Genomic DNA, 72,089 nt, shown 5'->3' with positions numbered 1-72,089 from the left:
TATAAAGTATTAAAACATGATGACTATGTCGCTTATAGCTGCCGTAATTATTTCCTATATGTTATCCCGATCAGAGAGGAGAGGTAGCTACCTCCAATTGTGGTGTCTGTAAGGTTATCTGAGCTCCATGAGGTATATTGGTCCTTTGGTTTGTCATTCACAACAATGGAAACAAATACACTGGCCATTACAAAGAAAGCAAAAAATTACGATCTTAAAATATCTTATTAATAGTAGCCAAAAGCCTGAATTAGGATGCAAGCCATACATTTGCCCAAAGCCTAAACTCAAGGCTGATACAGGACTATCACGACCTGGAGGGAGTTGGCCCCAAAATTCTAAACATTATAAATGAGTCCCTACTTTAGTTACTTACCTGAAATTACAGTTCGAGCTCGCGTCCTACATCCGAACTTAAACTGTTCCCCTGCAATGATGTCACAGCTACAGGGAGTAAGGGCCTGGCTCATAGGTATGTGTACCGCTCTCCATGTCAGACGTTTGTGCCCCTCCAAACACAGTCAGCACTCTGCCTAGCATTGTTACCCATAGTCATGTTCCTTTTTCCACACAGGTGACTCCAGATACCCCAACCTGCCCTGGCTCCTGGTACCTGTGAGACATTCAACTACAGGAGGGGAGAACATGTACAATGAGGCACGAGGCGAGTGACTAAGCAGACTTTCGGTCTCTTGAAAGCTAGATTTAATTGCCTCAATGTGTCCGGTGGTGCCCTATAGTACCAACCAGGGAAAGTCTGCAAGATCATTGTTGCATGCTGCATGCTCCATAATCTGGCCCACAGAAAGCACATTGCACTGTTGGAGGAGGGGGACATTGATGCTGCAGCAGTGTTTGGGGCCAGTGACTCTGATGCTGAGGGTGAGGCAGACGAGGATGAGGCACATGACAACAGGACTGACATGATTCGTCACTACTTTCAGTGATGTACAGGTATGTGTCTATTGTATGTCATATGCACATGTGAGATGTATTGCTGAAGGCAATCTGTAGCCAGTATTTGCATGCATCAAGGTGTGTGTCGGGACCACAGCATTCCATGTTGGTTTCTGACCCTGAAAGGTAGCTGGCTTACCATGAGGGGTAGTGGAAATGCATTGCTGCTAATGACATGTGCGGAATGCTGGTGCCATTACGGAACATCCTTATGGTTGTACCAAAGGTTTGAGTCCTCAGTCTGCTTGTTTGGGTTAATGTATGGGGGACGTATCAGTCTTGTCCTGCTGTGTAGGCATGTCATACTGCATTGTCAGCTGCTGTGTGGCAACTACCTGTTCCTGACTACTCAGGGAGGTGGACAGTAGAGGATGCTACCTATGTGACATCTTACCTGTCCAACACATGTGTGTGAGTGACAATGCAGGCCCTTACATATGTGGTATCATAGCTGATGGGACAGTCATCCTGTGTTTGTGTTCAACTGCTGTTGATGTATGACTGTGGATTACATACCTAACAACATTGTGCCTAATTCCATTTAATTTCCCCCCTTCTGGTCACATCTCTGTTTGCAATCTGCTTACTGAATTGCCTGTTGGCATCATTGACAGTGGATGTTACAACAGTATGGATGTACTTACATACCTGCCGGAGTATTCCACTGCATCTGTCACTTTGACATTATTGTTGTGTCGACATGTGTATATATGTGTTGCTTGTAAACAGAATTGCCACCACAAACAATGAAGAGACATGCACAATGACTTGTGATAGTTGGTGTTCAAACTCACAATCCAGAGGAGTGGGGTAATGGGCTAGGTGAAGATCAGAGTGGGTGGTACAGCTGTTTGTCTCACAGGTCCTGTATCCATTTGCCTCGAAATGATGGGAACTTGGTATTGGACAGCCAACAGGGTGTAACAATGGCTCACCAGGGTGACAGTTCAGTAGAGGGATCACTTCCTGGGAGGGGGGGAATTGGTCTTTGGCTCAGGTCCCGCAGGATGTCTGGATGGGTGACCTCTTTTACGGGGGCCCTCAGCTGCAGGGATAGGGGTGCTGGTGGCCTGTGGGTCCTCCTACTGGGCCTCCATTTTGGTGGCAGGTGCTGATGTTGATGTCAGTGGTGTTGCCAGACTGCTGGATGGAGCCTGCTGTTGGGTGGAGGATGTCCGCAGGATATTATTCAATTCCTTGAACTCTCCTAATATGGAGACCATGGTGGCATTGAGTGTGTGCTACTGCTGCATGGCCTCCTAGTCGTAACCCCCTGCAGCCTTTGGGTGTCCTGCTAGGTGGTGAGTATCTGGCCAATCTCGTAGTGGATTTGCTGGTAGACTCCCAGGACTCTGGAGATGGCCTCCTGGCAAGTTGTGTCCTGTACCTGCCCTGTCCCTTGGCCCACGATTGCCCTCCCACTGGCCCTTGCCCCTTGTGCCCTGGTGCAGTGTGACCCCTCCCACTGACATCAGGACCCTCATTGACTTCGGTTTGCACCGCTGACTCCTGCCCCTGTCCTGTGGGGCACACTGATGTTTGATGTGACCTTAACATACAGGTACAGGAAGGTGGGCTCTGCTGTGCATTGGCTGCCGCAGGGAGGTGGTTTCAGTTGTGGGCCGGGTAAGGCTGGTGGTGGTGGACTGACCACTCATGCCTGATGGGCCAGGTTCGTCGTCCATTACCAGACTTCCAGGGGAGTCCTTCCCTGTTGGAACTGCTTCCAGTCCTGGGCTTTCTGTCACTGGGCTCCTCTGCTGTGTGGCAGTACTTGGCAGACCTGTGGAATGAGAGGTATTGTGTCAGATGATGGTATTGCAGCAGTGACACAAGGTTGTATGCCATCATTGACTGGATTTGCAGGGCAGTAATGGCATTGACAGTTACTAGTCCACTGCTTGTGTTACCATCAGTGGAATGTTGCAATGGGCCTATTTTGGAGAATAGTTAATGTTTGTCTTGCTATTTTCATTGCCATGTATTGATGTGCATTCCTTATACTTATTGCTGATGGAGAGTGACATGGTTTGATGTGCAATTGCAGAGACGCGAAGTGGATGTAGCAGTCATGCAAGGGTAGGGAATGTGGTATTTGCTGCAGTGTGGGTATCCATGCACTAGGTGGGCCTGTGAAAGAATGGTGTCAGTAGGGGGCTGTGGCATGCAAGGGTGGGTATTGGGTCTATGGTGGGCTTATGCACGTTAGGGTGGTGTGAGAGTGGTCGGGGTACATGCTGTGCACGCGGACATGTTTGCCGGGGAGTACATTTGACTTACCAGTGTCTAGTCCAGTAGGTGTTCCTGTCAGCCCTTCTGGTTGTAGAATGGCCAGGACCTTCTCCTCCCACGGTGATATTTCAGGGGGAGGCGGTGGGGGCCCACCACCAGTCCTCATGACAGCGATTTGGTGCCTGGAAGCCGTGGCCCGTACCTTCCCCCTTAAGGTCATTCCACCTCCTCCTAATGTCCTTCTTTGTGCATGGATGGTTCGCCACTGCATTCACCCTGATGACTATCCTCTGCCATAAGTCGTTCTTCCGGGCTATGGATGTCTGCTGGACCTGTGCTCCAAACAGTCGCAGCTCCACCACTCTGATGATTTCGTCCACCATTACCCTCAGCTCCTCGTCTGTGAATGGTGTTTTTTTTTATGTGGTGCCATGGTGGTTGTGTTGTGGGTGGGGGTATATGTTCTGCAGGGATGCTGGGTGTGCTGTTTGTTGGTGTGAGTTTGGGTGGTGGTATGTGCGTGGGCTCTGTGGTGTTTGTGCGTAGTGGTGTGTTGTGTGATGAGTGTTCATTGTGATGATGCCTGTGATATCTAGGTGCAGTGCCTCCTTTCAGTGTGCTCTTGCCTCGCTCTGTCAGAATTTCTGTTTGCAGAGGGTTCTCGGTATGTGTGGGGATGTGTTTTGTAGTGATGTGGACAGGTGTGTGTATGTGTCTCAGGTGTTGCGTAATGGAATTGTCCAATGTAGTGCAGTGTTCTGGTGGTGGTGCCTTTTTTCCCGTGTCGGTTCGGACTGCCAATGGATTGCCGCCGTGTTGAGACAGCGGTGCTGATTTGTGAATCGATATTTGGCGGGCGGGATGTTCTCCGCGTGGCGGTGCTGGTTGTGCAGCCGCCTCCTTCACGCTGTAGTTTCGGCCGATGGTGTTGCTTTTTGGGTGTATTTTGGGCGGTGTTGTGTGGATGACTCGTAATGCGGCAGTCTTCACACCGCCATCACTGGCGGTCTTTCGGAGGCCGCTTGCACTGCGGTCTTCGGTAATGACCGCCAAACTCGGAATGACCACCTGATTGTAATGCATGTTTAAACTAAGATAACTATGCTAAGGAGTATGTTATGTTAATGATTTGCAGTTGCGGCTGGCGACTCGGCAAAGTGGTGATGGGGGGAGCAAAACAAAAAGACCAAACAATTTGTGTATATAAAAAAGAAATCTACTTACCAAGTTGCCGCGCTGCTGCTGCGTCGCCGCTGTCGTACTCTAGTCACAGGCTCCCAGCCTGCCCTGCACCAATCAAGGTGCTGCTCAGAGCAGCATTATGATTGGCGGGAGCGCCCTGGCTGGGTACTCCAACTCAGACTGGGAGCCAGGGCCGGCTCTCTAATTCGGCTACTCTGTGCCGTGTTGGAGAGGGCGCTTGTGTGCATGTGTGTTTGGCCTGTGATGGCTGGCCAAACATGCAAACTCACTGAGGGGAGTGCTCTGTGAACTCCCCTCACTGCTCGTCACCCTCATTGCCCTGCCCCTTTATAAATAAAACAACAATAAACAGCGTTTATTGTAATTTTGTTTCTAAATGTTTGCAGCTCCTACTGCTGCTGGCGGGGGAGCATCCTCCTCCTCCCTAACGGAGGAGCTGACCCTGATTATTTGTGTATAGTGCACATTCACCAATGGTTTCTTGACACATTTCGCGAAGACATTAACAATTTAGGACTATGACCAACAAAGACAGTATTACGTGAGTTAATAAGCTTAGCTAAATAGCTATATTTTTAGAGATTTTCTGCAATGGCTTAAAGTCAACTTCTTGACGTATTTTGTCCAGTAAAGAATTCTAAATTGCAGCGGCTCATCTTCCAAAGCTGCGTCCACTCGACATGATTTTGTGATATTTTGGTGCCAAGAGTTTTGATGCTGTGTGTACATCTCAGATTGAGTGTTAGTATGTACTGTTCCATTTGTTTTCTTTAGACACCAACTCTTTTACTGCCCCTCCCAAACTCTTAGAAAAACGATGTAGCAAGTTTTGAACATTGTGTGTTGCTTCACTGGCAACCAGTGGTGCCTTTTGAGCAATGGGGTAGCATGTGTAATTCTGGGGAGTTGAAAAGTAAATCTAGCTGCCTTGTTTTAAATTACTTGGAGTCTAAGTAAGGTTGTAATATGCAGGCCAGATAGACTGAGTTAGCATAGTATGTCTATAACAATATTAATCTAACCATAATATAATCAAAGGTCTTATATTACACACTTTAAGCCTGTAAATTACTTGTAACCCTGCCTTGGAATTCATGCATGTGGGTACAGGATCTGTTAATCTTTTGGGAGAGCAGGGCTGACAATAACAAGGCCGTATTTTTTAGGTAGAGCCTAGGCAGCATGCATGTGCTGTCTGAAAGATATACTGTATTCATTCTATGGGCTTTTAACCACATCAACTATTGCCATTCGTTCTTTGTTGTGCTTGTCTTAAATGCTTCATTTTTATTGGTGTATTTTTCAGAATGTCCCTTCCTTTGTGTGCTTAGTTCCCTCTCAGGCAATATCACTAAGGGAAAATTATTGTTGGCCATCATACTACATCACACTTCCTCCTGCTGCAGCATGCGATGGCCACTCCTTCCACCTTGTTTCAGTTTTCCCTTTAATCCCAGCCACAATCCTTTCTCCAGGCGGCTTGTTCTTCTTTGCGTCGTGCATGCGCTTGTTTTTCTTTTTCTTTCAGGCATCGGTTTTCATAGCCATTGATCAGAATGTATTAATTAAAACATGTTATTTAGAAGGCACTTTACTTCAGATTTTTCATCTTGCCTTTCCCTCTTTTAAAATAAATGTCACTCTACTATAAAGTTAAGCGGTGCGGCTGCTTCGCTTTCCTTTGTGGCGCTGTTCAGAGGCTGGTGTGATATATTTGAGAGGAAAAATCATGCTGTGAGAGCTTGCATGCCTTGTCTCTGGCGCTTTAAGCCCTTGTTACTCAGGCTTGGCCCTGTCCAATCAGCGTGCCCTGTCCCTGCGAGCGGCCTGTCCTCCTGTGATTTTATATGTTGTGCTGCAGCACATTTACATGCATTTTTGCTGCTGCTGCCAGGACTTGAATTAGGAGGGTCCACAGGCCTCCCTGGCCAGTTCTTGCTCCAATGTTGTTTTTTTGTGTCTGCACTGCCACTGTGCCCAGACTGTGACCCGGAAGAGCCAGGGAGCCAGTGCGGCACCCAAAGGCAGCAACATGAGCAAGATAAAGGTTTAATGTGCTGCATGGCTAAATACTTATAATGTCCCAAAGGCGAGACCTATTGGCTATGCCAGTGCTTGTTGTTTCTTGAAATTAAAAACATCGAAGAAGGTTCTCTCTTTCCTGCCTCTCCAGCTGCACGCCCAGGTCGTCTAGGCCGCCATCTTTTATGGGATTATCGTAACCTCCTTTTCCCTCGTGTTCGAAACTATTCCCTTAATCAGCTACAACAAATCCAAATTATGGTTGTGAGAGTACCCTGTTATTTATATACATATATATTAATATATTGTATTTATATAGTGCTTACTAACCCTGATGAGGCGTTAAAGTGATTTGCAGTGAGTAGCACGCTACTCCGAGCCTAGTTAGTGGTCAGTCAATTGATTATTGGGGTTAGTTTGCATGCTGTGTGGGGGCTTGTTTCGTTTGATGTGATTATTAGAGGGACTACATGAGGCACAATTACTAGTTGGAATTAATATTGCTATGGTTTCAAAAGAGCTTTAAGGCAGATAGGAATTAGATTTTTAGAGTAGCTTCTATACTGATGAAGGAGACCAAAGGTAAGTAGAAAGAAACAGAGCTCAATTTAAAAAACATAAGTGATTGGAAGGTCGCATTTTCATGCATGAGTTTAAGGGATACAACAGGCTAATAATTGTTGTGTGCAATTTGAGGATGCAAACCTGTTGAAAGAAGCAGTTTCATTTACATTCTACACCATATTAAATACTATACTATAGAGTATTGGAGTTAATGCAAATTATGAGCACTATAAACAATATATTACAAAATATGTTTGTGAACATGCATCAACTTGAAAATATAACAAGGCAATATGGACACATTGCAGTAACTTAGTATATTCAGTGCCAGGTTTGTTACTCACTCAATGCCTGGTTTGGAAGGCGCCTGAACCTGAAGAATACCCTAACAGAACAGACACCATGTCCAGCAGAATGTATGTGTCTGTGGTCACCTTCTCCTAGGATCCACCTTGCCTCTGAGTTGAAGATGATGACTGGGTCACACAGGCATGCTTTGAACTCCATTGTTTACAGGTAAAACTAAGAATATGATTCAAAGGGCCTGATTACAACTTTGGAGGAAGGTGTTAATCCGTCCCAAATGAGACGGATATACCACCAGCCGTATTACGAGTCCATTATATCCTATGGAACTCGTAATACGGCTGGTGGTAAATCCGTCACATTTGGGACGGATTAACACCTCCTCCAAAGTTGTAATCAGGCCCAAAGTCTTTTATGGCCTTAGAAATGTCTCCTTTAGTGTCTTGCGTCAGGCCTTACACCGCAAAGAGAAATCTGCATTATAGTTCTCCCCACCTTCTCTCAGTCCCATGTACAAATAGAGCCAGGGCAGGGTTGTTCCCTTTCTTTGCTGTGTCTCCAACTATGGAACTTATTACAGTAGGGAATAAAATCTATTGGCTCTCACCTTTCATTTAGGCAGACACTGAAAGCAATGCAAATTGTTTCTGTTTAATAGATGACTGTATTGTCAGGGTGCCCTTTAGAGTGAACATAATGCTTTACAAATATATTCCATTCTGTTTAAAGTTTATACTGGGTGAAGAAAGAGGCATGGGGTGGAATCAACACTAGGCTGCCTTGTTAGTAGGAACACCCAGGATTCAGCATCACAGGCAGTGTGTTCCTAAGAAACAGTTTGGGCCCCTGCACTTCTAATTCATTTATTTATTCTTTGAAAAACATTAGCAACATAGCTGTGACTCCCATGTAAAAAGACAACCCTTCATCTAAAAGCACAGCTCAAAAAGAAGCACATGGCCTTTTATGTCCCAGCTTAGAATATGCATATAGTACTATTTCCTACAGGACACTTCTCAGTACTGGAGAGAATACAAGATGGACGTGAAAACACATGGAAATGTGATCCTGATAATTGAAAAATAATTAAAACCATTGAATGGGGAGATGTGGTGGGTCTTGCTGTGCACAGGTTACAGAACAAGGGTAACCGTTCTGAGAGAAACATGAGCATAAATTCAAGGGAAAGGAAACAATAAATGTTTGATTAAGTCAAGTTAACAGTGGCAGTCCTTAAAATGTGTCTTCAAGCGATGAAGACTGCTAAGATGCTGATATGCAGGATGTACTTAAGATCTCTGAAGATGATATGTTAACCAATAGGCTACGAGGACAAACTTTAGAGTGATTGGCAGGTAGGCTCTAATAGGATTCACATGTATCATACAAATGCTCTTTAGGTCGATACTTAAGCTTGTCTCGGGTGGGCTGGTGAAATCACATTGAACTGTTATCTCTAGAGCTTTAGAAAGTTGGAGTAATTTCCTCTCACTTTATTGGCTGTCACTAGGAAGAGCTGGTGTGCCAAAAAGCACTTGGTTCAGGACTCATGAGTACACTAGGGATATGAGGGTGAGCACTTGTACCAAGCTACCCTCTTACCAAACCTCATTCCATGTGCATACGTGGCACATCAGGGTGGCCTGGTCTACACAGTTGCATTCCAACTGTGCTACCTGTACATAGAAGGCATGTACAGTGGGAACTCTCATTCCATGATGTGCAATCATGGTACTTGTACTTCCCAGATAGGATCACTGCCTACTAGCTCGATAGTACAGGTTTACATGTCCTCTGGCAGTGACCATACCACTCCGAATGCCCCAGATCTCATTCAGGTTCACATGTCTGCTTACCTTACTGCAAGCATGCCACCTCACACTGTGTCATCCCATGTCACGCAACATCCGGTGAAAACGCACATTCACATGGTGAGCTGGAATCCTTTGCTGAAAATAGATTTCCAGCTTAGGTGTGAATGCTCTGCAGAGCTGGGCAGCATCTAACACCTCCTTAGGGCATTAAAAGAGCATTTGGATGATTTTCTTTCAGAGGGTAGATGTTCCTGGTTAGGCAATGCAGGGGGGACCAAACGCCCTATTTTCCAGGGTCTTGCTCCTTCTCCATGCATGACCTTTTAAGGTTGGCAAGTCTGTCACTCCACATGAGTTGTTCTGACCTGCAACAGTAAACTTTGTTCCTCTGCCCTACAGCAATTCAACGTTCAAAAATGTGGGTCTTCAGCACACGTCGTCTCTATATTGTCCAAGTGCGGTGCAACATCTTCTGGCAAACCAAGAGCAACAAAGGAATGTGAAAAAATTAAAGCAAGCAATTGACTATCCCACCAAAGACCAATAGGAAAGGTACAGTAGTATGTCAGCACATGATATGGTCTGTCACTGTGACACAGAGTCAATAACTAATACATATTTCTATGAAAAATAAACTAACAATTGTGAAAAACTACAGAGGGAACCCCAGCATTAAGCTCTATTCAGGTTAAACATGTGTATTAACAATCGTTTAAGTTTAATAGGTTTATTGAACATATTGAGGACATACAAATATTAGAAAATGTATTTAACAGTGAGATGTGACCAAGTTATACAATCAATAAGATGAAGAGGATAGATAATTGTAAAATACAATACATAAAATAGGTCTTCACAAAATAAAATATATCTCAGATAATACACATAGAAATTACATTTTGCAACCTACAGGAAATAGCATTTTAAATATTTTTTTAATACAAGGGAGGGAGAAAGAGAGGAAGGTCAGTCTAAAACGTATGTGTAATGGTGTTGGTGAAAGTAAAAAGAGAAATGAGGTTTGCTTAAAGGTATATGGTGAAGTGGAGAAAAATAAAGAAAGGATATGATGAAAGTTTATGGGGGTTTAGAAACTTCAACATTTCTAATGTTGATTGTGTTGTAGTTTGATAGGTAGAAGTCAAAGGTAGGCATAACAAATCTCTTTTGATACCAATTTGTAACATGGGTAATTGGGCAGTGTCCAATCTATGATTGTGACAACTCAAGTTCTACCACGTAAGAAAGGAAATAGTATTCGAATTCTTCTAATTTTAGGTAATAACTTGAAGGGCCACCACCAAGAGAAGATCCATCAACATTCCCTTAACCTTGTTACCTAACTAAAGATCCGAACAGCTGCTGAGAAATACCTGCACAATACTACAAGGGGTATTAATTGAAAACAGTGGGTTAATTTGTGCCATACCTGCTTCCAGAAGGAGAAAACCTTTGAACATAAGAAAAACATATGAAGAAAGTCTGCTTTGGAGTCACTGCAGGTCCAGCAATTGTTATTAGACATTAGTTTTATTTTGTGTAGAGAGCAAGGAGTTAAAAATATTTGTTGTAAAAGAAAAACAGGGTCTGAGTAGAACTGGCAGACCGAGAAGTAGGATGAATTTTGTGCCATATTTTGTTCAATACAGAGATAGAAAAAGAAGATTGTAAATCCTGTCTGGAGAAGAGAACTGCTTGTATATGTAAGAAGCCTTGACTTCAATGGAGAAATTGTGAGAAAAATTGGAATCAATAGGTAGTAAAGATGGAATCAAAGAAGGACCTATGACTTGTTTTTTTAGAATATTTATGAGGATGTCATATTTAACCTGATGTGAGGAGGGAATGTGAAAACAAGATTGTAATTCTTCAAAGGATATGAACTGATTACCTTGAGTGACCTGATAAATATATATAAGTCCAGTAGCAAGCCAGGGAGACCAATGTTTAACTTTGTGAGTTATTGTGACACTGGGATATGAACACATAGGAGTTAATAGCCACAGTTGAGAAAGATTATAGGTCTGCGAAATAAACTTTTTGACAATTTTACTAGAATGCCTTAATAGAGGAGAAGACATAAACCTGGAGTTCTGAACTATAAGAGAGAATTAGAGAAAAGGAAATTAGCAACAATTTGAGGGATTGCCAAAGAGGATGAGAGGGGGAAGATGAAGAGCCTACGAAGACCAAATCTGTTTAAGAGTGAATGTGAAGGCAGAGTGGTAGTGAGTAAAATTAGGAAGATTTACTCTGCCAGATGTATTTAGGTTTATAAAGAGAGATCCGAGCAGGTTGTTTGTTCTATAAGAATTTGGATAATAGAGCATCAATGGACTAGAAGAAAGTGCGAGGTAAACTAACAGGAAGCATCTGTAGATAAAAATTAAAGATAGTCAAGAACGTATTTTTAATCGTATCCGATCTACCCCACCAGGAAAGAAATAAAGGAGACCATTGAGTAGATAGGGTAGAAACCTTGGCCCATATTTATACTTTTTGACGCTAAACTGCGCTAACGCAGTTTAGCGTCAAAACATTTAGCGCCGTCTAACGCCATTCTGAAGCGCCATACGGGCGCCGTATTTATGGAATGGCGTTAGCCGGCGCAAGCAGACCGGCGCTGCCTGGTGTGCGTGGAAAAAAACCACGTAGACCAGGCAGCGCCGGCGTTGGGAAAAAATTACGTTAGGGCGTCTTAAAATGGGGCAAGTCAGGTTGAGGCAAAAGAATCGCCTCAACCCGATTTGCGCCATTTTTTTACGACGCCCAGACGCCATTTCATGACTCCTGTCTTAGTAAAGACAGGAGTCATGCCCCCTTGCCCAATGGCCATGCCCAGGGGACTTGTGTCCCCTGGGCATGGTCATTGGGCATAGTGGCATGTAGGGGGGCACAAATAAGGCCCCCCTATGCCACCAAAAAAAATTAAAAAATATAAAAAATTATACTTACCTGAACTTACCTGAATGTCCCTGGGGTGGGTCCCTCCATCCTTGGGTGTCCTCCTGGGGTGGGCAGGGGTGGCAGGGGGGGTCCCTGGGGGCAGGGGAGGGCACCTGTGGGCTCATTTTGAGCCCACAGGCCCCTTAACGCCTACCCTGACCCAGGCGTTAAATAGTGGCGCAAATGCGGGGTTTTTTGACCCGCCACCTCCCGGGCGTGATTTTTGCCCGGGAGTATAAATACGACGCATTTGCGTCGCCGTCATTTTTTTAGACGGGAACGCCTTCCTTGCATCTCATTAACGCTCATTAAAAAATGACGCTATTTGCCCATACTTTGGCGCTAGACGCGTCTAACGCCAAAGTATAAATATGGCGTTAGTTTTGCGCCGAATTTGCGTCGAAAAAAACGACGCTAATTCGGCGCAAACGGAGTATAAATACGGGCCCTTATGTTCTTAAAGTTTCTGTATTCCTTTTAATAGTATTTTTGATAGAGGGGGAATATAAAATATCCAAATATTTAATTTTAGAACCGTTACAAAGAAAACCGGTGTCTTAAACATATCTTGTGGATAAAACTTGATCTTTATCAAGGAAAATATAATTTATTTTAGAAGAGGAGTGGTGGGTAGGGGAGAAGAAAGAATTTTCTAGGAGGTCTGGATTGTAAAGACGCCAAGCATGAACAAGACCTCTATCCAAAATTGTTCCATGAAAGGCCTTTTTCATATTATTTGGGATGCACTTGAAAGCTGATTTCCTATCTAAAAAATGATCAAGCAGTTGATTACAATCTCCTCCTAGAATGAGGTTGACATTTTTGAGTGGTAGTAGTTTGATTGAGAGGGAGTCCCAGAAATGTGGTTCAATACCATTCGAACCATAAACTTTAACAAAAGAGTAAGGGCATCCATTAATAGTAATATCTAAATGGAGACACCTACCCTCAGCATCATTTTGTTTTGGAACATTAACAGATAGGGTCTTGTGAAGTAAAATAATAACACAATCTTTATCATGACCAGCAGATGAACAATAAATAAAACCAAATCAATTTTTCTTAAGCATATGAATTTCTTTCACGTGTGAGACACTTGTAACAAAGCTACGTGACAAGAGTTGAGTAAGAACCCTTTGTCTTTTAACAGGACTATGAAGACCCTTGACATTCCACAAAATAATTTGTAAAACCTGGTACATAACAGCAATCTCATCGAGAATAAAGTACATATGAATAAATGCATACAAACCACTTTGCCAGTAAGAAGGTAAAAATGCATAAGATAAAAATAAAAGAGAGGATAGATAAAGTGGGGAGAAAATAAATAGATTTTTTTTTAAAAAGAGTCAAAGGGGAAATGGGCGAAGACCAAAAAAATTTGAAAACTAACATTGAGCAAGAAAATAGAAAAAAAAGGAAAGGATAGGAAGGGAAAAGAGACAGGGAAAGAGATTGGAGACCAAGAAGGTCCCAAAAGAATAGAAACCAGAAAGGTATGGCAGTAGGTCCAAGGTACCTGAACCATGAGAAAAGAAAGAGATAGAAAAGATGAATAGAAAAATAAGCACTGAGGAACACCTTGAAATCTAAACCAACCATAGAACCCGGTCCGGGAATGTATAAATAATTTTAAAGAGGTAATCAGCCAGAGGAAATAGATAAATGAACTGGAGCGAAGAGCAACCAAACAAAACATGTATAATCCATGTAACAAACGTACCCATCAGAATGGGATACTTTGGGAGGACAATCCATTAAAATAAGAATAGGTAACAGCTAAACACTGAACAGATGGGCAACGCCAACAATGACATACACAGGACGTGGAGAGGAAAAGGAAAAAGATTTTAAAAAAGGGAGAAAACATTGGTGATTAAGAAAATGAACACAATAATGCAATAATATCCTCCCTAAGAAAGGTAGGGATAGAGGACAAAGGAGTCAAAATATGACATCATGTTCCACCAATGTCCATGGCTTCCTTTTTGTGAAGGTGAATGAATTCCTTAAGTTGAGCTGGAGAATCGAAGGAGGTGGTCCTGTCCTTGTAAGTAATCTTGAAGATGCAGGATGTAGAAGACCATATCTGGTGCTCATGGTAAGTAAAGAGGAACGCAGACTCAAGAATGTTTTGCGACAAGCACAGTAACGGATGAAACTTCTTGTGAAAAAAAAATTCAGTGGCCAGACCAGAACATCTGCTTATGTTGTTTAGATGCAGAGAGGACTTGCATTAAGTCTGTGTATTGGAGGAAAAGGAATATTCCTCTGGGATTGGGAGTGGAGCTGGCACTGGAAAGTTTTGGTCTAAGACGATGGGCTCTTTGAATATTAAGGGAGGAACTGCTATTTAGACCCACTATTATGGGTAAGTTCAAGTGGAGAAAGACAATCATATTGCCTCCCTCTGCTCTCTCTGGTATTCCGTAAACTCAAAGATTACTGTGCCAGTTACGATTCCCCAAATCTTCTATTTGTCACTTGAGAATGAATTTCTCTGGCCATAGTGTTTACTTTAGAAGAAATGTCTCAAAATTCAGCAGTGTGAAATTCAAGATCTGAAACCGTTGCTTTGAGAGAGGACCTCTTGTCATCAAGGCAATTGTTTCCAACATGAAAGGTTTTAGCATTTTAAGTTCTTCTATCAAGTCTTCTATGGTGACAGGGAGAGATGATTTTTAAGTCTCTTGCTTCCACCACCTGCATTTTCCTTGCGGATGGCAGAAGATGCATTATTGAGAGATCCGTTTTTCAAGGAAATATTGCCTTTCTCCATCATATTGAGAAAGTGATAAACAGTGGGGAGAGAAGCAAGCAGTTTTGTGTGTTGAAAACCTCAAACCTTCCTAGGATTAAAGTGGTGGACCAGACCTGAAAGGATCCAGCAATGTAGATATATATCTATAACTACACCACCCGCTTTCCCCCCCGGCCTCTGGCTTTTGAAAAGCATATTCTGAAACCAAAATCACTAAATATTCAAACTCCAGAGAAACCTTCTTAAAAGTGAGTTGGCAACTCCTTAGGGGGGGAAATAAGACATTGGCAGCATTGATGATGACTTTTTAACTAGTAGAGTCCAATTCTGCATTAAAAAGAGGAAGAATCATGCTGAGAGTGTACGAGCCCTCGAATTCCTGTGAGTCAATTTTGTCGGGAAAGCTACGTCTGTGCTCGGCTGCTGAGGATCCTCGGCTGCTGAGGAGACTATGAAAGCAAGCTGTGGGATGACAGGCACCTAAAAAAAAAACTCACCGCCCACTTCCCCCCTGCCTTCACCAGGCTTTTGCTCCCATTTGGTGAAGCACGTTATTTCTCCCATCGGGGAAATAGGCTCAAGACCAGACCGGGGATCGGGAGCTCCGTTATACGGCGGCCATCTTGTCCGCATCCAGCCGTGTATTAATAATCTTCACAGTACATTGGCTGTGTTCATTGTAAGGAAACATACATACAGCAATATTCAGAGGGAGCCAAAGTAATGAATAAAAGAAGCCCAAAACGCACTTTACTTTTGTTACATCTCCATACAAGAAAGTGCACAGAAACTATGCAGTGCTCCAGAAAAACTCACAACCTATGACTAGAGGGGGCGGAGAAACAAGCAAAAAGGACTCAGTGCCCCAATAAAGTAAAATCAGGAAACCTTCCACATTTAAGCATATGCTCAAGCTGCACTATTGGCAATAACTGAACCGTACTTCTGTTACACCTTCTCCCCTGTGACTATCAGATGGACCTGGAAAACTCTCAAGAGCTTCGGTAGGGAAGAGTGATGGTATGCCACGGTTTGTAGCTCCATGGTCACTCACTGGGAGCGACCCCAAAGATTTTTGTGGGGCATATGCATGTGTGAAGACCTTATGTCCCTTTCATGCTCGATAGCTGTTTTGCAGGGAACCGCAGTTCCATACCCAGGCCAGCGGCTATCATGTTCTTTTTAGCAGTCTGCATTTCTTGTGACTAAGATCCAGGAAAATCAGCACCCCTTACACATTTAAAGAGAGGTCCTTCAGCTTCAATGCCGCCCCATTCATCAATTCAGGCTAGTGTTAGCTTGAGATTCAGCCGGATCTTTGTTCCTGCATGACCCCCTGTAGCTAACATCATCATTGATATTGGGCCCAGAGGGCTGTTCCCCTGTCTACGGTATTGAAAAAGAACCAGCCTCACTCGGGTAGCCATTGCAGCAATCCCAAGATACTCCTCTTTAGTCTCAGTAGCAGTCATGAGTCTGTCCTGCTTTTGAAACGCTTATTCTGAAACTTGAAACATAAACTTCTTTTTACATGTCTGTGGTTCATGATGCCCCAGTTTGTTAATTTCTTAGTAGTGAGGTCATTGAACCTCTCCAGCACCACTTCCATATTGGACATTTTTCCATCAATCCTCTGTGAGAAACTTCTGTAAGTCTGCCACCATTGACTTGGTAGTCACTCAGCTTTATAGAGTTCAGTGTCATCTGGCTGAAGAGTTATTCTATCGGCCCAGTTTGGGCCCTGGTTCTTGTGATGAAATAAAACATACTTTTCATGCTGGATGTTTGGTTTAAGTTCCTTTGGGGGCACGATAACAAATGGACAACGTGTGCACGATGACAGGGACAAAAGCATGCACACAGAGCCTCAGATGTGTCTCCACAAACCTTCACCTATGTCCTTTAAAAAGCCTCTCTACACCAGCTCCACATCACTGGTCCCCGAGTGCCCAGAAACCGCCCCTGCATAGGCAACCGCATTAGCCATCTCAGGTGCCGGTCACAGAGACCTCCCCTGCATTACTGCAAGGGCATTACAGAGGCCCCCGCAGTCCCCACGGTGCTGGGGTGGGCAGGGTTACCCATACTGGAGGGGTCCCCCCTCAGGCCCTATTGATGTGAGTATGGTGGGGGGGGGGCTTCAGCACATCTTGCATGGAGGCCCCCCTCACGTTTTGTTACGGCCCTGCATTACTTCCACCACAGACCCACCTGGAAATGGAGATGTGCTAGAGCACCAATGGGGTGATCGTAACCCCTTCATGGAGGGCTCCAGTGGGTTCCAGTTAATTAGCAGGTACATTTGTATGTACTAGTAATAAACTCCGGAATTTCTAGGGTGTAACTCTTAGCTTAGGCCATGGCCAAAATAATACTTCTGATACTGAAACTTTGAATACCATGACATTACAGATCCACCTGGACAGGGAAATAGACTATAGTCAATTGAAAGCAAGCACAATGCACAGTACAGGATACAATACAGCTCCTGCCTTTAAAATAATATAAACAAATAGCAACTGATTGTGCAATATTCACCTACCTTACCATACAAATGATGCAACTAACAATAAAAAAATAAACATTAAATGCCCAATTAGATGGGGAAATAGACTGCCAATAAAGCAATCCTATGGACATGCACCACCCTTCTATACACCCCGTAATACATGGCACAAACTGTCCTCCTCACAGGGCCTACTCATTACTTGGTCTCCTCACCAACAGTGAATACAATCTCCTATGCTCTTCCCATCCAAACAGACCAGCAGCTACACTGACCACTCGCTAATCACCCTTACCCACAAAGGGCAGCATCTATAGTGTCCATACTACACAGAGGAACACCTACTCACAGGGCACGACGCAATGCATCCACACCAAGCAAAAAAACACATAATTTCACTTCATGGCATCAACAACCTATATCCGGGATAAACTCACAAACACAGCATCAAACACCCATGCAACAGTCATCTTCCCTATTCAGGGTAATCTCATACAAGCGATGATAAACATCCCCACCAGGGTAATCGCATGAGCACTACATTTCACACTGAGTACAACCATTTAACCAATGCATACTACCAATGTAACAATAGAAGTTGTTTCAAGAAACACCCTAATTCAAAAGAAAGGTCACAGTCCAAGGCCAAATTTAGACCCACCAACAACCAAAAGACGTTTCTAAGTAGAAATCCGAAATTATAACGATGCAAGATGTTATGTTTTGCTATGATATGTTAATTGAGACTTGTAAAGCACTTTCGTATCTTTACTCGAAGAAGGCGACTTAAACAGAAATGTATTTTGGAAAGACATCTGTTTCCACATGGAGCATATATCTATAGAGTATATCTGAGATTAAGGCTCATTCGACGTCAATTGTAATTCAATGAACTTCCTTTTGGCTTAAAGCCAGCACCAATGAAATCACCAAAGGTTTGTGGTGGTAGCACACGTCACAAGAGAGAGACCACACATACCCTTACTTGGCTTATTGACTGTAAAGGGGAATTCTGTTATCTATGCACTTCCCCGTTTATGGACGGTGCCCTGTTTGTTATCTGTCTCTCTTTCATAAAAAGGTATTTTTCATTTTAACTCGATTAAGCAAAATAGACTCTTGTTGATCACTATAAAGGGGCGAATACAGGACAGGGGCGTTTTAAAGTGGTTTTCAAAGCACGTGTAAGGGCTGCAGGACCCTGACTGGGCTACACTTTAGGGCTATGCAATCTCTCGAAGGGAATGTACAGATGCACAGGACCAGTGTTATGTTATATTGAGTGATCTGTAGACCACAGACACCATCATGAAAGGTCACAAGTTGTGACTGATCTCAGATGTTCTAGTTTCACGTTGTGCAATTCAGTCACTCTTTCTCTCACCTGTTTTAGATCAAAGGTCACTGCTTTGTCATTAATGGTACAATTTAACCACTACATGGGTATCCCTTTCTCTCGGCAGTTTTACATTATAGGTCACTGCTTTATTATTAATTCTTGGTTCATGAGGTTAGAATGTGGGGGCAGGCAGAAGCCATATGGACTTGTGAGTCCAACAGGCCTCTCACTTGAGCCTGGATCTAGCTTTCAGTGCTCGCCCACCTGTAAGACTGGGCCTGAGATGGCAAAGTGATCAAAGATGTGTGTGATCCGCAGACAGGGCTGAGGGCACAGATCTGATTGGACCCATGTCTGTCACTCCAGATCACTGTGCTGCCTGCATGGCTTTACATGTGTCAGTTCCTTCCAGGTCTCAGATGTGACAGTAATCAAAAACTGTATTTGAATTCACACAGACCGTACAAAGCCTTGAGGTAATCCATAACAGCGATGCTGCACCTGTTTGCATTTAATTTTACCTTCATCTTACTTCCATAAGAGCATTTGTTTTTTCATGTGGTGTATTTCTGTAGTTGCAACATGTGACTGTTTTATGTGAACTGAGTAGCTTGTAGGCTTCTGGGTGAGTTCCGGTTGTGCGTGAGTGTTTATGTCCTGGCACGAGCGAGAACTCTGGAGATGAGCCTGAAGGTAGCATGAATTTCTCACAGTGCTAGTTAGTGGGTCATATAAGTGTTCACACTTAGGGGCATATTTATACTCTGTTTGCGCCGAATGTGCGTCAAAAATTTTGACGGAGAATCGGCGCAAACCCTGCCCCATATTTATACTTTGACGTCCGACCCCGCGGGCGTCAAAGTTCCACCATGTGCGTCATTTTTTGGAACGGGGAACCAACCTTGCGTTAATGATATGCAAGGTAGGCGTTCCCTTCCAAAAAATGACTTTAAGGCCTGTGCCCCATATTTATACTGTGACGTCATTTTGACGCACAGGAGGGGGCAGGCCTTAAAAAACGGCACCCAGCCTGATGGGCGCTGTTTTTTAACACCTGGGTCAGGGCAGGCGTTAAGGGACCTGTGGGCTCAGAAGGAGCCCAGAGGTGCCCTCCCCTGCCCCCAGGGACACCCCCTGCCACCCTTGCCCACCCCAGGAGGACACCCAAGGATGGAGGGACCCATCCCAGGGAAGGAAAGGTAAGTTCTGGGAAGTATTTTTTTTTGTATTTTTTTTGTGGCATAGGGGGGCCTGATTTGGGCCCCCCTACATGCCACTATGCCCAATGACCATGCCCAGGGGACATAAGTCCCCTGGGCATGGCCATTGGGCAAGGGGGCATGACTCCTGTCTTTGCTAAGACAGGAGTCATTTCAATGGGGGTTGGGGGTCAAAAAAAATGGCGCAAATCGGGTTGAGGGCTGAATTTTGCCTCAGCCCTGACTTGCCCCATTTTTTGACGCCCAACCTCCATTTTCCCCTACGCCGGCGCTGCCTGGTGTGATTAATTTTTTTGGACGCACACCAGTCCGCAGCGCCGGCTAACGTCATTCAATAAATAAGGCGCCCCCATGGCGCTTTTGTGCGTCAAAAAGTATAAATATGGGCCTAAATGCATATACAATACATGGCCTTTTTGCAGAGCACACAGAGGAATGGATCTAAATGTGACAATTGTAATGAAAGTGTGTGAAGGACGTACAGCGTTGTCAAGACAGTGGCAGTGCCAAGGGGAAATACAATGCAGTGCTTAAAGCTGAATTGGTGGATTGGTTGTATGGGGTGTTGGTGAAGTGAGGATATTATTCTGGTTTTTACTACTCTCTAGCATTGGCAAAGCCAATAAGTCAGGCTTGTGTTTTTTAGACCTACGCCTGTTGTTTTATATATCTGGATATAATAACGTAAAGATCACAGAGAAACACCCAAACACTGGAGAGGTGGCATGCTCTGTAAAGCACAGGAATTTAGCGACCCAAGTTACTGTGCAGTATCAGGATTCTTTTTTTGAATAATTTTTTATTGAGTTTTTATTTAAAAACGTAAATGTACATCGAATACACATCTTAGTCTCAGTCAATGCACAATAAGTCTGAAACGTTGCATCAATCAAATATATAAAGTTTACATGAATTCATCCCCTAATAATATCCCCACCAAATGCCCCACGCCTTGCGGTACTTTTGCGGTAATCCCCTAAATTTGTAAACACTTTTTTCCGCAGAATAGTTCATTTCTTGGGTCCGTTCTCTCACAGAAGGAGCCTTATCTAGTCGCCAATATTGGCCAATATCTCCTTTTGCTAGTAAAAGCCTTACTGCCACAAAAAAAACCTTGTGCTTCTAGGGCCTCCACATTCATTCATCCATTAGACCTAATAATGCCATCTTATCTGGTGTATTTGCCTTGCCAATTATTCTGGATAGAACGTGGTGTACTTGGGACCAGTACTTCTGTACAATGTGGAAGTCCCATATTGTATGGTAAATTGTTCCCAGCCCCTCTTTACATCTAACGAGGATAAGACAACGAGGATCTAGTCACTTCCTCATTCTGCTTAATCTAGTGAGGTTGTAATAAACCTGATGCAGGTATTTCAATTGGATGAGTGTAAGCCACATGGGTACAGTGAGAACTCAGGGGGGGTCATCCTTACCTCAGCCCAGTCTGTGTTACCTAGGGGTTTCAACGGCCCGTGTCCATCTGTCACATAATTACATTAGTGGGTCCTTGGTGGTGGTGTTTACATGGGTTAAGTATGGCCTAGATATAACCTTTCTCCTAAGCTCTGAGAGTAACCAGAGTTTGGTTAGATTCAATAATGGTACTTCTCCATTTCTGAGATTTATCCTGCTTCATTATCCAGCAGTTTGACGGACATGCCCTCCAGTGTCAGCAGTCCTTATTACAGCTGACCAAAGGTACACAGGCAGCAGCTCCAAACACAGGAACAAGAAGGTCATTTACACACATCCATCTACATACACACAGTACTTAATTTGAGCCAGTGGTTGCCAGTGATGGCCCTTGGCGCTCATTTTTTGTGGATCAGAACTAATTTTAACTCGCCAGACATTTACCGAGAGCACGAGAGAGAAAAATACACACAGGAATAGAAGAAGAGAAAGATGGAATAGACATTACCATGTGAGAAAGCAAGAACATGCAAGAGAGAGATAAAGGGACAATCAGAGTCCAGCAGTGGATTAAAGAGGCATGAGATGTACTCAGGACTACGCAGCCTTGGTTTTCGGGTGCTGACATTTAATAGTGCTGGCCATGGGCTTTTGAGCTGTGCTTTGGGCACCAGCACTCATTATTTTACAAATGAAGCACTGCAAATACATCCATCTGGTCACACACGCACACAAGACTCATTCAAACGTATGTATATCAATATATACACTTGCACTGCCGATGGTGTGCTGTACTTATTCTGTGAGGGGGTGGAGGCTTGTATTAAAGCTGCCTCTCATGTTTTAGAACCATTAATCACACTATCGTTGTCTACCTGTCTGTGGGTGCCACTGGAGTGCATCTGGCTGTGGATTCTAATCAATATTGTGACAATCCAGTGGGTGTCCCCATCTTCTTGGAAGACATACTGGAAGTTCTCCTAGTTTCCTTATACAAACATTCAGGATATTTTAAGGTAATTTGAAGTCATGGAAGAGCTAGGAGTACGTACTTACATAGCAGCTTAAGTAAACCGCTCTGTATTCTTTCATTCTTCTGCGCAACATATCGATTCTGTCTCGGCTTTCATGAAAAAATATTAGGAATAGTCTAAACAGCTATCTACCATTTGTATTGTTGGTTCCCTTCATCACATTGTGGTGCTGAAGCAGATATGTTAATTAGAAATATTAATGAGTGTTATGCGTTTTGATTAACTAGAAAATGATAGAAATAATTAACCATGGTGAAATTAATGCGCACGTTTGAAAATGTGCCCACGGAGATTGGTCAACAGAATGCACGAGTTATACTAAAATGACTAAAACTGCATGAAATATTGAAAATGTGAAATAATAATATAATATGTCATATTGAAATGTAAAACATATGTTTTGCATTATATTGTGGAGTTAACTTAGCCGAAGTTGTGGCCTAGTTTTGCCAGGACGCATGCAGAAGCTGAAGAATCGGGCAATGTAGAAAAGCTGATGCGTTGCACTGACCCTGACCACTTATGTTAATAAAATTTGCTTAGCTAGAATGTTCGGCAATGAACCGACGGACAGAAGATGAGGGGATCAAATTTGTATCAAACCCGATGTAAAGCAGATGAGATGTACTTTCCCAGGACTCAAACAATAAACACACTGACTGAAGAAGAAGATGCAACATTTTTGAGACCTGATGAGCCGATGATCAGGACATCGTACAGTGAACCAATCGACACCCTGAGAACGGCGAAATATTAGAATTCATAGATTTGTAAAATAAAAGTCATTGGCTAGCGTCACATATGGTGATTAATTAACCAATTAGGATTTGGGGGATCGGCTGTGTAACTTTAATATAATGCTGTAACAGAGGGGAAAAAAACTTCAGAACTGTTGGGGAGATGTTAGAGGCAGATGATCGGGGAGAGACCTTGCCGAAATTGATGCGAGATTCTGTCATTGGGCTCATGCTGTTGAGAGGCTGATGCAATGCTGATCGATTGATGTCCTGAAGACGAAGACTGACTTTGTTGCTGATCCATACTGTGGATAGGTAGCTATGACAATGTGACTGACTGACATTTTGTGCCTTTTCTTTCTGGGTACCAACTGCACTGTTTTAAAGTTTTTTTCTCCTAGCTAGATGTTTTTCGAAATTGATGTTCTAAATTGTTTTTCACATGAAGTCCTACATGCTAATGCTAATCTGTGTTAGGTAGGATTCAGATTCTGAGACGTTGACATATACGGTGACAAATGATTGATGGACTGATTTGCTGAACTCTGCAATTCATGTTAACACATTTTTCTTTATTGGCTTATGTTGAGGCATTAGAACGCATGTTTTCTCAAGTACTGATTAGGTTATGTTATTGATGGGCACTAATGAATTCATCTTGCGTGAATTGAATAAAGTATGAATTAACCTTATGACTTGGTATTGTAACAAATAGGGAAATAAAATTGATAAAACGTATAATTGAGTTGTGGTTATTCATTAGATGTTGACGCTATTCACTGATGATTAATATTTTGCTTAATGGTTATTGATTTGTGTATTGATTATTGATGTACATCGATTACTGCATAGCTAGATTACTCCATGCGAATCAAAAGGTTCATCGACCTATACGCGTCCCCTTGTAAGTTTACTTACTAAGGACCAGGCGCGCTAGCAGTGGTGTCCTGTCACAAGCCAGCTGGTTATGAAACAACTGTTAGGGAAATTGTGAGAAAGTAGCCTCTTTCTAGCCTTGTTACCCCCACTTTTAGCCTGTTTGTGAGTGTATGTCAGGGTGTTTTCACTGTCCCACTGGGATCCTGCAAGCCAGGGCCCAGTGCTCATAGTGAAAACCCTATGTTTTCAGTATGTTTGCTATGTGTCACTGGGACCCTGCTAGCCAGGACCCCAGTGCTCATAAGTTTGTGGCCTATATGTACGTGTTCCCTGTGTGATGCCTAACTGTCTCACTGAGGCTCTGCTAACCAGAACCTCAGTGGTTATGCTCTCTCTGTACAAATTGTCACTAACAGGCTAGTGACCAATTTCACCAATTCACATTGGCATACTGGAACACCCTTATAATTCCCTAGTATATGGTACTGAGGTACCCAGGGTATTGGGGTTCCAGGAGATCCCTATGGGCTGCAGCATGTCTTTAGAGCTCCCATAGGAGCTCTGACAATTCTTACACAGGACTGCCACTGCAGCCTGAGTGGAATAATGTCCACGTTATTTCACAGCCATTTACCACTGCACTTAAGTAACTTATAAGTCACCTATATGTCTAACCTTTACCTGGTAAAGGTTGGGTGCTAAGTTACTTAGTGTGTGGGCACCCTGGCATTAGCCAAGGTGCCCCCACATTGTTCAGGGCAAATTCCCCGGACTTTGTGAGTGTGGGGACACCATTACACGCGTGCACTACATATAGGTCACTACCTATGTGTAGCTTCACAATGGTAACTCCGAACATGGCCATGTAACATGTCTAAGATCATGGAATTGCCCCCCCCCCAATGCCATCCTGGTATTGGGGAGACAATCCCATGATTCCCCGGGTCTCTAGCACAAACCTGGGTACTGCCAAACTGCCTTTTCTGGGGTTTCACTGCAGCTGCTGCTGCTGCCAACCCCTCAGACAGGTTTCTGCCCTCCTGGGGTCCAGCCAGGCTTGGCCCAGGAAGGCAGAACAAAGGACTTCCTCAGAGAGAGGGTGTTACACCCTCTCCCTTTGGAAAAAGGTGTTAAGGCAGGGGAGGAGTAGCCTCCCCCAGCCTCTGGAAATGCTTTCATGGGCACAGATGGTGCCCATTTCTGCATAAGCCAGTCTACACCGGTTCAGGGATCCCCCAGCCCTGCTCTGGCGCGAAACTGGACAAAGGAAAGGGGAGTGACCACTCCCCTGACCTGCACCTCCCCTGGGAGGTGCCCAGAGCTCCTCCAGTGTGCTCCAGACCTCTGCCATCTTGGAAACAGAGGTGCTGCTGGCACACTGGACTGCTCTGAGTGGCCAGAGCCAGCAGGTGACGTCAGAGACTCCTTCTGATAGGCTCCTCCAGGTGTTGCTAGCCTATCCTCTCTCCTAGGTAGCCAAACCTCCTTTTCTGGCTATTTAGGGTCTCTGCTTTGGGGAATTCTTTAGATAACGAATGCAAGAGCTCATCAGAGTTCCTCTGCATCTCTCTCTTCACCTTCTGCCAAGGAATCGACTGCTGACCGCGCTGGAAGCCTGCAAAACTGCAACAAAGTAGCAAAGACGACTACTGCGACACTGTAACGCTGATCCTGCCGCCTTCTCGACTGTTTTCCTGGTGGTGCATGCTGTGGGGGTAGTCTGCCTCCTCTCTGCACTAGAAGCGCCGAAGAAATCTCCCGTGGGTCGACGGAATCTTCCCCCTGCAACCGCAGGCACCAAAGAACTGCTTCACCGGTCCTCTGGGTCTCCTCTCAGCACAACGAGTGAGGTCCCTTGAACTCAGCAACTCTGTCCAAGTGACTCCCACAGTCCAGTGACTCTTCAGTCCAAGTTTGGTGGAGGTAAGTCCTTGCCTCCCCACGCTAGACTGCATTGCTGGAAACTGCGTGTTTTGCAGCCACTCCGGCTCCTGTGCACTCTTCCACGATTTACTTTGTGCACAGCCAAGCCCGGGTCCCCGGCACTCTAACCTGCATTGCACGACCTCCTGAGTTGTCTTCCGGCTTCGTGGGACCCTTTTGTGCAACTTCGGGTGAGCTCCGGTTCACTCCACTTTGTAGTGCCTGTTCCGGCACTTCTGCGGGTGCTGCTTGCTTCTGAGTGGGCTCTTTGTCTTGCTGGACGCCCCCTCTGTCTCCTCACGCAATTGGCGACATCCTGGTCCCACCTGGGCCACAGCAGCATCCAAAAACCCTAACCGTGACCCTTGCAGCTAGCAAGGCTTGTTTGCGGTCTTTCTGCACGAAAACACCTCTGCACGACTCTTCACGACGTGGGACATCCATCCTCCAAAGGGGAAGTTTCTAGCCCTTGTCGTTCTTGCAGAATACACAGCTTCTATCATCCGGTGGCAGCTTCTTTGCACCCACAGCTGGCATTTCCTGGGCATCTTCCCACTCCCGACTTGATCGTGACTCTTGGACTTGGTCTCCTTGTTCCACAGGTACCCTCGTCAGGAAATCCATTGTTGTTGCATTGCTGGTGTTGTTGTTTCTTGCAGAATTCCCCTATCACGACTTCTGTGCTCTCTGGGGAACTTAGGTGCACTTTGCACCCACTTTTGAGGGTCTTGGGGTGGGCTATTTTTCTAACCCTCACTGTTTTCTTACAGTCCCAGCGACCCTCTACAAGCTCACATAGGTTTGGGGTCCATACGTTATTCGCATTCCACTTTTGGAGTATATGGTTTGTGTTGCCCCTATACCTATGTGCTCCCATTGCAATCTATTGTGACTATACATTTCTTGCACTGTTTTGTATTGCTATTGCTGCATAATTTTGGTATTGTGTACATGTATCTTGTGTATATTTGCTATCCTCATACTGAGGGTACTCACCGAGATACTTTGGCATATTGTCAATAAAAATAAAGTACCTTTATTTTTAGTATATCTGTGTATTGTGTTTTCTTATGATATTGTGCATATGACACTAGTGGTACTGTAGGAGCTTCACTCGTCTCCTAGTTCAGCCTAAGCTGCTCTGCTAAGCTACCATTTTCTATCAGCCTAAGCTGCTAGACACCCCTCTACACTAATAAGGGATAACTGGACCTGGTGCAAGGTGTAAGTACCCCTTGGTACTCACTACAAGCCAGGCCAGCCTCCTACAGAAATAAATCAGCTAAAAGCCAAAAAGCACCCAGGGTGTGGGAGGTCATTATTTATTTTTGTTGTTCTGCAAAAACAATGTAGTTTGGGAGTTTGTTTACAACAATCAAGTACATTTGAAAAGATTGGTTAGTGGCCGTCGAAACCAATGGTGGCCATCCACCAATCATTTTGCCCTTTGAAAGGAACCACTGTGATGGTGGTTTCTTTCAGTGTCTAGAAATGTCCACTATGCAATCAGTCATCTCTATATTTGACAGTTGGTAGTTTTTCTGGTTGGTGGACGTAATGTCCTCTGCCACCCTAACGGACAGAATACCCTCCTCCAAATATTAAACCAGGCCCTTACTGTTTTATGCTGCATGGGCCGAGCTTCCCTCACCGCTAGCACCAGGAATCGCTATGGATGTAAGTACACATATTCATATCCCCTAACCTACATTGCTGAGACCCGTAATTAAGTTTTTCACAAATGGAGCCGTGCAATGGAAATGCATTCTTCTACGAAACAGTGATGATTGGAGTTTGCCATATAGGCTATTCATGGACCATCCCTTTGCCACAAATAGTTCTGTTAGGTGCTTATCCCTAACAAGCCCCAATTTACAGAATAAAAAATACAATGGAACTGATTTGCAAAAGCATTTATAAGTATGAGAAGTAATACTACAGGAGCATATTTTCACGCAGTCTCCGATTCCTTTGTGAATCGCGTCTTAAACATCCAACTCCCTGTCAGTAAAAGTGTAGGAAGAGCACAATGGTTTCTATTTGTACTAATTGTATATGAATATTCACTGAACATTCCTATTTCATTCTTGTTTTAGATATTTTGAGCAAAATCGCAAGGGCATTTAAGAGTACATAGAAGAGTTAGAACCGAAGTAGTAATTTGTTTACTCCAAAGTGCCCTTGAACTAGGCCCCTATGAATTTGCCTACATGGTCAGATTCAGATGGTGGCGTGCCTGGTGCACCCCCTCAGTCTATAAATATTTAAGGTACATTTATTTATTTATAGAATGATAAATGAGCATTTCAACAAGGAATGCTGTACTTAGCAACAAGGACAAAGGACATAATAATGTTTGGTGATAATCAAAGAAGTTACTTTTTAGATCAAAGCCTACCAGACAGTAGAGCTGTCTGGTTTGCTAACAACATCTTGGGGACATTTGGAATGCTTCCTTTAGATTGCATTTCACCCGTTGTTTACCATTGACTTTGTGGTTTGTAACTCACATTTGCTTGCTTTCTATTTGCTGGCTGTATTTGTTTTAGGCTGTCCAGCTTGAGTTCATCCCATCCCTTGCCAAACCTTATTTACTGTTTTCATCCATCAGTGCTTGAATTCTGTAAACAGGCCTTTAAATGCTGTTCTCATTTTGTCACATTTGCTGTGTATTCAAAGGTAGAGGTCACATGTCAGACATGTCTTCCAGGGCACTTGGTGCTTACTTTTTTCTGTCTGACCTCAAAGTGAGAGGATTTATGTGACAATCATGCTGGCTCTTGGGGATTGGCCGAGGAAGGCTGTGCGATGTTTTTTTTCCTAGCACACAACAAACTTTAAAAGTCCATAAATGTACTGTGCAGATATTTGAGAACTAGAAACACCCAAACAAATCATATTTTTGGTAATTCTGAAGTGTGGTGCTAACAAATATTTTAAAACAATCAAAACAAACAACTGGGTGATGACATTTTCACACATTATCGTTTGTGCACTGTATACCTTTATCAGTAAAACTATGTCTGTGCAAATGTAATGATGATTTCAATTGAAGATGTGTTGTCTGTAATGCTACCCCACTATGCATATTCCACTCTACGCCACTCCACTCTACTTTCCACCACTCCACACTGTGTCACTGTACTCTACTCTGCACCACTCCACTCTATGCTACTTCACTCTAAGCCTCTCTACTCTACACCATTCTACCTTATGCCAATGCACCCTATAGGCAACTAGTCTGCACCACTACACTCTGTGCCACTATGTTCTACTCTGCAACTTTTTACACCACTGCACTATGCAGCACTGCACTCTACACCATTGTACTCTAAGCCACTCTATTCGACTCTGCACCACCGTACTCTGCCCCACTGCTCTTTATGCCATTTTACACTACACCACTCTATGCCACTACACTCCGTGCCAATGCACTCTATGTTACTTTACTTTGCTCCACTTTAGACCACTGCACTCAACGCTAATGCACTCTATGCCACCGTACCTTACACCACTGCACTCTACAACAGACTACTTTGCAACACTGCTCTCTCTGCCATGATACACCACTGCACACTACTCCGCACCACTCTGTTCTACTCTACTCTATGCCAATGTACTCTATGCCACTAAACTCTGTGCTACTGAACTCTACCCTGCATCAGTCTACTCTACTCTGCACCACTCCATTCTAGCCCATTTCACTCTAAGGCACTGTACTTTGCAACACTGAACCCTCTACCACTGAACTCTGTGCCACTCTAATCTGCACCACTGCACTCTCTGCCGCTGCACTGTACTCTGCACCCCTCAATGCCACTTTACTGCACTCTACACCAATGCACTGTATGCACCTCACTTTATGCCACTTTACTCTGCACCACTGCACTTTATGACTCTGCACTCTATGCCACTGCACTCTACTCAGAAACAATCAACTGTATGCCACTGCACTCTGCGCCTCTCTATTTCACTCTGCGCCATTCCATTCTACACCAATCCACTCTACAGCAATGCAATCTACCCTGTCCACTCCACTCCATGCCACTCTATTCTACGCAGCTGCACTTTATGCCACTGCACTCTAGATCAATGGACTGTACACCACTAACTCAAAACCAATACACTCTATGCCACTGCACACTATGCCAATCTACTCTGCACCACTGCACTATCCGCCACTATACTCTACTCTACAACACAAGTGTACGCTACTGCACTCCACACCACTCTACTATACACCATTGCACTCTACATCACTTTGTCCCAGCTACTCCACTGCACTCTACTCCAATGCACTCCATGCCACTCTACTTTACACCACTCTACTCTTTAACATGTTACTCTGCAAAACTGCACTCTCTGCCACTGCACTTTATGCCACTCTACTCTGCACCACTCTGCTCTATGCCATACTCTGCCAGTGCACTCTATGCCAGTGCCTTCTATGCCAGAGCATTCTATGCCAAAGTACTCTACATCACTACACTCTACACCACTACAATCTACCACTCTAATCTACTGTGCACCTCTGCAATTTATAACACTGCACTGTACACCACTCCACTCTAGGCCTCTCTAATCTGCTCTGCTCTACTCTATGCCAATGCACTCTACTCCACTCTACTATGCACCACTGCAATCTTCACCACTGTACTCTACACCACTCTATTCTAGACCACTCCCCTCATCCCTGCACCATTCTTCTCTATGCCACTCTACTCTGCAACACTTCACACTGTGCCACTGCACTCTACACCAATGAACTATACATCACTACTCTATGTCACTGCACTCTATCTTGCACTACTCCAACCTACCCCTCACCACTATACTCTAAGCCATTTCATCCTACTCTGTATGCTACTCTGCACCACTCAAATCTACTCCAGTCTATGCCAATGCACTCTGTGCCACGCCACTACACTTTACATCACTCCCCACCATTCTAATCTATTCTGCATCACTGCACTGCACTCTTCACCACTCTACTCTACGCCACTCCACTCTACCTTCATCACTCCACTCTACTCTGCACCAATCCACTCTACACCTTTCACTCTGAAACAATCTACTGTACGCCACTGTACTCTATGCCACTGCAATCTACTCTGCACCACTCTTCTCTATGCCACTCCAATCTACGTCACTGCACTCTAGCCAATGCACTCTACGCCACTTTAATGAAAATCAACATATTCTATGCCACAGCACTCTATGCCAGTCTACTCTGCACAACTGTATGTTATGCCCCTTCACTCTAGGCCACTCATTGCCACTCTATGACACTTCACTTTATGACACTACACTCTAAGATACTCCACTCCACTCCACTATGATGCTCTACTCCATTAAACTCTACTCTATGGCACTCTACTCTATTCTATGCCACTTCACACTACAACACTCTGTGCTACTCTAAAACACCACTCAGTTCTACGACGCTCTATGCAACTCCCTCTATGCCACTCCATGACACTATACTCCACTCTACTTTACGACACACTACTCCACTCTATTCCACCCCACTACTCTATTCTACACAACTTCACTTCTCTCCACTCTTCTCTATGCCACTATACTCTATGACACTCTATGTCACTCCACTCTGCTCTATGTCACGTGACCCTACAATATTTCATCTACTCTATGCTATTCCGCTCTCGTACACCACTCCTCTCTACGACAATGTACTCAGTTCTATGCCACAATACTCTACTCCACTCAAAACAACACCCTGTAAGCCACTCCACTCTGCTTTACACCACTCCACGAATTGATGAAACACACTACAGTGGGACCCATAAACCCAGTTTAGACCTGGGTAAACCATACTATCAACAACAATGTCTCAAGCGGTATCAATCAAATAATAATATAAATAATGACAAAAATCATAAAGGAAAAAGGAAGCTACCAACTGTATATTACAAGTATATATTTGAAAAATCAATAAGCATAAAGAAAACAAGAATAGCATCCACTTCTATCAAACGATGTGCCTTGACTGAGACAAAGTGAACACATAGTGCTTGTGAATAGTGCCCAAAAACGGCACATGTGAAAGTCAAAAGGAAAAGGAAGATTAAAATGCAGTTGACGTATAAGAAAACTTTGTAAATTCAAAGTACACGAAGCCAACAATTTTATAACAATATTGAGATTTTCATGAAGGACAAGAAGCATTAATTTGCTGCTTTAATTGTTGAGACGTTCTGACCCTTTTTATTTAATGTCATCATCAGGACCAAGGATGCACATGGACAAAGTGGTACAGTCTATAAAAGTCAAGAGGAAGATGATAGTAATTTGAAGGTCAAAACAATATTCGCCCCAAATGATAAAATGAGGAGAGAAGATTAATTAAACCCCTTTTAGAGGAATCCTAAAATGGCCAATTCATAGGAAATGAAATCCATAGAAGGGGCATCAAAGTCTGTCAACTTCATTATGACCAAAATCTTAACACAACCATTGCAGGGAACACAGGTGATACATACAGTTTGAGAGGAAGAAAAATGAATTCCACAGGGGGAACCAAACAAATCAAAGGTTCCTAGAGAGAAGTATGTTTGTCTCCTCACAGGCATGACTGCTTGAATCGGCAATTATTTTGTGTTTACAGCCATCCACAACACTCTATGCCACTCCACTCTATGGCACTCTATTCCCTCCACAACACTCTACACAACTACAGACCACTCCATGCCACTCCCATTCACTCTATTCTACTCCACGCCACTCAACTCTACTCCATGCCACTCCACGCCACTCCATAAACTCAACTCCACTCCACTCTACTCCACTCTACTGCACTTCATGACACTCCACTCTAAACCACTCTCCTTTACTCAACTGATTGTTAGGCATGCTGAACAGAAGCCATGCTGGTGTACCATGTAAAACACATTGACAAAGCCAATAGCACTTGCATAGGTGAGACCCATTGGCTTTGCCAATGCTTGTTAAGTAAAGAGCAGGGTAAGTAGTGGAATTGCTGAGACTTTAAATAACAGACAAGGATGACTAGAGACAAATATAAATGTTAACATATTTACATTAGGAAGTTCCTGGTGAGTACAGTAGACTGGATCAGGGATAGTTAAGGCCTCTTTCCAATTTTTAGCAGGTGGAGCTTAAAGACAAATTTGTAATAGACAAGAGAAGGTAGTTGCACAGTAAGTCAGATTCTGATATGGCCATTGAAGTTGTCACAAACAACTCTTTATTTTGGAATATGGTACTCTTGTGTTTTAAATAAAAAATAAAAATGTAGATATCGTCAGCCACTGGTTGCAAATAAAGGTATTTAAGAACATGCTGCTGAATACCACAACGTAAGAAATTTTAAAGAACATTTGGTTCGGCATTTCCAACAGCAAATGTGTCCCACTCTTATACAGCATGACTTCCTGCAGGTCCCTCTGTTCTGCTGCACAACATGTCTTTCGGCATCTGGCTACCTCCGTAATTTGTACCCCCAAAGATTTTCTGCTGCAGATGTTGATATTCAGGAAGGCACTTAAAGTCTGCAAGCATAAACCCATCACAACAACTTTCACACAGTAATGTTGCATGACACCACAGTCTGATTCAGGTAAATGCACTCCACATTTAGCACTCACACTGTTGTTGAGGTCCTTCGCACATCATCTGAAAACTCATCTTTGTGGTGACGTATTATAATTTTAAGGGTAGTAATGACACACAGGGGTGGCTCCTTCTCAATGATGAAGGAGCGTCACCCCACTGGCTCAGAGCCAGCAACTGAAAAATAAAACAATATTTAATTATTGTTTTATTTTTCAGATACTGGCTGAGCCAGCATGTACAGTGAGGGGCGGGATTGGGCCATGGGAGAGGGAGGAGGAGTGGAGTCTTAGGATGGACAAACTGAGGTGCACTTAGGTTTCTCCAACCTGGCTGTGTTGCACAGCTGGGTTGGAGAAACAGCACAGACTCCAGTGCACTGTCTGAGTGGCAGACCAAACCGCTCAGACCAATCCTGATGCTGCTCTTATGCTAGGTATAGCATGACAGCAGTGTCTGGATTGCGTGGTGAGCCTGTGCTGGCATCCCAGGGACTTTTGGGAAAACCAACAACATCGGGAGCGGAGCGAACATGGGTGGTGGCGGACAAGTAAGTTTAAAAATATACATTTTATTATTTACCCCTCATCCCCTGTCCTCCCAACCTCTCGTTTGAGATTTGCGGCAGCCGCTACTGATGACACGGCAAGCCCTTTTTTAGCCGTAAAAAAGTTGTGCTTATACGTGCATTCATAGTTGATAGTTAAATTATCTAGTATACTTCGAATGTGGGTCTAAACAATTTACTTCCACATTTGTGAGTTGTTGAAAATAGGGTCTCTAGCTGGTAGTGGTTTGTACCCTGTCCAAGTAGGGCCCCTCACTCTAGTCAGAATAAGGGTGCCCCACAGCTATGATAACCCCTGCCCACCCCTTTGGTAGCTTGGCACGAGCAGACACGCTTATCTCTGAGGCAATGTGTAAAGTACACACACAGTAACACAGTGAAAACACCACAACATTACTCCACCCCAGTGTAGAAACACAGTTAATGTTTATCTAAGTAAAACCAGATCAAAATGTCAAAAATCCAACATACACAAGCAAAGGTATGAATTATTAAAGATTAAATTGCTGTAAAACACTTAGAAACACAATAGCTCCAATAGCTACGTGACGTCTTGAAAGAGTCGTTCCCAACAGTCTGATACCACTCACAAAGGAGTGTGGACCAGTCACGGAGTTGCACAGATCCCTGGTACAGTACCTTGGAAAACAATGAAACAAAGACGTTGCACGGAGTCGGGGAGATGAGGCGTCGCTGGAGCCAGTGGGGTGTTGGTTCCTTACTGCTACTGAGAAGGTGAGGTGACGGCTCCTTACGGTTGCAGGGGAGGCGATGCATCGATGGTGGCGAGTCGTCGGTTCCTTATGAACGGGCGGGGTCGATGAATCCAGCAGGTCAAGATACGAGGCATTGACTTTGCAGTGTTGCAATCACACACAGGGCCACAGGTGCTGCAGCACAGTTGGAGTTGTGTGCCCCGGATGTCGGGAACACACCTCTCCAGACTCACACTGTAGTGGGACTTCGGAGGCGCTGCGGTGGCGTCGGTCCTACAGCGTCAGTCGAGGTCATTGCACTCAGTGGGGACCATAGCTCTGGTGCAGGCAGCGTCACGGAGTTGGACAGCGGCGTCAGTTCCAAAGTCGCTCTGGAGTCAATGTACATGGTTTCTCACTCCCAAGAGCCCAGGAACTTGGTGAGCCTGGACTCTCAGCAAGAGAGACCAGATGCTGGCCGATGAAGTCTTTGATGTTCCTGAGACTTCTAACAGTAGTTAAATTCAGTCCAAGCCCTTGGAGAACTTTTGAAAGCAGGATGTAGAAAGCAAAGTCCAGTACTTTCACTCCCAGGACAGAAACAGCAAGCAGCAGGCCAGCACAGCAAAGCAACAGGCAGAGTGGTAGTCCCTCCTACAGCATCTAGCTCTTCTTCCTGGCAGAGTGTCCTCAGTCCTAAATTTGTGGTCTCAGAGATCCAGTAGTTATACTCATTTCTGCCACTGAAGTAAGCAAACTTCAAAGGAAAGTCTTTGTTGTGCACAAGACCCTGCCTTTCCTTCCTTGGCCACAGACATGCTCCAGGGGTTTGGAGACTACTTTGTGTAAGGGCAGGCACATCCCTTTTCAGGTGCAAGTGTCAGCTGCTCCCACCACTCTAGCCCAGGAAGACCCATCAGCATATGCAGGGCACACCTCAGCTCCCTTTGTGTGACTGTCTAGACCCACGGCGGACTCGGGCCTCTCAGGCGGTGAGAGTCTCCAGCGCCTAGTAGACTATTGTTTTTAGAATTTTTAGCAGTATTTTAGATTGTTTTTTTATCCTAGTCTTGCTTTTACCTATGATATTTCTTTGTTTAATCATATTGAAAGTGTAAGAGCACAGTGTGAATGAATTTGAGTGCTCACAGGCCTGTGTTCAGTGGCCGTGAGGTGCGTGTGCAGTATCCTTACCCTTTTCAGAGCACAGCATGAATGAACTTGAGTGCTCACAGGCCCGTGTTCAGTGGCCGTGAGGGGCGTGTGCAGTATTCTTACCCTTTTCGTTGCCCCCTCACCCCCTGCTCCGGTTATCTCGAGGGCTGGGGGTTGTTTGGGAGGGCGGCCACCATTTTTTCTTTCAGCCGTCAGCACACTCAGAGGCGCCATTTTGGAAGGGAAGCGGTCTAGTTGCTTTGACCTCTTCCCAAAATCCTTTATTTACCGCGATGCGGCGGGCGCGCAGCGGACTCGGGCCTCTCAGGCGGTGAGAGTCTCCAGCTCCTAGTAGACTATTGTTTTTAGAATTTTAAGCAGTATTTTAGGTTGTTTTTTTTATCCTAGTCTTGCTTTTACCTATGATATTTCTTTGTTTAATCATAGTGAAAGTGTAAGAGCACAGCATGAATGAATTTGAGTGCTCACATGCCCGTGTTCAGTGGCCATGAAGTGCGTGTGCAGTATCCTTACCCTTTTTGTTGCCCCCTCACCCCCTGCACCGGTTATCTCGAGGGCTGAGGGTTGTTTGGGAGGGCGGCCGCCATTTTTTCTTTCGGCCGTCAGCACACTCAGATGCTCCATTTTGGGAGGGAAGCGGTCTAGTTGCTTTTACCTCTTCCCAAAATCCTTTATTTACTGCGATGCGGCGGGCACGCCGCTGGCATGCCAAAGGCTCTCCTAAGCCAAGCACGTCTGTGCCCGTCCGTGCCAGACCGGGTTACAAGGCCTGTTCCCCTGAACCTAATATGACTTTAGATCCTATCCCCCGGCCTTTATATACTCCTCAGATTATATGCTTACTCTCAGACCGCCTGCCCACAAAGATTGTAAGGGATGTTTGGATCTAAGTGACAGTAGGTGCAGATGTCCTACCTGTCACTGGACTCCACACCTGACTAAGGCAAAGACACAGCCAATATTGAAAACCCATTTTTCTTTTTTTCTCATCAACTGCCGGTCCATGGCACGCCATAAATTGGACATAAATCTTTTTGTAAGTGAGAGGGCGCCTTCAGCACTGTTTCTGACTGAAACCTGGCTTCATGAAGGGTCAGGTCCAGATAATAGTTTAGCCCTACCCCAAGGATATTTAATAGATAGAGTGGACAGAACAACCTCTATAAAGATACATTTAAGATGACGTCTCAGCCTCTTCAGTTATTGGAAGGGGAAGGCATGCTGTTCTCTTTGGCTTTGGACTCGTTATTTACTTTTTCAGGATCATTATTGTATCGCCCCCCAGGGCCACATGAAAACGTCTTAACCTCCCTCCCTGACTTGATGGCTGACTTAATCTGTAAAAGACCTAATTTCACCATTTTAGGGGACTTCAATATCCATGACGAGAACCCTGACCTGCCAGCTACAAAAAGGCTCCTAGGCGAAATGGAAGCTTTGTGGCTTGAACAACTAGTGAAAGGCCCCACACATGAAAGGGGTCACACAATTGATTTGGTGTTTAGTAATCTGACAGCACTTATATTAAAATGCCCATTTCCTCTCCCTTGGACAGATCATTTTTCAATTTCTCTGAGACTAACTATGAATTTGAGGAAAACACACATGCAGCTGGATAGGCAGATGGGCAGGAGTTGGCAGAAACTCTCCACTAAAGAGTGGACCAGAGTGTTGGAGATCTGGAAACCCACTTCCTGCAATGGAACGGGCTGTGAGCCAGTGCAATTTAATGACTGGATTACAGATAGTCTCGATCTTACACTCCCCTGTAGGGCAAAATGAGGGATCCGTAGGTCCACCAGTTCCCCATGGTTTTCTCCACACCTTCATCTGTTGAAAAAAAGCTGTAAAAGGCTGGAAAGAAAATGGAGAAAATCCTATGAACCAGCGGGTAAGGAGGCTTATAGAAAGGAGATTAGAGCCTATCACTCGGAGATAAAATTAGCACAGAGGGCCTACTATACAGAAAGAATTGAGGTATCAGCTGGGTCTCCCAAAGTAGTATTTCAGATATTAAAAGAAACCATCCAGGTACCCGGTGAGGAGAACCCTATGGAAGCCTCAGTAGGGAATAGCAACAAATTAGCAGGATTCTTTCAACAAAAGATTTTAGACATTTACTCCAACTTTCCGAATATTATTTCTAGACAGGAAGGACAGGCTTCCATACCGTTATATGATAGGGCCACTCTTTCCCAGTTCACTGCTATCTCTCAGGAGGAAGGTACCTCTTACTTACCCACTCTTAAGTCCAGTTCTCCCCTAGATCCTGCTCCTCCCCAGATATTAGAACAAGGTGCCATGGTTATTGCTCCTGTATTAACAGATATGTTGAACAAGTCCATCTCCAATGGTGTAGTTCCCGAATTATGGAAACACGCCATTGTGAAACCCCTGTTGAAAGAATCGACCCTGGATGCAACTGACTTGAAAAACTACAGACCAGTTTCCCTTTTGCCTAGTCCTGCTAAGATTCTAGATAAACATATTAACAAGCAGTTGTCTACCTTTTTGGAAGAGAACAACCATCTGCACCCCACCCAGACAGGCTTTAGACCTCAGCACAGCACGGAAACAGCACTCATTGCCGTCCTGGAAGAAGCCAGGAAGGGCATGGACCAAGGAAAGAACACAGCTATTATACTTTTAGATCTGAGTGCAGCTTTTGATACTGTGGATCATGAGGTGTTGGGGCAGAGGATGAAGAACATGGGAATAGAAGGTCAGGCCTTGGCATGGCTTTCATCTTTCCTAAAAGACAGGTCCTTCCAGGTCTTAGATAGATCCCACCTATCGGACAAATTTCACAATATTTGCAGAGTGCCACAGGGCTCATCACTCAGCCCCACGCTTTTTAATATATACATGGCCCATTTGGCTTAGTTGGTAGAATCCTTTGGGCTATAACTAATTTCTTATGCTGATGACACGCAACTGGTGGTTTCTTTTAACTCCAATTCTATGCTAGACGGGTCCTCCCTATTCTCCTGCCTACAAGCTGTAGCAGGCTGGATGACGAGCAGCAGAATGCTATTAAATAACGATAAGTCAGAGCTGATGATCCTGGGCCATAAGCCAGGACCAAATAAGCCTCTGGAGATTGGTGTTTCCAGGGGGATTCTTACGGCCCCAAAGGAACTTATTAAAAGCCTGGGGATATGGTTGGATCCATCTCTTACGATGGCTCATCATGCCAAGCATATATCAGCCATTTGCTTTGGCCTTCTTAGACTTCTAAGGAAGGTCCTGCATATCCTCCCTCCTGTTGCGAAAAAGCTTATTGTTCAAGCATTGATTATCTCTAGACTAGACTACGGAAATAGTCTATTTGCTGGGTCACCCTTATATGTCAAAAATAAATTACAGAGGGTCCAAAATGCGGAGCCCGGCTACTGCTAGACATCCCCAGAAGGAGTTCTGTAAAGGCAGGGCTGAACCGACTGCACTGGGTACCCGTTGATCAACGCATCAAATTTAAGGTTCTGTGCTGTATCCACAGATCACTCCATAACAGGGGCCCCCAGATACTGAGAACCCTCTCTTCCCCTTACAAGCCAAATAGAGATCTCAGGTCAGCCTCACTGGCCCTTGCCATCCTCCCCAGAATAGAAAATCGAGATGGGGAGGTGCCACTCTGGCATACCAAGGGGCCAAGCTATGGAACTCCCTTCCCACTGGTCTTCGTACGACGACCAATGAATATAATTTCCAGAAGTCCCTAAAAACGTGGTTGTTCTAGGTGCTGGTTTCTCTCTCTGTGTCTGCTTTGGTTCGCGGTCCTCTAGTGCGGGGAAGCCTGTCGGTAGCCACACGCTTTATAAATGATATAACATAACATAACATGGTACTCATAGTACGGCCCTGCAGACTTTCTGTGGTGGCGCATGGACCATTTTTCCTAGACGTAGACTATACAAGTCTACGACTACGTCCCGTTGGTAAACACAAAAGAGGGCCGCTGGAGCAAATGCGATAGCAGCTTTGCTGTGCATGCCGCCCATTCCAGAGGCCCTGTTCTGTGTTTCCTGTTCTGGAGCCGAAGCTGGGGTAACATCACACGCTTGCGGTAGTGAGATGCAAGGACCCTTTAAAAGTCAGCTGACTTTTAAACGGTCTTTTGGAAGCTTCCCGCTACCTTCACCGCCTGCATCACTGTCTCTTCACTCTCCCTGATTTAAAGGTAAGCCCCCATGATGTGCTTCCCTATGGGTGGTCGGGGTTCAGGGGTTCGGGGGGGGCGGGTCAAGTGGGGTGTATCGTAATCAGTACTTAATTTGTAAATAAAAATGTGCCTGTGCCCAAATCCCTCCTCTTAAACACGCGGCTGCTGCAATTAAATGTGCGAACATGGAATACTGAAGCAGCATAATCCTAAAGCCATCTCGGGTCTCTTCAATCCCTATAAAGCCACTCCCTGCCCCCTTCAGCTCACTCTTGCAGCTTTCTGCTTTCTCCCTTTGTGACGCTTTTTCATTTTTCTCTTCCTCCATCTTTCCCATAAGTGTCTTTTTCTAGCAAAAAATGCTTGAGGCAGAAAAATAAGCGCAGGCCCACAGAAATAAGTGCCGGTGCTCCGCACCGGAAACAAGCACAAATTAAGCACTGATCCTAATTCTAGTCTGCCTAATTTTTATTTATTTTCATTCTTAGAAACTTAAGCTTAACGGTAGTAATGGTGGTTGAAGTGAACAGCAACTGCCAAGGTTTTAATGGGTTAAGCTGCCAGTTTCATGCATCAGGTTGCGTGGCAATAAGCGTGACTTCTGTGTGTGTAATTATGTTTGAGTGTGCGTGCCTCTGATGTGCTTATATGTGTGCCTTCGTGTATGTGAAGTGGGAAGAGGTATGTATACCTGTGCTTCTGTTTCTGTGGGATCTTCGAGCACTGCATCTTTCCTTCGATATTTATGTATAGTATTTTCCATCTGAAGTCCCATGAAAGCGGTAGCAATCAGCATGGCCTTCCCTGCCTCTGCTCATTATTATATGTAAAGTGCCTCTCCGATCCTGCAGCTCCTGGTCATGGCTCCTAAACACTGATTGAGTTATCAGGGCAGAATAATGTTGGGGGGATGCTGTGTTTATTTGTGCAAACACAGAGTGAGGTGGGAAAGTGTGAACGGCTCAGCAAAACCTCAATGGAAATAATGTTCGGCTCTTTTGGTGGTAAGCCCAGCAGGTTGCTCTCAAAATGTATGTTTGATTAGAGCACAAACCTTTAGTGGCGGCATACATCAAAGGAGCCGAGCCAGTGTTGAGTTGAATGTGTAATGCATAGAATGTTTGCTTGCGTGCTCGCCTTTGTGTGTGAATAATGTGTGTGGGCATCCACGTATGTATTTGTGGTTCAGTTGGGTATGTGCCTATGTGTGTATAGTGTGTCTGTGTGTGTTTGTGTTAGGTGTGTGTGTTTATGGGGGAGGCTTGTGGAATGTGTTCGTGGGGCGTGTGTAGGTGCCTATGTGTGTATAATATGTTTGCAAGTTTGGCAAATGTGTTTGCTTCTATTGTGGGTGTGTGTGTGTTTGTTTATGTTTCTGGGCTGTTGAGGGATTGATGGTGTGAGTGTGTGCAAGAGTTAGGTATAGGGAAGCTCTGACAGTATGGTCAGTACAGTGAACGTCAGTGAGTATGAGCAGCATGGAAGCCAGGTTCACAAACTTATTGGTGGGGCCCAGTTTCTACAAGTGGAGGTTGGTGCCTCGAGGTTAGTGAGGCATAATAATTGCTAAAAAAGGGGGGAAGCCCAGATAGCGGTTATATTTTCTCCAGATGCATCCTGCGACCCTCATTATGGGTATTATGGAATTTGGTTTGGGGACACTGGTGGGCTGGTATCTACAATTCTGGATAGTATCCATGCATCAATGTCGGCTAGTTAAGAGGTTTTTCCTGGAATGGGGGATAACTGCTCAGACCCCGTAATATGGGGTCCTTTTCCAGGCAGTTTACACCGATTCTAGGGAACAACTGCTGACATTTTAAATTTCCTCTGAACAGGCGAAAAGCACCAGCGGGAAGGCTGGTCGGGTGGTGGTGGATTTTGCTGGGCAAGCTTGTGCCTGTCTGGGAGTAGCACTTTCTACAGAGGTTGGTGGGGACCGAACGTTTGTAAGTAAAATAGTTCAGTGATTAAAATTCCACACCCAACCTGACCTACAGAACCCTAGCTAACACTGGCTCCACCTCAGGTTTGGATATACATTTGCAACTTAGGAAAGTTTTAGCCAGACCTCCTGTAGGGTGTATCACAGAGCAGCATCTTCTGGAGCCATGCTTTGTATGCAGATTCAACTTCAGTGCTGTACCTCTGGAAATAAGCTGGTTAGGGCGTGGTGGCAGTCTTAAATATCTCAGAAGGAGACCAAACATATAGTCCTTCTCCCCCTCTGAGCAGGGGGGGATGGGCTCTTTAAGATTCTGCAGCCAATCTCAAAGGGGATTTGGGGCACGTTGGGTAGGTGCAAGGTGTTTGGGACAGGGAAGAGAAAGGTTAGTGAGGTTAGGTGACACTTTTAGTTAAACCGTAATGTTTTGAGCTCAAACAATTGGAATTCACAAGTTATAGTTAGCTCAAGTTGATTTCTATTGCAGTGTCCCCTAGCATTCCGGAAAAAAAATCTAAAAAAAGGGCCTACTTACCAATCATTGGCCTCCTTATCACTGTATGGTGCCTAGCAAGTTGCAAGCATAATTGTGAAAAATCTTTTTTATAACATGCTCCTCTGGGAATGGACAAAGACCAGCATGCTAACAATTGCCCGTTGAATCATTATGTGCATCCTTTCCTTTTTACATCTCACTTTGTATGGTTAAACAAAACATTACTTTGGTGTTGCTCACAGAGGTCTGCTGCGAGACGCGGTTTTGGTCCATCGTTCGTAAGGAAGTGTCGGTCCATCGATCGTGACGTGGTGTCAGTTCATTGGTCGTGAGGCGGTGTCAGTCCATTGGTCGTGAGGGAGAAATCTCATTCCTGGCCCTTGTTACTCATTGCACAGTAACAAACCCACCCAAGAGCTCTGCATTGACCTACAGTCCAGTTACCAAGCCTTGCAAACAACCTAGATCCATACAGAGTGAACACAGGTCGTTCCAGGCGGTATGGGAAGAAGAGTACTTGTTTGCTGAATGGCCAAAAGAGAAAGCCACCTGTTTGCTTTGCAAAGAGAAAGTAAATGTTCTTAAGAGATAAAGGCCCCTAGCGCCACAGGAGCATCCCTTTTTGTGACGGTCCTGTGGCACTAAGCACTGCCCCATATTTACCAGGTGGTGTTAAGCCACTTTTATGTGGCTTAAAGCCACCTTTTAAATATGGCCCCTTCCCACACAGCACTATGGGGGTCATTCCGACCCCGGCGGCCGGGGTCGGCGGGAGCACCGCCAACAGGCTGGCGGTGCTCCTGAGGGCATTCTGACCGCGGCGGTATGGGCGCGGTCAGAACCGGAAAACCGGCGGTGTCCCACCGGTTTTCCGCTGCCCTGAGGAATCCCCCATGGCGGCGCAGCTTGCTGCGCCGCCATGGGGGATTCCGACCCCCTCACCGCCATCCTGTTCCTGGCGGTTTCGACCGCCAGGAACAGGATGGCGGTGAGGGGTGTCGTGGGGCCCCTGGGGGCCCCTGCAGTGCCCATGCCAATGGCATGGGCACTGCAGGGGCCCCCGTAAGAGGGCCCCACTTTGAATTTCAGTGTCTGCTTAGCAGACACTGAAATTCGCGACGGGTGCTACTGCACCCGTCGCACACCTTCCACTCCGCCGGCTCCATTCGGAGCCGACTTCCTCGTGAAAGGGTGTTTCCCACTGGGCTGGAGGGCGGCCTTTTGGCGGTCGCCCGCCAGCCCAGTGGGAAACCCAGAATGACCGCCGCGGTCTTTTGACCGCGGGACGGTCTTCTGGCGGTCCCAGCCAGGCCGGCGGCTACCGCCGCCGGCCGGGGTCAGAATGACCCCCTATGTGTGGAAGGGGCATGCAATGGGTGTTGCTGTGGGCCACACTAACACCCATTGCATTTTGACGCTACCTCAGATTTATGAAATTTCATAAACCTGAGGCAGCGCCAAAATATAACGCCACCCCCAGGGGAGGTGTTAGCAGGGCGCAACGAGGAGGAATACTTTTATTCCTCCTCGTTTTTTGCTTTTTCTATGCGTGCTGCATTCTGCAGCACGCATAGAAAGAGCAAAACGCCAGAAATGATTGTTTATGTGCGAGAAGGTGTCCCTTCCTGCACATAAACAATCATTTGAACATGACGCTTTGGCACCTCTATCCATTAAGCATTGGAAAGTAGCCGGAGCCCCATGTAGACCGAATGGGAGTACGGTAAATTGATATAACCCTGAGGAGGTAGAAAAATAAGTTTTCTCCTTATCTTGGGGATTTAATGGTATTTGCCAGTATCCTTTCGTCAGGACCAATGTGGACATATATCAGGCTTTACCCAGTTGTTCGATTAGCTCATCCACTCTTGGTATCGGATAAGTACAAAAATCTGACAAGTTGTTTGATTGTCAAAAATCAATACAAAATTGAAACGTCCCATTAGGTTTTGGAACCAATACAACTGGGAAACACCAAGGACTTAAGGAGGGCTCAATGATACTTATTTGTAGCTTATTTTCTACTATCTTGTTCAACCACTTTCCTAAGGGCTTCAGGAATACAATGAGGTCTAAGACGGACAACCTTCCCTTCTTTGGTATTAACCTTGTGTTGTATCAAAGGGGTTTTCCCGGCAATTAAAGAAAACAGTTTTTGATTCTGATATAATACCTCTAATAATTGTTTTGGTGGTCATTAGGTATATTGGGATTAATATGAGGAAGCCATTCACTCGAGGTACCTGGTTGTGGACACAAATTTATTTTTTAGGGTTTTTACCTTATTTACAAAATACCCAGGCCCATATTTATACTTTTTTAGTGCCGCATTTGGATCATTTTTTGACGCAAAAGCAGCGCAAACGTACAAAATACAACTGTATTTTGTAAGTTTGTGACGATTTTGCGTCAAAAAATGATGCAAATGCGGCACTAAAAAAGTATAAATATGGGCCCCGGTGTCTAGATTTGGGGATGGGGTATCACTTTCTTCCCATTTCTTTAGTAAATTGATGTGGTAGATTTGTGTTTTCCTAGGTGTTTCTGAAATTTGTAGTCGGTAGGTAACGGGGTTCACTTCTTCTAATACTTCGTATGGTCCATGCCATTTAGCCAATAATGTATTTTCAGAGCTAGGTAAAAGCACTACTACCTTCTCCCCGACTTTTATGTTTCTTAAGGTAGTCCCTCGATTGTAATATTTCTTTTGACTATCTTGGGCCTCCTATAAGTGGACTCTGACATCATCCCATTAGCAGGCAGGTCGCTCCCCGCTCCGCCGCCCAGCACCACCACCTCACCGTTCCGTCCCCATTGTTGTCTCTGCTCCGTTCCAGCTCCCCAGCGCTGCGGCTCCTCCCGCCGCCCTCCTCCACCTCACTGTTCCGTCCCTTGAGGCCCCCCCCCTCCTTCCTCCTCCACCTCACTGTTCCGTCCCCATTGTTGTCTCTGCTCTGTTCCAGCTCCCCAGCCGCTGCGTTCCCTGTGGCCCCTCCCGCCTCCCCCCTCCTCCTCACCTCAGTTTCTTTCTTTTTCCCACCACTGCCATCCCCTGCGGCCCCACCCCCCCAGCCTTCCCATTCGTCCAGCCCTCCCTCCTCCCAGCTGCCACTTGCTCCCTCCCCCCATTTATGGAAGCCGCGGCGCGGTAACGAGGAGCAACCCTTGACTCTGCATTAGCAGGCAGGTCGCTCCCCGCTCCGCCGCCCAGTGCCTCCACCTCACCGTTCCGTCCCCATTGTTGTCTCTGCTCTGTGCCCGTCCGTGCCAAGACCGCACCCAGCGCCAGTCCCCCTGGCCCTCGCAGACAAGCCTACTCCCCCCTCATCCTCCACTCACTCAACCCAGGCCCTCGCCCCACCTGCACCCTTTCCAGCCCCACACACACTCATGGCCCCTTCACTTGCCACACCTGTCATTTTTCCTGCTCCTCCTCCCTCACACCACACACCAACCACAGCGACCCCCCAACAACACACACAACACCCCCAACCCAACACACGCCTGCTCTGCCCCCACCAACCAGCCCCGCAGCACACCACCCCACAACCAGAACACACCCTGCAACAACACCCTCATGCACCACACCAACGCCACCCACCACAACCGCCTCAACTGCCTGCTCCTCAACACCCGCTCCCTTCACAAACATGCCATAGAACTCTGGGACCTCATCACATCACACTCACCCGACATCGCCTTCCTCACAGAAACCTGGACCAACTCCTCCTCGGAACCCGACATAGCCATCGCCACCCCTAAGGGATACAAACTCCAACGCAAAGACCGCCTCAACAGGCCAGGGGGTGGCATCGCCATCCTACACAGGGACACCATCAAAGTCACCACCAGCTCCCAAGACACTATTGACAACACAGAACACATGCACTTCCTAATCCACATTAACAACAACTCCACCCTCAGAGGTACTCTGATCTACAGACCACCAGGACCACGCCCGCCTTCTGCGACACCATCCCCAACACCATCAGCTTGCACGCCCTCACCTCCACAGACTACATCCTCCTCGGTGATTTCAACTTTCACTTGGAGAACCTACAAGACCACAACTCAACATCCCTCATAGACAACCTCACCAACCTCGGACTGAAACAACTAGTCACCGCACCCACCCATTCAGCAGGGCACACGCTCGACGCAATTTTCACCTCAAGCCAACACATAGCCTACACCCACACCACCGAACTCCTCTGGACTGACCACCACTGCGTCCACTTCTCCTTCGCCAAACCCCCCACACACCACCATCAACACACCACACCCTACCACATGTGGGACAAGATCCCCACAGAACGCCTGAACTCCCAACTGGCTCACAACCACCCCTCCACACCAACGACCCCAACGCAGGAGCCCACAACCTCTCAAAATGGATCACCACCTGTGCAGACACACTAGCCCCCCTCAGAAAACACATTGCCACCCGCAACATCAAGAACGCCCCATGGTTCACCCCGAACTCCAAGACTCCAAGCACAAATGCCACCAAGCGGAGAAAATATGGCGACAAGAACCCTCTACAACCAACTTCTCCACCCTCAAAGCCACCATCCGCACCCATCACCAACTCATATGCACCGCCAAAAGAGACCACTACAAGACACGCCTTGACAACAACTCTCCAAACAGCAAAGAACTCTTTACCATCATTAATGAACTAGCCAAACCCAAAGCCAGCAACATAGACCCTTCACACACACAGCCCCTATGTGACGCCCTCTCCAACCACTTCCACCACAAAATCCTGGACATGCACAACAGCTTCATACCACACACACCCCAACTCAACCCCCACTCATGATCCCCCCACCACACTCACCACCTGGGCCCCCACCACACACAAAGAAACCAAACAAAACATGAACTCCATCCACTCCGGATCCCCCTCCGACCCCTGCTCTCATTGCATCTACAACAAAGCCAGGCCGACCATTGCTGCAATACTCCGCGACATAATCAATTCCTCCTGCGACGACGCCACCTACCCAGACAACTGGAAGCACGCGGAAATCACTGCTCACTGCTAGTCAACACCCGCCTATCCCGCTACCTCGAAGAAAACAACACTCTCAACCCCTCACAATCCGGGTTCCGCAAGAACCACAGCATGGAAACCGCCCTCATCGCATGCACTGGGACCTGGGACATTAGGACCAAAGTCGACAAAGGGAGACCGTCGCACTCATCCTTCTAGACCTCTCCGCAGCCTTTGACACTGTCTGCCACCACACACTCCGCACACGCCTCCACAACATAGAAATTTACCACAAAGCCTTAGACTGGCTCACCTCCTTCCTCACTGACCGGACCCAGAGAGTCCGCCTCCCACCTTTCAACTCCACCACCACCAAGATCATCTGCGGAGTCCCCCAAGGGTCCTCTCAGCCCCACACTCTTCAACATTTACATGATCCTCCTAGCCAACATCCTCCGATCACACGGAATTACTATCCTCTCCTACGCAGATGACACCCAACTCATCCTCCCCCTCACCCGCAACCCCACCACCGCCAAAACCAACCTACACACAGCTCTCCTCGACACCGCCAACTGGATGACAACTAACCACCTCAAGCTTAACTCCAACAAAACCGAGATCATCATCTTCGGCCCCAACAAAACCATATGGAACGACTCCTGGTGGCCCACCGCCCTAGGACCCGCACCCACCCCCGCAAACCACGCACGCAACCTCAGCATCATCCTGGACCCCTCCCTCTCCATGACACAGCAAATCAATGTTCTTACCTCCTCCTGCTTCCTCACACGCCGCACTCTAAAAAAATCCTTCAAATGGATTCCCCCAGAGACCAGGAAGACAGTCACCCATGCACTCATCAGCAGCAGACTAGACTACGGTAACGCCCTCTACGCCGGCACCACACTCAAACTCACACGCAAACTCCAGAGAATCCAGAACACAGCTGCATGCCTCGCCCTTGGCCTCCCCCGCCCCGAACGAATCTCACCACACCTCAAAACCCTTCACTGGCTCCCCATAAACAAGAGAATCACATTCAAGATCCTCATCCACGCACACAAATCCCTCCACAACACCAGCTCGACATACCTCAACGAAAGAGTGAATTTTCACACTCCCACCCGCAACCTCCGATCAGCCAACCTCGCCCTAGCCACAGTCCCCCGCATCCAACGCACCACCATAGGTCCTTCTCCTACCTCGCCCCCAAAACCTGGAACTCCCTCCACACCAACTTCCGCAAAACCAAAGACCTCCTGCTCTCCAGAAAAAACCTCAAAACATGGCTGTTTGAACAGTGACCCTCCTGCCCCCCCCACCAAGCACCTTGAGTCCTTCACTGGTGAGTAGCGCGCTTTATAAATCTTTTTGATTGATTGATTGATTGATCCCATACTGTTTGAATCTGATCTTTTAGTTGTTGGGTATATTCAAGAATATCCTTATCATCTGTTTCTTTCTCCTCCCACCTCTCGACGGCCGTGTCTAATAAAGTTCGGGCTTGATGGCAGAAAACGAATTCAAATGGACTATGGCTGGTTGACGCCTGGACGTGAGCTCGTATGGGATATAGCACTAAATATAGCTTTTTATCCCAATCTTGTCCAGAGTCGGATATGGTCTTTTTTAGTATTGTTTTAATGGTCAGATTATATCTCTCTACCAACCCATCTGTTTGTGGCTGATAGACAGATGTGCAAATGTGTTTCACTCCCAATAGTTGACATATTTGGGTCATTGACCAAGACATAAACGGAGTACCTTGATCTGTTAACAATTCTCTCGGAAAACCAACCAGAGAAAAAAATCCAAACATGGCATGTGCCACAGTTTTGGTTGTCATACTGGAAAGAGGGGTGGCCTCTGGATACCGTGTTGCGTAATCCACTAGAACAAGAATATACATATATCCTCTAGAGGAAGGGGTTAAGGGTCCTACTAAATCCATACCGACCCTGGAAAAAATGGATATCAATAACTGGTAATGAGTATGTGGGGCTCTTTTAACTGCTCCAGGGTTGACCACTTGACACTTTGGACATTGTGCACAAAATTTACGAATGTCTGAAAAGAGGCCAATAGAATCACCTGAGTAGGTATTCCTCTGTTTTCTCTCTCCCATAATATCCTCCCCATACTTGAGCATGGGCTAAATGTAACACTTGTGTGCGATAGGAGTTGGGCACCACTAATTGAGTTTTCTCCAGATTATCATGTCGTACAAACCTTTACAATAAACCATTCTGAGTAAGGAAATATGGACCCACCTGTCCGGTTTTCTCAGTAACTGCAGAGGCCCAAGCATGTTGTAATGCGGGATCATCTCTCTGACTAACCCAGAAAGGTGGTAGTGTTGCAAGGACAGGCTTATATGTCGCACAACCCTTTACAATAAACCACTCTGAGTAAGGAAATATGGACCCACCTGTCCGGTTTTCTCAGTAACTGCAGAGGCCCAAGCATGTTGTAATGTGGGATCATCTCCCTGACTAACTTGGAAAGGTGGTAGTGTTGCCAGGACAGGCTTATCTGTCGGAGTCAAAGGGAGAGAATCAGAATTATTAGTCATTTGGTACAATCTCTTTTGTTCCATTTTTTCAATTCTACTTAGTTTTATTTTCTCCTTACCCGAACTAATAAGAGTCTGGGCAAATGGTGCTTCTGGTAACCAAGAGTCTGTTCTCTGGTTTGGGCGTATGTTGTCTAATAATTCAGGAAAATCAATGTATTCCGTTCCTATGATAATCTCTTCTACTAAATGTGGTATTATACCTACTAAGAGGGATTCTTCTCGTCCCCTCCATTCTATTTTGAATTTCAGCTAATGGATAGTATCTCATATCTCCATGGATACAGCAAATGGAGATGAATTCATCTGCTCTTGATTGTTCCTTTGATACTAAGGCCCATATTTATACTTTTTTAGCACCGTATTTGCGTCATTTTGACGCAAAAGTGACGCAAACTTACAAAATATAATTGGATTTTGTACGTTTGCGCCGCTTTCGCGTAAAAAAATGACGCAAATGCGGCACTAAAAAAGTACTAATATGAGCCAAAGTCTGCATTAATCACTGATTGGCTGCACCTGGAGTCCACCAGTACTCTAGTAGGCTTCTTGTTTACTAGCATTTCTTTCATATATTGTGATACCCCTTGTGCTGTACAAAGTACCCTTTCTCTGGTAACACCTATTTCCATTGGTTCTGGTTTGGATAATTTGTGGGGACAGTTGCGAGCGATATGTCCCGACTCCGCACAGCTATAACATTGGCATGTTTGATTAGGTTCTTTGTCTGGTATTCAAGCAATAGGAGAATCCTCAGAATTTCTCATTAGTGGCGGTCTGGAAGAGAGGATAACGGTTCTTCCTCCCGTGATTTGTCCTTTTTGGGGACGTATTCTAAAGTCCGGAGCACTGTGAAACGCACATGCTCAGTCTATGGCTGTGGTCGTAGTTATATTGGAGTGTTGTTTAATCCAGTTGCCTGTTTGTAGGGGTAGGGCTTCTAAAAACTGTTCTAACAGTATTACCTGTATAACTTCTTCTCTATTTGTACCAATCGGACTCAACCATTTTAACCCTAAATCCTGTACTCTGTAATAGAGAGCTCGGGGGTTCTCCATGGGAATCCACATTTGTCTTCTAGAATTTTATACAGTAATACTCTGTATCAAAACCCACCCTTTCTAAAATAGCCTTCTTTAGCTCTACATATGGTGTTGTACCTCTGGGATTTACAGCCTGGTAGGCAGCTTGTAATGTTCCTGTCAGTAGGGGTGCTACATATTGACCCCATCTGTCTTGTGACCAGTTTGCGGACGACGCAACACTTCCAAAATTTGTGAAAAAAAGCACTGGGGTCTTCCCCTTCTTGAAACTTTTGTAGTACGGAACTGGGTACGTTATGATGAACCCTGGTGGTAGCAATAGTGTCAGTTAATTTTTGAAGAGCTGTTTCGTGCACCAACTGATTATTGGCAATTTTTGGAGCTTGACTTTTTAATGCGTTCTGCAAAGTCTCTCTATCGTTCCGGGCCTCTCGTACCTCTTCCTTCCATACCATATGTAAGTGTCTTTGTCCTTCTGCGAGTTGATTAATCATATCTTCTAGGGAGGGCTTTGTCTCCGTATTCCTGATTAATTTGTAGGGAATAAAATCCCACTTCTGACACCAATATGTTGGGGGTATGTTAGGACTTAACCTGACCTGGGATATAACTAATAAAGAAACTGACAGACAACTCCTTATTTGGGAATGAGAACGTGATTTCTTTTTATTTTCTATATACATATTCTTGATCTCTTCTTTTCTTTTCTCTTCTTCCCTCTCTCTTTCTCTCTTTCTCTTTCTCGTAGTCTTCTTTCCGTGACTTTTAGTAAGATCTTGTTATTTCTTTTTCTTCCCAGGAATGTCTCCATATCTGGATTCATAGTTTCCCCCAGAAGGATGTACACGAGTGGAAAAAGAAGAAATAGGGAGGGATAGGTAAGTATTTTAACGTTTGATATTGGCTAGTAAAACCTGGTGGGTGGGGGAAGGGAAAAGGAAGATTCAGGGATCCGTGAGGGACCGTGCCTAAGAGTGCACATTTAGTGAATATTCCTTTAGTATCATTTGGGTGGCAAGGTGCTCTAGTGTAGAACGTGCCGTTTAGGATGAGAGAAAAATAAGTTAATGAAGAAAATGATAAATAAATCGTGTTTACTTCCTACTTTCTACTATATAATATCTGTTTTCTGGCAAATCCTTTAGGATATTTATGTATTCCTCTTGTCTCCCTCCTCTCTCATACTTCTTTTCCCCCCTCCCCCTTTCCTTTTTCAAAAATATGTACTCAGGTTTAGTACACAGGCCCGTACCTGCACTCGCCACGTCCCTTCTTGGACATGGCTGATAGTTTCTGCATCTTTGGGCATCTGCACCTCTTTGGCTTGGGACTTAGTTTCGCAAACACTTTCTGCCCCGCTGGGACCTTCGCCGCTCTCCTTCGTCCACTCGGCTTCCGCCTCCTTTTCGGGCTTCCCCGACTGCACGTCTTCCTTCTCTGTCCTTCCTCCGTACGCGCTTTCTTCTTCCGTCCTCTTTCTGCCCCGTCTCTCCTCGTTGCCTTCTCCTCCTCGTCCTGCGGCGCTCCGCAGCAACCCCCCTCTTCCGGGTAAATGCGCGTGTTCTGACGTTGGTCACTTTTTGGAGTGCCCCCAGGGTACTCTTCTGTTGGCCCCACTCGCGCTGGGAGGCCCCATGTAACAGTAACCCTGTTACACTTAGTTTTTAGGGGTAGGGCTGGGGGGGGGGGGGGGGCGGATAGTTTTTAGGGCTTAGGGCGGGGGGGATCAGGGTAGTATACTTATTGGGGTAATGTTTTAGGGGTCAGGACAGGTGGGGGTGTCAGGGCAGTTTAGTTTTTAGGGGTTGGGTAGTTTATTTTAGGACGGGGGTCGGGTAGTTTACTTTTCAGGGGTGGGGGGTGGGGGTATGGGGTCCTTTTTTTTTTTTTTAGGGCTCAGGGTGGGTGAGGGGGGTCGGGATAGTTTAGGTATTAGGAGTGGGGGTAGTTTTGGGCCTCATTGCATGACAGAGCTCACATGCTGTTTCGCATGCATTTCCACACATGCCTTTACTAGGCATGCTTTTACAACAAAATTCGTTGTGAAGGCATGAGTGGTAAAGGCACGTGTGGAAATAACGCTGTCATGGTTCCGACCGTGTTGTTAAGGCATCTATTGTTCCGGCATGCGTGGTTCCACCATACAACCTTCTGCTGCGTGCACCAGCTCAGACAGCATAGAACATTATCCCAGCATGCCCTAGCGCAGTGCAGTACATGTACACAGCATGCTGCAGCTCAGACAGCCTAGAACATTATCCCAGCATGCCCTAGCGCAGTGCAGTACATGTACACAGCATGCTGCAGCTCTTACAGCCTAGAACATTATCCTAGCACGCCCTAGCGCAGTGCAGTACATGTACACAGCATGCTGCAGCTCTTACAGCCTAGAACATTATCCCAGCACGCCCTAGCGCAGTGCACTACATGTACACAGCATGCTGCAGCTCTTACAGCCTAGAACATTATCCTAGCACGCCCTTGGACAGTGTAGCACATTTTCACAGAATGCTCTTACACGGTTCTGAACATCATCCTAGTAAGGTCCAAAGCTAACACTGCAAAATAGTCTCCAAGCATCAACTGATACTCACATTGTATCCTGGCCTGACATCACAATGAGGAACGTTATCCTAACAGAAGACTGTTATAGTCTGGTCGAATACTCTCAGTTCATCATATTATCTGTGCATTGATCGTTTCTCTCAAGATTGTGGGAGACATTGCACACGTCATCAAAATGTGTGTAAGCTTACCGCTTCTATGCTTTTACCTTTTGAAATAAACTACATTTTGCTTTCTATAACACAAGTGGTCCAAGGGGTCATTAGAGGGTCACTGGATACACGATTTTATCACACGTGTGATAGATTACATGAAAACGGTCCGAACCCCATCGGTAGTGGATGCTATAGTGCTCAAACCATTTCTGCTCAGATCCTTCTGTGGTTCAGGAGGCAGCCTCGATCCTCGTAAATAGGCGCTTCTAATTTTGCTTAACTGTCCATAGGTCTTCGCAGTTCCGCAAATGGGGATACCACTGCCGGCCTCCTGTATTTAGCAATATCTTGTTTCGTCACAGTACCTAGGTCCACCAAGGTATGCTCCTAGTGCTTAATTTGTAAATAAAAATGTGCCGGTGCCCAAAGCTCGTCTCAGAGACAGCGCTGTTGCAATTAAATGTGGAAGCAGGAATACTGAGGCAGGGTAATTCTGAAGCCATCTCGGGCCTCTTTAATCCATCTACAGCCACTCCCAGCCCCTTCAGCTCACTCTTGCAGTTTTCTGCTTTCTTCCATTGTGGCGCTTTTTCGTTTTTCTCTTCCTCCGACTTCCCCATGTGTCTTTTGCTCGCAGTAAACGGATTAGGCAGAAACATAAGCGCCGGCCCTCAAAAATGAGTGCCGGTGCCCCGCACTGGAAACCACCGGTTCAAATTAAGCATTATATGCTCCCAACAGTTGACTCCCATGTCCGGTATCCCCAGGCGAGTGTGACATGGTGCCATTCAACCGCTTGCACAATATTTTGACAAGGTGGTAATTGTAAACATCGCGTCCTTTTCACAGCAGTCTTGTGCAGCAAAATAATGGGGGGGGGGGCCCTTGCGGTATGTGAAGAGGAGCCTCTGAGTCTCCTACATCTCGTGGCTATTCATTAACCTTGAGCGGAATGGTGGTTCCCTAAAGGGTGAGGGGGGGCCTGAAAGCTTGAGAGTCCCCTGCACAAATGGGCCTGCAGGGTCTGCCAACGCCCCTGCCTCGTCATATTGACTAATTTATAGGAAGACTTGTAATGCTATGAAGGGCTCCGGGTGGGTTATGTTTCTTAGAAATTATTCTCGCAGTGCATTTGTTTTTAAGCCGAGTCATTCCTATCCCTATGTGTGTTTAACAAGAGCTCGAGAGAGAAGAAAATACCAATAAAATCATGTGTACATAATAATGGGTTTCCATCCTCCCCAGCCCACTCCTCATCTGCATAAGACGTTCTCATGGCTCCCTTTAAATAGCATTAGGCTGTTGACCAGAAAGAGCATAGTTTCAGGGTGGTTTTCGGGGTGTGAAATACGTTCTAGTCTTTGTAGTTGGGTCTGGGGTCCCTGACTTGTATCTGCTAAGTCTGTGTTGTTTTTTCTTGCCATGCTGATTTCACTAAGGGGTTTTAAATTGTTCATTTGTGGATCAGGAACTTAAATATACTTAGGTCCAGATTCCAAGACTTTACATCGATTTCGCATCACTTTTTGACACTGCCTCGATGCAAACCCCCTTTTGATATTTACAAAGCTATGCAAATGCTGATCTGCATGGTTGTGTGACAAAAAGTAATGTAATACTGCTCATTGCTCCACCTGTCATTATTTTGTTTCAGGTAGGCATTCAATGGGTGCAAATGGGCATTCCCGTGCATCCACCAATGGATTATGATGCAAACTCATATTTACAAAGAGTTGTAGACAGGGGTTTGTGTCTGAGGCTGGTGTCCCAAGAAGAAATATCGTTAGTTCTCCCTATTATTTTCTCTGCATGTGTGTTGTATTATTCGAAAGCTACTCCAGTCTCAGGTTTAGAGGCATCTACTACTATTGGTAATCAAACACTCACGAGATGGTGGGATAAATGCTTGCAATTTGTCTAACTACTGGCAATCCCTTGGAGCAGCATTACAATCTATTGTTTTTCACTCACTGTTCCATTCTAGACAGAGGACCTGATTTAGGGCTTAGCAAATGGAGCAAATGCTGACTGTGAGGCGGAGGACTTTACTACCTTTACTCAAACCACAAAATTTAGAGATGTCCGCCAGACCGGGGGGGACATCTCTATACATTTGCAGAACAGCCATCATTTTTCGTTTTTTTTATTGTGCTTCAATGGCTAGAAAAAAAGCCATCTGACCTTTCGCTCTAAATAGGGCAAATGTTTAGTTGGCTAGTTGGCATACTTCCAATGGCGGTTACTCCATTTGTCAAAGTAAGTTTTACATTGACAGAGTACATTTTACTCTATTGACATAAAACTTGCAAGTCCTGTGACTTAGAATAGAGCTGGCGGACCCTGAGTTTGGCCGACTGGGTACTCAGTGTAGCTGAAACAGAGTAACTGTCTGCCAATCTCTAAATCAGCCCCATAGCCCCACCTACTATAGGTCAGTACTGACCTTGCTTATCATGAGAATAGTCCATCCTGCACCTTGGTCACCTCACACATTCACCCTCTGGCCAACTGATTTGTTAGTTGGGAAATTTGAGATTCACACCCCTTGAATCTCACTGATGAATCTACACCTCTGGCTATGGATAGAGGAAGGCAGACACCTCCTGACCTCCACCTCCCAGCAAGAGGCGCTGCATGACATCCTAACGGGGATGTGTATCCACTCCACCTAGAACATTCTGAAAAACTGAAAATAGGTCAACGCTTAGCACTGGACATGAGAGTAAAATGACCGCCTGCTTCTTATTACAGAAACTTGCAGTTCTCAGGCCAGAAATGGGTAGCATTTTGTTTCATCTGTCTTGTCAGACTTTGAATAGAATAAGAATCTGACCAGCAAGTGGATCATGATAACGGCGTCTTGGACCCAGGTGGTCTTAGGGGTTGCTGCTGGCTGCACCACTTTGGGAATAAACAGAGCTACAAAGACCTCCCGGTGCTCTCTTGTTTATAGACTTGCCAATGAGGGCCCAGAAAAAGTCTGCCTCCTCTTGTGATTGGCACCTATCCTTGGCCCCTGATAAGAATATCATTACAGTCTTGATTCTAGGATCGGACTGGGACAAAAAAGAGACCTGGGTACCAAAATAAAAGTGGCCCGATTAGCAAACCAGATATCTAAAGATTTGACCTGTACTTGCAAGTGAAGCTAGTTTTGAACTTATAAAGACATGCTGCATATGTACTTTGCAAAGTTTCAGAGACAGCATGCATTTGTGTTTGCATCAGGCAAGGCTTGTGGTAATATCAGGGATCTACACAGTAAAAACCGGCCCTCCAGACTATACAAAAGGCCCCCAAACTGCTTAAATCCATGCCAGATACTGACCTGTCAGACCTGCCTCTCACGCACTGCCTTATTTCCATATAGCTCTGTCCGACCCTGCAAGTTGTTTCCTTCCTCATAAAAAAAGTTTCAGTCCAAAAAAAAGGATTCAGTTCCTTTCAAGTTTCACTTTTATAGAGCAGTTGCAAAGAGTCACTGTGTCTGCACACAGGCTGTGCAACTAGAGCAAGGCAGCAGTTGGTCCCCTTAAGACAGGTAGCCTGGGCCCACCCCTGCAATACAAGTAGGAGCTGAAGACTCTTGTGTTACGTCCCTGGGATTGTCATGGTTCTCAGAGAAAAATAGTAGTTTTTCTGCAAAGGTCCGACATGTTACTCAGCCATGCCAAGTACCACGCATCAGTCATTAGACTAACGCATTTCAGTGTGGTGGTCCGCAACACCGCACTAAAATGCAAAGTCTTACATTTTTATATCGCCTCATCAGTCAAGCTGGAGTGAGTGTTAGCATCACTGTCACTAAGCTGGCTGCAGCGCACGGTCCGCGTTGCTTGTGGCAGGCTTGGGGTGCGGCTGACTCAGCTCGCTGTGGGCTGGCTTAGGAAGCAGCTACAATGTAACAAAAGTTGATTCAGTTCACCCGTGGCATTCAGAATCACTGATGTGACGTCAAGGTCAGTGAGACAGTCTGCAAATGCCCAGTGACTACTGCCAAGACAATCAGAAGAAGACAGACACTCTGTGTCACTTACGCACATAGGCGTGCTTCCCTACATGGCAGTAGTTTAAGTTTGTCAGCATCGCGCAGCTGGGCCCCCCACTACTCGCACCGTGCATTGCGTCAGCCTGTTACCCGTAAATGTGAAACTGATGACGTGGGCCCTGACTGGACCACGGCTGCCACTAGAGTGGACTGGTGCCTTTGGGCAGCCTACCATAATTAATTTCAGAATGCAGCGTGCTGTCACGAGTCGGCGACTTACTCAGGTCTACTACAGGACTGCAGCTACTGCCAGTGCCAAACCCATGCAGGGGGAGTAAGTTGTGGCAGCGACCTTGCCCATTATTACGCTGCTTACTACAGACAGTAAGGCACATATTCATGAAATGTTTTTACGCTAAAGTGGCGCTAACTTAACTCCGTATTTATATTTTCACGCTAGACCCGTCTAACACATATCTGAGTTAGTGTCATTTTTTGGAGGCGCCAACTCACCTTGCATCGCATTGCAACAATGATATGGAAGATAGGTGTTTCCGTCCAAAAAATGACACTAGCCCTCCAGCGCCATATTTATCACCTGTAGGTAAACGGATGCACATTCAGGTAGCAGAACCAAAAAATGACGGTAAGCCCGATTAGCGCCAAAATTTAACGCATGGTCAGACCTGGTGTTGAAGTACTGTTAGGCACATTTCTGCAGGAAAACCCCTTGGAGTCCACCATGGTGTCCCTGTTTTGGGAACATAGAGGTCCACCCCAACCCCCAGCATCACCGCCACCCACACCACAGGGAGCCCATCCCAGGTAGGTTTACGTGTATGTGTGTTGCGTGCCACTGGGGGGTACTTACATGGGGCCCCCTGGCTGGCACTGGTTGCGTTGGGGTAGTCCTGGGGACACTTGCCCCCTGTGTTGGACATGTGGGTTGTGCTAATGGCTCCTGTCAATACTTTGACAGGCGTCATTGTTTGGCTGCTAGTGGGTCAAAAATGACGCTAGGCTGACTAGAGGCAAACTTTTTGCAGCTAACCAGTCTAGCGTCATTTTTGGCCCACTAGTGCCAGTTTCCCTAATGCCATTTCGCACCGGCTAGAGTCTTTTTTGCAGACGCTAGCCAGTCCTTAGGGCCATTGTGCGTCTTTTTTTAAATATGGCGCATGGATGGCACTAGGGAACGACGTTAGCTCGCACTATATTTTTTGAAGTACAACTGTGCTTGCGAAGTTGTACGTCGTTTTTCATAAATATAGGCCTGAGTGTCACCATCAAAAAACCTCAGTTCTGGGGTTCTGGTAACGTGGAGTAAGTTTACAGCTCAGAGGTCTGGGGTTGTGTTAAAGTCACGGTGCAGGTAGAGTTACAGCTGAGAGTATATCTGAGGTAGTGATGAAATTAGGTCCTTGGCCGGGGTTACAGCATCACACATAAAATGATCACCCCTGCAAAATGCGATCAACTGAAATAATGCATATTTCTATATCCCACAGATGCTCGTAGACCTAGGGCTGTGTGAGGGTGCTTCACTAAAGGTGGGGCCTCTCTCAATTGACTTTTAAGAGTGCATGACTGACGTATGAGCCTTAAAGTAAAGTTACAGCTTAGCTGTGGCCTCAGAGCTCCGCTATCAGGCATCTGAGATCACGATCTGCGCTGGTGCCTCTCATATCCTGTAGTTGGGTCCCACTTGGCGCTGTCTATGTTAGTGTCCTTCCATTTCTGGTGCTTTGCAGCAGTTTTAAGATATTCTTATAATTTTTCGTTACTCAAGTGAGTGCAATTTCTGATATTTATATGTTTCCCTCTTCTTCATTGCTTGATTTTGCTCGCGAGGAAGTGTCACTCATATTGATTGAATGTTACTCATAATTACACTGAAATAATGAAAATGTCACACATAAGCAATCGGAAACCTTGCTATGGATACTTAAATAGAACTTTAAACTAAATTGTCTGTAATTTTTATTGTGGTCTTACTATCTTTGTTTACTTTAGTTATCAGTCAGGGGTCATTAAGGCATCTGTAAAACACCTTTTAAAGAGCTTTCTTACTATAGCTACTGTTTTGGGCATGTAATGATTAATAGGAAAAATACCAGCCTTAAGTAATTTGGCTGGTTTTTGTACAGAAGACACATTAAGGTAATGGCCATACCTGTAAAAACGACCAAATGGCAACCCTATATACCCCAGAATCATGGGACTGTTCCACACCACGTGAAAGAGGGGGCCTGAGCCACAATGGAGACAACATTGGGAGGGCATCCTGCTACCGTGCCATAGTCTCTTAGGGGGCCAAGGGATGGAATAGGGTATGTGCAATTATTTTAGTTGTCAGTCTGGCAGAGATAACAGAGTCCTGGAGGGCAAGCTCACGGGTGTCATTTAACCAAAATGCCAGGGCATTGATTTTGACAATTCTGTTGCCAAGAGTTACGAAGGGATTGCCAAGGGGTTCAAGGGGCAAATCAGAGATCGCAGCTGAGACCCCTAAATGACGTCCATTGGCTAGCTTGGCATGCCTCCGAATGCCTTCGTCCAAGGGCCCTACCCAGACCTCCCTGTTCACACTGAGGTCAGCAAATAGATCTGGTGAGTTAATAACAAGGGATTTTTGTACACAAGCTACCCCTCCCCCCCAACTTTAATGGGTCAAGTACAGTGCTTAATTTGTAAATAAAAAGGTGCCGTGCTCAAAGGCCTCCTCAAGCACGCAGCTGCTGCAATTAAATGTGTGAACACGGAATACTCAGGAAGCGTAATCCTGAAGCCATCTCGGGCCTCTTCAATCCATAAAAAGCCACTCCCTGCCCCTTCAGCTCACTATTGCAGCTTTCTACTTTCTCCCTTTGTGACACTTTTTCGTTTTTCCCTTCATCCTCTTTCCCATATGTGTCTTTTGCTCACAACAAATGCTTGAAGCAGAAGAATAAGCCCCATCCCTCAAAAATAAGTGCGGTGCTCAGCACCGGAGACAGCAAGCACAAATTAAGCACTGGTCAAGTAACATTTTTGCCTCCAATGCCTTAAACTCTGGAGTCTCAATCAATCATGCCTGGTGGGAGGTCAAAGCATGCCACAATTGGAGGTATTTATAAAATTGTGTCTTGTGTAACTTGTATTTAGCTATTTTGCCTAAAGCTCTTGTAATAATGTCATGTGTTTGCCCTGCCACATTTTCCCTAGTTTTTAGATTCCGATAACACCCCACTGCCTTAAGCCGATACTTGTGCACAATGTTTCAGCCAAGTTCTGTGCCACAGGGGCATCTTTAGGACTGGCTTCCTATACCATCGAATCCATCTAAGCACCATGTTCTAGCATTGTAAGGTCACCCTGGTTACCCCAGGGAGGGACTGGGGTACATGGCTTTCATAGAGCATACTCAGAAGTTTACCACCACCCAAGAGTGCAAACTCTATTGAGAACGCTGGGTTTGTCATGCCCCTCCAAAAAATCAATTGTTTATAATTAGGACGTGCAACACCCAGCATACATCTGTGTATCTGCCATACCCATCCCGCTATCATAAGTAGATTAGACACATTTATTACAGGAGATGCATGGGAGTTAACCCGCCCATAGGAAATAGCGCACCCGTTCCTGGATGTCCATAATCCAGGTCTGTGGGATCTCCTATCAGGACATTTTGAAACGTGTAGAGTAGTTTTAGCATTGTAAAGAGAGCTACCCTCCCCAGGACATTTAGGGAGAGCCTCAACCAGGTATTCATATCTTTCTATGATCAGATATCAATAGATTTAAATTTAAACTGTGTGTGAATTTAAAATCGAAAGCTATGTGTACTCAAATGTATCTAAAGCTTTGAGTTGTAACCGGTAGCCGGTAGCCAGAGCCACTGGAATTGTGCGATTGTGTGGCTGAGGCATTTTTTGCATAATTATAGATTGGCCCCATTTGCCACATAATCCATCATGTGTTGCATAATCTGCAGAGTTTATCAAAAAACATGTTGTTTCTATCTCAAACGGTTCATAATTTACTAAAAGCCCGACAAAATGTATTGCCACACAGTGGAAGACCACTTTGCAAAGACTGACTGCCCACCTTTTTGTTGCTTAATGCTATATTTGGGTGTATTAATGAGGTGCAACCAATGTCCAGGCCATTTTAATAAGTACAAAATATAAAAGTAAAAATATAAAAATGACAAAAAAATCAAGTATTGCTATCACAAAATGTGCCACATTACGCCACATGATTTGCCTTTTCTTGCAGCATAATTTACTCAACCTGCCGCATAATTTGACCCTCCCCTGTTGCATAAATCCAGTGGCCCTGCCTGTAGCCAGGAGTGCCACTCTATGGCTCTTGGACCTTGATGAAGCGGAAGGTTTGGATTAGCCCAGTTAACGTTTGGACCAGAGGCCTAAATATACAATTAAAGATTTTTTATTAGTCAAGGTCCGGTTTCTTTGGGACAGCTCATGAAGAGAAGGATGCCATCTGCATAGAGGACAGTGCCGTCCTCAATACTTCCCTCTGACATGAGCCCTACACCCAGGCATAACACCTTACCCAGGTAGCAAGTGGTTGCCAAAGCAAAGAAAAAGGGGTTATTCGGGCATCTCTTCCTGGTGCTGCGTCGCATCAGGAATGGCGGCCACAAGACTCCATTTTACTTAGCCTGAGGGATGGCCTGTAGTACCCTTAAATATGACAGAAAACATAGGCCAGATCCTATGTATGTCAAAACATGAAGGGTCAATCCAAACTATTGTATCAACCCTTCATTTGGGACGTTCAGCCTCCCTGGGAAAACTGAAATACTAGCACGTCAGTCTCCCTAGTCACCATAAGTATTGCACCCCATTCTCAATAATTGAGAACTCTAACAAACAGAGAGGAAAGAGAGAAGTTGCCCAGATGGTGGCTTTCATTCTAGTGCTCTGTGGGCCTTCTGCAAGAAAAGAGCAAGAAAAGAATTAGGAAGAGTTTGTCAGCAGGCATAAATGATGCGGTCCATAACTTCAGGACTTTCTCTGGGCTGGAGGACTCCCTCTTCACCGGAAATCGCTCAAAGCAGAGATTATTTCTTCATGACCTTCCCTCCACATCCTCGGTGCAGAGTTTTAGCATTTTAGAGGCTGAAGAAAGGTTGGCCACCTTGGTCTTAAGATCTCGGAGTGTGTGTCCTAGGTATAGCTATATGATCCTCTGCCTCCATCATCCTGTCAACCACATTGTGTAGGTCCTGTCAGAGAATTATGATATCCATCCCACCCAACCTATCTTGCCTGCGGGATGGCTTCCATTGAGGAATTCTCAAGGGGCTGCTGTGTGTTCCGTCCATCCCCAAGCCCTGCACCAACTTTGGTGCAGCCTAAACAATATTTGTCCATTTAGTTTGTGCTCTATGCGCCATTGCCCAATCCTTCACAAAGGTGTTAAGCAGAGCACGTACAGTCAACTACTTGTGCTTTGTGCTGATCTAGTGAGGGGGTCCTCAAACTGATATGTAACCCTCTAGAGCACGGGAGAGGAAGTCATTTGTTGGAAACATTTGAGGATCAATGCCCCTGTGTACTAGCATTCACTGGCACCACAGGCCGAGTCCCCAACAGGTTTCCTAGGGCAGTGAAGGCACATGTTTAATATCAATGAACCAATCAGGAGTTTCTGGGGGTGGGAGGGTGGAGGCACCAATGTATTCTCCACCCTATGGAATCTCTCCTGGGTCTTGGCTTCAATGTGCCCACTAACCATCTTGCACCAAACTACCACTTTCTTTGCCTCTTGGCACCACGGGCAGAGAGACTGGGCCTCCTGCTATGACCTTGGACGGATAGAGCCAGACCACTCTCCCTGAATGGAAACTTCCTTCTGCTGTCTGCCTGCTTGCTGGAATATTCAAAAGAGTTCTTGAACTTGGTTTTGCTATTTGTTCTAGCGTTTCTCTCCAGGACCGATTGTTCCAGTCCCCTGTTTAATAATCAGTCTAAAAGGGCTCAAGGTCCTGCCTCTGAGACCTGGTTTCCCCTGTGAAACTGCCTTTCTGAGGCTCAAGGTTGTGGAAGGTTATGAGACTGAGGAAACATTTGTCTGCCTGGAAACACTAGTGAACTTGGACGGACTGGACATTTCTTCTGTTTGGCCCCTGTGGAGCTTTCCTCCAGACGCTGGTGGGTGTACCAGGTCGTGAGATGGGGGAAATAATTGTGTGAAGCTGTGAAAGTCTGCATTATACTTGTTTGTCTCCTTTGGAAATGTCCCCCTGAGCTAGAGGCTCCACAAGGCTGTATGGTGGAGGAAAGAATCCCAGTAAAACGTGGAAATCAGCATTTCATGTTTGTCCCCTCTGGAACTTCCCTCTTGGGACTGGTGGGTGCAGAAGGTTGTAAGATGGAGGGAAAAATTCTAGAAAACGCGTAGAGCTCGACATTTCAACGGTTGTCCTGTGTGGACCATTCTGAGAGGATTCATTCTGAACATGGTCAGAGGACAAGGTTTTCAGCCATGCGCAAATGCAGAACATCAACCGTTAGGCATGTTAGAAGTCACATTAGAACAGCAGGAGGAAAGTGCAAGAGCTGGAGAGAGGCCCTGTGGAGGCTGGGGCACGGGTGAAGGATAGGACTAAATGGAGACAGGTCAGCTGAGGGGTGAAGCTGGAAGTTCCAGGACTGTTTATGCACCTTTCGTATGTTGTAAGGGTCCTGCTTGTCGTATTAATTTGCACTCAGCTTTGTTCCCTCACACTTGTTCTGTTTTCTCTCCTGTTCCTCTCCATTTTAGGAATGTCTCTCTCTTGTTAACCTTTATGTATCACAAATCCTCCCGTGTTTGACAGTTGCATATTTGTTACCCCTGGGGTTGTCATCTCCACTGTCCTGGAGCAGAAGGTAAGACTTTGAGGCTGCAAGTGTTATTTAACATTGTATGTCAGAGAGGGTGGTGTTCAGAAACTAATCAATGTTCTGGTGTATTTTACAGTACTTGATGTGCTGTGATTCCTGCTGAGCTGGGGCTGTGTTGTTACCAACCGAAAGGTTCCAGGATTTAATTTCTTGCTGCTGAGTAGAAGTTCAATTGAAGCCCTGTTGGGATCTTTCTCCCGCCAAACTAACTCTCTTGCTTCCCCTTGTGTATATATTCTTGGAAGGAGGCTTGATCAACCCTTTCTGAGTTATATCAAGAGTGAAGCTTGAGATTAGCATTGACGACGTGGTTTGCTGATTCCCCTGTTACCTGACCCTTCCCTGCTGTGCTCATAGAGTGTAAAAGTAGTCACCTGCATTGAAAAATTCCAGCGCACCTCTTGGAACTGTGCAAGTCTTGTGGACATAGAAGCAGAGCTGTGGTAATATGGGAAGCCGTTCATGTCAAAATTACAGCTCCCCATATTGGACACCTCCTGAAATGCATAGAGTGCTGCAAAATGAATATGACATACACCAGAATGAACATACTATGTGTCAAAATAATTATGATACCTGGCAGAGTGAATCTGAATTGAACCAAAACAAATATGAAACCTGGCAGAATGAATATGAAACTTAGTGATTAATATGAATAACACACACACCAAATTGAATAAGAAATATACTGAAATATATATAAATCATACTGAAATTAATATGGCCCTCACTGTAAACAATAAAGCAATCACTGAAACGAATACAATATTCACCCAAATAAAAATAGTGCATTTCTTGAAATGATTGACTTATGCCAAGAGAAATATGACATACATTGACATTAATATGGCAGATTGAAAATAAAATAAAGTATGGAAATTAATATATTATAGTCTGAAAAGAAAACAATGCACATTGAAACTAATACAATGTACATTGAAATAAACATTAAATATGTTGCATTGAATTTGAATTGTGTTGAAATGAATATCACTGAGATGGCAATGAATAGGAGACACACAGAAATGAACAGGAGATGATTGAAAATGAATATGGCTTGTGTTGAAAGTAATGCAACCCCATTGAATTGAAGTTGACATGTCTTCAAATGAGTATGACTACAGCTGAAATTCACATGAGATTTGTTAAAATGAATATGTCATGCCTTGAAATTAATGGCACATATTCAAATTAATGATATATGTTAAAATTGATAAGTTGAATCTTAAAATTAATATAACAAGTGTTAATATGAATACGTGACTGGAGTCTGAAGAACCAATCCTGATGATCTGAGGTACCATAGTTAGAAATATTTTCCCTCATGGAGTAACAGGAACAGGACAACCTCTCAAGATTATTAGAAAACAGAGGGCCTTGACAGCTTCATCTTAGTAGGGTTTTCCTCCTTGGAGCCTTTTTGTGGGAAATTTGCTGCTGCATTGGGACCACTTAACCAAAGTATTCAAACTCTTGAAGACATTCCCAACAATAACATTAAGGCTTGCCCAGCTGAAAAGGCTTAACATCTTAAAAACTCTGTCGTCTGAACGTAAAAACTTTCTGCAGGACCAACCACCAATGTTTATCTTCGAGTTGGCTGATACATTGTGCAGAACTTTATCCTAGCATGGCGTGATACACATAGTGTAGAACGCAATCACAGTATGAACAAATATAGTTCAGAACATTATCTCAGCAGGGCCTAAAACTCACATTGCACAACATTATTATGGTAAGACCTTTGTCCCATTGCCTGATACTCTCAATGCAGACTTCGGCCCTGGCATGGCGTGAGGCTAACAACAGAGAGCAATTCAATTCAATACATTTATTTACTTATTTTATTTCTGATTTTTGTCTAGTAACCCAATCAGTTGGGCTACTTACTTGTAAGCAGTAAAAAGTTAAAACAGATGTGAAGGGAGTCACGGAGTCTCAAGCAAACAAAGGAGGAAGGCGTTTAATGGGGGATCTAAACCAGACTCAAAAAGCAGTTCTGCTATGGTGAAATGTTTATGCTGCAGAAAAAAAGAGCTTTCAGGGTTTCTGGATGGTCACCAGATTCTGAGTAAAGAGTGTTTGTATCTCACAGGGAACATGGAGAGTTTGCTTTTGCTTGCATCTTTGTAACCTTTGCCTAAGGCACTAGTCCAAACTCTATGTCTAAACCTAATCAACTCCATTACTCTACAGGCATTATTACTTTGAACTAAATTAAAAAAACAAATTACATCTACCCTAACCATTAATATAATACTTTACCTAGCACTAACTATTGTCATTTTTACAATTATATTAAACCTTAGCTGCTGTTAAATATTTGATTACATTAATTAATTTATATTTGTTAAATTGTATTAAAAAGAACACTTGCCTTAGCCCTAATGCTAACTCTTAATATAATCCTGACCAGTGTTGAATATTGATTATATTAATGAAAATAACATATTTAATTAAAAATACACCTACCCTAAGTCTAATGCTAATCTTAATACAACTCAATGTTAAATATGTAACTATATTATATCAAATTAGTTCAATTTAATGAAATGAACCCATAAGAGTGGTAATGTTGCCAATGTAACGCAAATAAGATGTTTCTATTGTTGAGTATAGTATAACGAGGGAAGATCCGACCAGGTAATGAAGGTGAAGTAATGAGATGACCCCGGGAAGCCAGCATAACAACATCAATTAGCCTAGAAGAAAAGTAGGGGCCATTTTTCTTACGCCCCTTAGCATCCCATACCGCCACCATGTGTGCACCCATTTAAAATACGGCACACCATGGCACAGGGTGGGGGGCAATACCGTCATTGGTGTACTGTTCAGGATTAGCTCCAAAATGTTGGTGCTAACCCTGAACAGTACATAGAGGCCCATTGTAACCAATGGTGTGCCCCAATTGAATGCCTGCTCTGTGCCGGTGTTAAAAGTAGCCGCAACAAATGACCCAGTGGAATCTCTCAGAATCCATTGTGCTGTTTTTGCTGTACCCCTAACAGGGGAACGCCCCCTTTGCATACAATATTCTTGGTGCATGCATAATGTGGCGCAAAGGGTTACAAAGTGGCACAATGCATGCATTGTGACACTTTGTAAATATGGTGCAGCGATTTTTGAAGTCTAACGCCACATTAGCATTAAAAAATGACTCAAATGTGGTGCTAGTGCTTCTTAAATCTGGGTTGTAGTTTTGTACGCACTGACATTTGGCCATCATTGTGACAGGAAGCGAATCCAGTTATCTAGGCACTGGTTGGACAAGGGTAAGGTAAAGGTTTATTGTTTAGTTACTTAAAACCATAAAAATTTAGAAAAAATATTGTAAACTACATTTACATCTTAAAGGGTTCCAGACGTACACAAATTATTTAAAATATATTAGAACTCAATAATTACTATATCAAATAGGCAGATGACCCAAAAGAACTCATTAATTTCTCAAAAATGTAATTACATCATAGTTACCCAAAATATCATGCCAATTGTATTCATTGTTTATCTCATATCAAACACTTTAATCTAAAGAATTCCACCTTAAAAAAATCTCCTAATCTTCCATGCAAATCCACACCGCACTCTTAAAATAAATGATAATACATAATTTCTTTTTATTACATTAAACTTACAGAACAGAAACTTAATACTCCTCAAATATTAAACCGTGCTTAACTCTGGATTTTCCCACTATCTTCCGATACCCAGAGATATTATTAAGGTGCAAGTATTGAAAAAAGTGCGAGGTGCTCAGACACTAAAGAATAGCTAAAATATAAATGGTTGAAAAAGATACAGAGGTCCTATTCAAAACTTTGCTTACATCCTTCAAGAATTTCAGAAATCTTACTGTTAGCTGGGGATGTAACCCAGTTAAACATGCAACAATTGCTCTCTGACATTTCCTAATCCCTAGCATGTGAAACACAGGAACCAGCCAATAGCCTGGACAAGGGCAACTGGGGCCAAGGAGCAGCAAAGGCATGATTTCACAAAGGTGTAAGAAAGCTCATTCGGTGACACCTTTGCCCTGAGGAAGGAAGAAGAAGTTATCATTAACAGTAACCTCAGTCATTGGAGTAGGATCCAGTGCAGGAGGGAGGCTACTTGAACCGAAGCGAGTTGCTGTTTCACTGACCCTGTGTCTACGAAGATCTTAGGCAGATACAGTTCTAATATATTTGTGTGTCTGCTTGAATTAATCACTATATGATTCCCTGCAGTTCCATGGGAGAAAAGGAGCGCAGAACAAAGGCAGAAGCTGTGGTATACAGTACAGGATCACTTACAATGAAGAAGGTGATGGTGAGTGACAGGTCTTAATGTGTGAAGTAATTTGTTGCAGAATGACCTTATAGTCACACTTCTGAAAACTATCCCAGAAGGACCATATAATCTCACTGCTGAACGTTACCCCGGAATGGCCTTATAATCACACTGCAGAACATTACCCCAGAATGACCATATAATCACACTTCAGAACATTTCCCCAGACTGACCATATAATCACACTGCAGAACATTTCCCCAGACTGACCATATAATCACAGTGCAGAACATTATCCCACCATGGCCTTATAACCACACTGCAGAACATTTCCCCAGACTGACCATATAATCACACTGCAGAACATTATCCCACCATGGCCATATAATCACACTGCAGAACATTTCCCCAGACTGGCCATATAATCACACTGCAGAACATTATCCCAGACTGGCCATATAATCACACTGCAGAACATTATCCCAGACTGGCCATATAATTGAGATTTTCCTAGCCTTGGTGTCAGAAAGGCTAGATTTTATTAAAGACAAGGAGGCGAGTATTATGCTTTTCTTTTCATGCTTTATTTTAACAGCAGCCAAGAAACTACAAATCCCAGAATCCCTGGGGGAAAAAAAACTACCAAACTGTGTCACAATGGGGTCTACCAATCACATGACGAGCTCCATAATAACTATCTTGACTGAGAGCAACAAGCCCTCTTTTCTTGCGAAAGACATGTCAATAGAACTATGCGAGAAAGACAACAGTAAACCATAAAGAGTCAAAAATGCTGAGAGGACGTCTATGCAGAAGGCCTTGAGGAAAGGATAATCCTGTGAAGATCCTGTTGGTTGAAGAGAAGGTCCAGAAGGAGGAGCTGAAGAAAGCTGGTCAGACGGCAGCGTTGCTATTGGTTGCAGTTGAGGCAACTATAATAAAAGAACAGGGAGGGTTAGAAGAGGCGGGATAATACTCGCCTCCTTGTCTTTAATAAAATCTAGCCTTTCTGACACCAAGGCTAGGAAAATCTCAATTTTATTACAAGACAGGAGGCTCATATTATGCTTGTTCAAAGCAATGAAACAACATTTTGCAGAGGATGATCAACCGGTTTACAATAGAACGTTCTAAACGTATTGACGTTAGACCAATCTGCAGATCTGAGGATATCCTGTAAACTAGCCCCTGCAAAAAAGGACTTAGAAGCCGTAGCTCCTCTAACAGAATGGGCACCATAAATGTTAGTAGGGACACCAGCCAAATCCATCAGCCACTTGAGCCAGCGGGCTAAAGTGGGAGATGACACAGGTTTGTGGGGCTTCTGGTAGGAAATCAGCAACTGAGAAGAAGAGGCTGTCCTGAGATCTGCAGTTCGTGAAACGTACGTTTTCAAGCAGTTAGCCACACACAACTTAGGTTGGGAGGGAAAAAAGGGATAAAGCACAGAAGACAAATTGGTCTTAGTACGCCTAGCCACATTAAAACACACACCGAAGGCAGAGAAATGAAAGGAGGAAACATCCAGAGCTTTAACATCAGAAACTCGTTTGATAGAGACCAAACAGAGGAGCATAGTGAGTTTAGCAGACAAATATTTTAACGAGAGGTCCGAATTATCGGGCCAAGAAAGGAGAAGACGAAGGACGGAATCCACATCCCACATAGAATTATATTTGGGAGTTGGGGGTTTGGAAAAACGTATTCCTTTTAGTAGGCGGCAAACTAAGGGGTGTTCTCCCACTGGTCTACCATCCACCCTGACATGTTCAGAAGATATTGCTGATCTATAGGTATTGACGGTGCAGTACGCCTTGCCCTGAGAGGCTAAGGAGGCTAGAAAGTTTACAATTAAGGTAACGTCAGCTGAAACGGGATCGGAATCCCTGTCCATACACCAGCTGCACCATACTGACCAAGCCGCTCGATAGACCTTTGAGGTACCCGGAGCCCAGGATTGTTGGATGAATTGGACAGCCTGTTGCGAAATTCCTGGGGTTCTCCAGGAAGCCCCGAAACTCTCCAAGCTATGAGAAATAGAGAACCCTGTACTATGAGGTTGTGAGGATGTCCTTGCGGATTCAGAAGAAGGTCTGGAAAAGGGGAGATCAGAACTGGAAGATCTGACGAGAGTTCTAAAAGGTTCGGAAACCAGGGTTGGGACTGCCAGAATGGGGTGATTAAAACTAGTGAGGAACCTTGCCGGCGAACATGTGCTAGGACCCAAGCAATAAAGAGGAAGGGTGGAAAGGCGTACAGAAGGGAAGGAGGCCACGGTTGGAGAAAGGCGTCGGAAGCCAAGACTAAGGGATCTGGTCTCCAGCTGAAGAATTTGGGAAGATGGGAATTTAGTCTTGAGGCAAAGAGGTCTATGGACATTGTACCGAAGATCAAAGAAAGACGCTTGAATATAGAAGGGTGAAGTCGCCAATCGCTTGAGTCGTGGGAGTGACTCGAGAACCAATCGGCCACAACATTGAGATTGCATGGGAGGTATTCCGCTCTGACCGAAATATTTTTGTGAAGACAAAACTCCCAAAGACTCTTGGCCCAAAAGGGATAAAGGTTTGGATCGAGTCCCTACCAGGCGGTTTATGTAAGTTACTGCAGATAGATTGTCCATTCTGAGAAGAATGGAACATTTTACTCGGTCTTTGGTAAAGGACTGGATGGCAAAGGAACCTGCAAGCATCTTTAAACAGTTTATGTGCATTGACGACTCCTGAACGGACCATGGTCCGCCAGTCGAGTGTGGACCACATCTTGCGCCCCATCCTGTCAGACTTGCATCTGATTCTAAGACAAGATCTGGGGCGGCAGAGAAAATCGTTCTCCTGTTCTCGGCGTCTAAATGACTCATCCACCATGTGAGTTCTTCCCTGGAGTCCGCGTCGAGGACAACCTGATCCGAATATGACAGTCCCTGTTGAAGGTGACGGATCTTGAGCCTCTGAAGGGCTCTGTAATGAAGAGGGCCCGGAAAGATGGCCTGGATGGAAGAGGAAAGAAGGCCTACTAGCCGAGCCAGTGCCCTGAGGGAAGTAGAAGGGAGAGACAAGGCATGACAAATTTCTTTCTTTATCAACAAAACTTTGTCCTGAGGAAGTTGGA

Source organism: Pleurodeles waltl, chromosome 6 (assembly GCF_031143425.1).
Source record: "Pleurodeles waltl isolate 20211129_DDA chromosome 6, aPleWal1.hap1.20221129, whole genome shotgun sequence".
Classification (NCBI taxonomy): Eukaryota; Metazoa; Chordata; class Amphibia; order Caudata; family Salamandridae; genus Pleurodeles; species Pleurodeles waltl.
Note: the sequence above shows the minus strand (reverse complement) of the source record.